General features: G+C 48.0%; 3 protein-coding genes and 2 pseudogenes across 4 annotated transcripts; 2 read left to right on the top strand and 3 right to left on the bottom strand.

The window, feature by feature from the left end:
- Window positions 1-10059: 10059 nt before the first annotated feature.
- Window positions 10060-15971, bottom strand: LOC147972841 (uncharacterized). The gene is made up of 2 exons (XM_087521718.1): window positions 14463-15971; window positions 10060-10475 (listed from the first exon to the last, which is right to left on the bottom strand). Exons 1-2 carry the CDS (start codon window positions 15268-15270, stop codon window positions 10411-10413), a joined length of 873 nt encoding a protein of 290 aa, XP_087377844.1. The 5' UTR covers window positions 15271-15971; the 3' UTR covers window positions 10060-10410.
- Window positions 15972-16365: 394 nt separating this feature from the next.
- On the bottom strand, window positions 16366-17471 carry LOC147972842 (uncharacterized). Its single transcript, XM_087521719.1, has one exon. It carries the CDS (start codon window positions 17457-17459, stop codon window positions 16509-16511), a length of 951 nt encoding a protein of 316 aa, XP_087377845.1. The 5' UTR covers window positions 17460-17471; the 3' UTR covers window positions 16366-16508.
- A 1580-nt stretch (window positions 17472-19051) lies between these two features.
- LOC125510542 (BTB/POZ domain-containing protein At5g66560) lies at window positions 19052-21921 on the top strand. The gene is made up of 4 exons (XM_048675758.2): window positions 19052-19373; window positions 19496-19565; window positions 19651-20913; window positions 21032-21921. The coding sequence occupies exons 1-4, from the start codon at window positions 19321-19323 to the stop codon at window positions 21593-21595; spliced, it is 1950 nt and encodes a 649-aa protein (XP_048531715.2). The 5' UTR covers window positions 19052-19320; the 3' UTR covers window positions 21596-21921.
- A 7684-nt stretch (window positions 21922-29605) lies between these two features.
- On the bottom strand, window positions 29606-45618 carry LOC147972843 (uncharacterized; annotated as a pseudogene). The gene is made up of 3 exons (XR_015602684.1): window positions 45061-45618; window positions 30063-30401; window positions 29606-29981 (listed from the first exon to the last, which is right to left on the bottom strand). The product of XR_015602684.1 is annotated as an uncharacterized LOC147972843 (transcript).
- LOC147972844 (bisdemethoxycurcumin synthase pseudogene) lies at window positions 30437-32033 on the top strand (annotated as a pseudogene).
- Window positions 45619-71380: the final 25762 nt, after the last annotated feature.

A 71380-nucleotide genomic window follows, 5' to 3' on the forward strand; every position in this document is an offset into this window, starting at 1 on the left:
TTGCTCATCAGGAAAGCTATCATCAATAGGTAGTGGGTCATCAAGCACATTTTCTAACCTAGACAAGTTGTCTGCAACGGGGTTCTCAGCCCCTTTCTATCAACAATATGTAAGTCAAATTCTTATAGCAAGAGAACCCATCTAATAAGTCCAGGTTTAGCATCTTTCTTTTCCATGAGATATTTAATAGCAGCATGATCAGTGTGAATAGTTACTTTAGAATCAACAATATAAGGTCTGAATTTATCTCAAGCAAATACAACTGTTAAGAATTCTTTTTCAGTAGTAGCATCATTTCTTTGAGCATTGTCTAGGGTTTTACTAGCATATTGAATAATGTTTAATTTCTTATCAACCCTTTGCCCTAGAACAACACCTACAACATAATCACTAGCATCACACATAATTTCAAAGGGTAAATTCCAATCAGGTGGCTGAACAATAGGTGCAGAGATCAATGCTTTCTTAAGTATTTCAAATGCTTCTACACAATCATCATCAAAGACAAATGGTATATCTTTTTGTAATAAATTAGTCAGAGGCCGAGAAATTTTGGAGAAGTCCTTAATGAACCTCCTATAAAAACCGGCATGACCAAGGAAACTTCTTATACCTTTGATGTCCTTGGGACATGGCATCTTTTCAATAGCATCAACTTTGGCTTTATCAACTTCACTACCTCTTTTAGAAACTTTATGCCCCAAGACAATACCTTCATTAACCATAAAAATGGCAGTTTTCCCAATTCAAGACAAGATTAGTTTCTTCACATCTCTGCAAAACTCGATCAAGGTTGCTTAAGCAATCATCAAAAGAAGATCCATAGACGGAGAAATCATCCATGAAAACCTCACAAATCTTTTCACAAAAGTCAGAAAATATAGCCATCATGCATCTTTGAAAGGTAGCAGGTGAATTACATAAACCAAAAGGCATACGTCTATAAGCAAAAGTACCAAAAGGGCAAGTAAAAGTAGTCTTTGATTGATCCTTGGCTGATACAGGTATTTGAGAGAAACCAAAATAACCATCTAGAAAGCAAAAATGAGTATGTTTGGATAATATTTCTAGCATTTGATCGATAAAAGGTAAGGGGTAATGATCCTTTTTAGTGGCCTTATTTAATTTGCGGAAATCAATTACCATCCTATAACCTGTAATAATTCTTTGAGGAATCAATTCATATTTATCATTAGGAACGACAGTAATACCTCCCTTCTTAAGGACACAATGGACATGACTTACCCACTGACTATCAGCAATGGGATAGATTATACCTGCCTCAAGGACCTTTAGTATTTCCATTCTTACCAGTTCTTTCATTTTAGGATTCAGCTGTCGTTGATGATCACGAACTTGTTTAGCATCATCTTCCAAATTTATTTTATGTTGACATAGAGTGGGACTAATGACCTTAAGATCATCAAGAGTATACCCAATAGCAGCACGGTGCTTCTTTAGAGTTTTCAATAATCTCTCTTCATCATGCTCTCAAAGGTTAGCACTAATAATAATAGGATATATCTTTTTCTCATCAAGGTAAGCATATTTAAGAGTATCAGGCAACGGTTTAAGCTCAAACACGGGATCACCCTTGGGTGGAGGAGGGTCCCCTAGGATTTCAACAGGCAAATTGTGTTTCAGAATAGGTTCCTGTTTAAAGAATACTTCATCTATTTCCCTTCTTTCATTCATAAACATATCATTTTCATGGTCTAGCAAATATTGTTTTAAAGGATCACTAGGAGGTACGGCAATAGAAACAAGACCAATAATTTCATCCTTACTAGGTAGTTCTTCTTCACAATGTTGTCTACTAAATTTAGAGAAATTAAATTCATGAGACATATCATCTAAACCGATAGTAACAACATCCCTTTTGCAATCTATGGTAGCATTAACAGTGTTTAAGAAGGGTCTACCAAATATAATGGGACAAAAGCTATCTTGTGGGGAAACAAGAACAAGAAAATCAGCAGGATATTTAGTTTTCCCACACAATAATTCAACATCTCTAACAATTCCCATTGGTGAAATAGTATCTCTATTGGCAAGTTTAATTATGACATCAATATCTTCTAACTCAACAGGTGCAATATCATGCATAATTTCTCTATATAGGCTAATAGGTATTGCACTAGCACTGGCACCCATATCACATAAACCATGATAACAATGATCTTCTATTTTAACAGAAATAACAGGCATGCCTACCACAGGTCTAGGTTTATCTTTAGCACAAGGTTTAGCAATTCTAGCAGTTTCATCACAAAAATAAATAACATGCCCATCAATATTATCAGCCAAGAGATCTTTAACAGTAGCAATATCAGGTTCAACTTTAATTTGCTCAGAAGGTGTATAAGTTTTAATATTGCTTCTATGAACCACAGTTGAAGCTTTAGCATGATCCTTTATCCTAAAAGGAAAAGGTGGTTTCTCAACATAAGAAGTAGGAACAATTGGATCATTATAAGTGACAATCTTTTCTTCAACTTTAATAGGTGCAGCTACTTTTACTTCTATGGGAGGATGATATTTAAACCACTTCTCCTTACGGAGATCAACATAAGTAGCAAAAGATTCACAGAAAGAAGCTACTATCTCAGAGTCAAGTCCATATTTAGTGCTAAATTTACGGAAAACATCGGTATCCATAAAAGATTTAACACAATCAAACCTAGGTGTCATACTTGACTCCTTACCTTTGTCGAGGTCCCAATCTTCAGAGTTGCGTTTAATTCTTTCCAATAAATTCCATTTGAATTCAATAGTCTTCATCATAAAAAAGTCAGCACAAGAAGTATCAAGCATGGTGCGATTGCTATCAGAAAGCCGAGCATAAAAATTTTGAATAATCATTTCTCTTGAGAGCTCATGATTGGGGCATGAATATAACATTGATTTAAGCCTCCCCCAAGCTTGAGCGATGCTTTCTCCTTCGCGAGGCCAAAAATTATATATATAATTGCGATCACGATGAACAAGATGCATAGGATAAAACTTCTGATGAAATTCCAATTTCAATCGTTTTCCATGACCCCATATCATCACATAGCCTATACCATGTCGATGCATCTCCCTTCAAAGATAAAGGGAAGACCTTCTTCTTAACAACATCTCCGGGTACACCTGCAAGCTTAAATAATCCACAAACTTCATCCACATATATTAGATGCTCATCAGGATGCTTTGTTCCTTCTCCTACAAAAGGATTAGCTAGCAGTTTTTCTATCATACCCGAAGGAATTTCAAAGCAAACATTTTCATTTTCATTTTCATTTTCAGTAGGTTGAGGAACAACTCTTTGCTCTACTGGTCGGGGTGAAGATACCCCGAACAACCCCCTCAAAGGATTACTTTCCATAGTAACAAGTGACAGTAAATTTTAGCACACTATATAAATTTCTCCTTACCAAATTCCACCTACCAAAGGCGCTTCACTCCCCGGCAACGGCGCCAGAAAAGAGTCTTGATGACCCACAAGTATAGGGGATCTATCGTAGTCCTTTCGATAAGTAAGAGTGTCGAACCCAACGAGGAGCGGAAGGAAATGATAAGCAGTTCCCAGCAAGGTATTCTCTGCAAGTACTGAAATAAGTGGTAACTGATAGTTTTGTGATAGGATAATTTGTAACGAGCAACAAGTAACAAAAGTAAATAAAGTGCAGCAAGGTGGCACAATCCTTTTTGTAGCAAAGGACAAGCCTGGACAAACTCTTATATAGAGAAAAGTGCTCCCGAGGACACATGGGAATATCATCAAGCTAGTTTTCATCACGTTCATATGATTCGCGTTCGGAACTTTGATAATTTGGTATGTGGGTGGACCGGTGCTTGGGTACTGTCCTTTCTTGGACAAGCATCCTACTTATGATTAACCTCTATTGTAAGCATCCGCAACTACAACAAAAGTATAAGGTAAACCTAACTGAGGGAGTCCGGAAGGTCGCCTTGAGGCGCCTCCAGGACTGTCTCCCCTCGATCCGGTGCCTCTTGAGACAACACCTCGGCGTCGTCGGCAGGATAAGGGGAGGTGGCGGTCGGGACTGGATCGCTATCCATGTCCGATAAGCCCAAGGAGCCGTCCGATGATACATCGTTATTGGCTCGTGGTGGCCTGCATAATTGCGTTCGGTGTTAGGGAAAGCAGTGCGACAAAGGAATCCTAATGAGTTACTCTGGTATCCGAATACTTACGATCTCCCCAGGGGCTTGACCCTGGGCAACCACTCGTCTTCGCGTTCGTCGGTGGTGGAGGAACCTTCCGTAAGGAGAGTCCTTCCCTTCTAGGACCCTCCGGCCTCCCCGGTTGGGGCGGCCTTCCTTTTCCTGTCTCCCCCAGTCGGTGGGGGAGCATCTTCTTCTTCTTCTTCCTTGTCTTCGGGGGAAGAGTGCGCCGTGGAGTCATCGGACGGTGAGTCCGACGACGCCTGGCGTCGGGAACTCTTTCAGGTTCCCTTGGCCTTCTTGGTCTTATCCGGCACCTTATAAGGGGCCGAAGTCAGCATCTTCGCCAGAAGAGCGTCTGCGGGGCCTTCGGACAAAGGAGCCGGACAGTCGATCTGTCCGGCCATCTTCTGCCAGTCCTGTCAAAGGTACGGGAGTTTAGATCCCGCATAGAGTCAATCTATATAAAAATAAGTATCCTGTGAAAGGTAAAGTAGCTTACCCCACTAGCTTGGCGCTTCGCACTGAATCCGCGATCCTCAGTAATAGGGGGGGACCTCGGTACTTTTGAACAGCACCCTCCAGGCGTCTTCATGAGTTGTGTCGAAGAGCCTGTTCAGAGTTCGATGCTGCGCCGGATTGAACTCCCACAAGTTGAACTCCCGTTGTTGGCACGGGAGTATCAGGCGGATGAGCATAACTTGGACTATGTTGACAAGCTTGAGCTTCTTGTCCACCATGTTTTGAATACATGTTTGGAGTCCGGTCAGCTCTTTCAAACTACCCCAGGACAGGCCCTTCTCTTTCCAAGAGGTGAGCCGCATGGGGATGCCAGATCGGAACTCGGGGGCCGCTGCCCATGCAGGGTCGCGCGGCTCAGTGATATAGAACCACCCCGATTGCCACCCCTTTATGGTTTCCACAAAGGAGCCCTCGAGCCATGTTATGTTGGGCATCTTGCCCACCATGGCACCTCCGCACTCCGCCTGGCGGCCGCCCACCACCTTCGGCTTGACATTGAAGGTCTTCAGCCATAATCCGAAGTGGGGCTTGATGCGGAGGAAGGCCTCGCACACGACGATAAACGCCGAGATGTTGAGGATGAAGTTCGGGGCCAGATCGTGGAAATCCAGGCCGTAATAAAACATGAGCCTCTGGACAAAGGGATGGAGAGGAAACCCCAGTCCGCGGAAGAAATGGGTGAGGAATACTACCCTCTCATGGGGCCTGGGGGTGGGGATGAGTTGCCCCTCATCTGGGAGCCGGTGCGCGATGTCGTCAGGCAGGTATCCGGCTCTCCTCAGTTTCTTGATGTCTCCCTCCGTGACGGAGGAGACCATCCACTTGCCTCCCGCTCCGGAAATGATTGGAGAAGGTCGAGGTGGGAAGTGCGGACTTGGGCGCTAGAGCTCGAGTGTGCGAAAACGGATGGGTAAGGGAGGAAGAAGGCGTGGATAGAAAGGTGAATCCTTATCCCTTTATATGGGCGGACGAAACTAAGCGTCCCCACTTGCCTGGTAAAACTCGCTTATCCCCCAAGCGCCGCAATTGATGGCGCGGTTGGGTTACCCACGCCCGTATTGATGAGAATCCCGTAATAAGGGGACACGATCTCTGCTTTGACAAGACGTGTCGAAAAACTGCCTCGCGTTATGTGCGAGGCTGGTTAAAAGAAACGGTTCGAATAATCACCGGGCCATGACGTAACGTCATGCTGTCAAAACAAGCCAGAAAATTAGATCTGCGGAAATATTATTCTCTCTACGGTGGAATGTGGAACTTATTTTGAAGGGTCGGACACTATTGTCGTATTCAAATTCTTCTGTGATGTATTTGGAGAAGGAACCCGCCTTGCAATGTCGAAGACAATACTGCACGCCGGACTCATCGTCATTGAAGCCTGGTTCAGGGGCTACTGAGGGAGTCCTGGATTAGGGGGTCTCTGGATAGCCGGACTATCTCCATTGGCCGGACTATTAGACTATGAAGATACAAGATTGAAGACTTCGTCTCGTCTCCGTATGGGACTCTACTTGGCGTGGAAGGCAAGCTAGGCAGTACGGATATGGATATCTCCTCCTTTATAACAGACCTTGTGTAACCCTAACCCTCTCTGGTGTCTATATAAACCGAAGGGTTTTAGTCCGTAGGACAACAACAACCATAACATACAATCATACCATAGGCTAGCTTCTAGGGTTTAGCCTCTCTGATCTCGTGGTAGATCTACTCTTGTACTACCCATATCATCAATATTAATCAAGCAGGACGTAGGGTTTTACCTCCATCAAGAGGGCCCGAACCTGGGTAAAACATCGTGTCCCCTGCCTCCTGTTACCATCCGGCATAGACGCACAGCTCGGGACCCCCTACCCGAGATCCGCCGGTTTTGACACCGACACTAACCATAGCATGAAACATATGGATCCAAATCAGCCCCTTACGAAGCAACGCATAAACTATGGTTTAAGATTCTGTCACTCTAGCAACCCATCATCTACTTATTACTTCCCAATGCCTTCCTCTAGGCCCAAATAATGGTGAAGTGTCATGTAGTCGACATTCACATAACACCACTAGAGGAGGGACAACATACATCTCATCAAAATATCGAACGAATGCCAAATTCACATGACTACTAATAGAAAGACTTCTCCCATGTCCCGGGGAACAAACGTAACTACTCACAAAGCATATTCATGTTCATAATCAGAGGGGTATTAATATGCATATAGGATCTGAACATATGATATTCCACCAAATAAACCAACTAGCATCAACTACAAGGAGTAATTAACACTACTAGCAACCTACTAGCACCAATCCCGGACTTGAAGACAAGAATTGGATACAAGAGATGAACTAGGGTTTTGAGAGGAGATGGTGCTGATGAAGATGTTGATGGAGATTGCCCTCTCCCGATGAGAGGAGCGTTGGTGATGACGATGGCGATGATTTCCCCCTCCCGGAGGGAAGTTTCCCCGGCAGACCAGCTCTGCCGGAGCCCTAGATTGGTTCCACCAAGGTTCCGCCTCGTGGCGGCGGAGTTTCGCCCGAGAAGATGGCTTATAATTTTTTCCCATCGAAAGACTTCATATAGCAGAAGATGGCCACCGGAGGGCCACCAGGGGGCCCACGAGGTAGGGGGCGCGCCCAGGGGGGTAGGGCGCGCGCCCCACCCTCGTGGGCAGGGTGTGCCCCCCCTGGTGAACTTCTTCCGCTGAGTATTTTTTATATATTCTGAAAACTTCTTCCGTGAAGTTTCAGGACTTTTGGAGCTGTGCAAAATAGGTCTCTAATATTTGCTCCTTTTCCAGCCCAGAATCCCAACTGCCGGCATTCTCCCTCTTTATGTAAACCTTGTAAAATAAGAGAGAATAGGCATAAGTATTGTAACATAATGTGTATTAACAGCCCAGAATGCAATAAATATCGATATAAAAGCATGATGCAAAATGGACGTATCAGTTGTCATTGCGGTTTGATCGATAAAGATCTTCGTAGAATATGTAGGAACCAATATGAGCATCTAGGTTCCGATGTTGGTTATTGATCGCAGATGTGTCTCGGTCATGTCTACAAAGTTCTCGAACCCGTAGGATCCACACGCTTAACGTTCGATGACGATTTGTATTTTGAGTTATGTGTTTTGGTGACCGTTTTGAGTCCCGGATGAGATCATGGACATGACAAGGAGTCTTGAGATGGTCGAGAGGTAAAGATTCATATATTGGATGATAGTATTCGGACACCAGAATGGTTTCGGAGTATTTCGGATATTTATCGGAGTATCGAGGGGTTACCGGAACCCCCCGGGGAAAGTAATGGGCCAACATGGGCCATAGAGGAGAGACAGGGCAGCCCACAAGCAGTGGCACCCCCCCCCCACCCATGGGCAGTCCGAATTGGACAAGGGGAGACGAAGCGGCCCCCTGTCCTTCTCCCTCTCCCTCTCCTTCCCCCTTTCCCCCTCCGAAAGAAGGAAGGGGGGACTAGGACTAGGAGTCCAAGTCGGTTCCCCCCCACTTGGCGCGCCTGTAGGGCCGGCCTCCTCCCCTCTCCTCCTTTATATATGGGGGCAGGGGGCACCCCAAAGCACATCAATTGTTCTCTTAGCCGTGTGCGGTGCCCTCCTCCGGTCATATTATCGTAGTGCTTAGGCGAAGCCCTGCTTGGATCACATCACCATCACCACCGCCACGCCGTCGTGCTGACGAAACTCTCCCTCGACACTTTGCTGGATCAAGAGTTCGAGGGACGTCATCGAGTTGAACGTGTGTAGAACTCGGAGTTGTCATACGTTCGGTGCTTGATTGGTTGGATCGCGAAGACGTTTGACTACATCAACCGCGTTAAGCTAACGCTTCCGCTTTTGGTCTAGAGGGTACGTGGACACACTCCCCCTCTCGTTGCTATGCATCTCCTAGATAGATATTGCGTGATCATAGGATTTTTTTTAAAATTGCATGCTACGTTCCCCAATAGTACCTAGATTGAACTCTTTCATGAAATATTCTTTGAGTAGGCATTAGTTCATTGAGATATATTTTGTGATGAATTACCAAAACCACTGGGATATTGGTTGCACTTTTAGTACCTCTGTGAAGTAATTATTCATGAGCATGGAATAGCTGAGACGGTTGCGCGAAATGCAAAGACGACCAACCACCGATCCTTGACGCTTTCTCTTCTTGGCGGCCTCAAATTTTTGGATGAGATGCAACAATACGAGGTGTAACATCGTCGTTAAAAGCATCTCCTCTATGTCAGAATCATCTGACTCGAATGATGACGATGAACTCCAATCATCCATCTTGATTATTTTGGCTGGTAGAAAAATTAATCATATCGCCCATCGCCTAAAATTAATCATATATATTACTTTTGGCCGGTAGCAAATCCGCGCAACCGAGCTCTCTTCTCCATCGCCAGCCAGGAGCAAATCGACTGCCCCTAATCCCCCATGGCCATAAACCATCGGCGGCTATGAGAACAATTCCGCCGCTCAACTGCGGCCGGAGCATCCTGACCCGTAACAAGGTTCTGCGCAAAGCTCCGCAGCGGATCCATAGCGGCTGTTGTGGCCACACCCGAGCTCCAAAATTGGTGGAGGAGATGCGGCAGAGGGTGAGGATCTTTTTGACGGCGCGGGGTGGTCGGGGTAGCAAGAAACGACAGCAAAAAGTGACAGCGTCGAAACGGTAGGCGCGAGCGGAAATTTCCATTCCCGCCTAGCCATGAGGGAGGTAGAGGAATTGGCAAATTTGGCGGGAGGGGGAGGAATCGAACATATGCGGCAACAGGACCGAAATATGCGGCTCCCAAAGAAAAAAACCGGGATATGACATTTTACGTGTCTTGCGTGGGACGATTTTTTCCCGGTCCATAAAACATCGTTATTATAGTGGGGCGATTTGCGGGATAGGATAGAGATGCTCTAAGCTACTAGGAATGATTGTGTTGCGTCGTCGAGACATAGAGGAAAAGTGTGGAATCCTATTGAAGATGCTCTAGGAATTGAATGACCATCTCCACCCGATGTATGGCCCAGGATCTCTTTTGGATGTCGCTAGGCAACTTTCGAGCTCCAAAATTGGCAGAGGAGATGCGGCGGAGGGTGACAGACCTTTCCTACGGCACAGGGTGGTCGGGGGTAACAAGAAACCACAGCGGAAAGCTGCGGCAGCAGAATGATGGGCGCGAGCGGAAATGTCCCTCCGGCCAAGCCGTGCGGGGGGGGGGGGGGGGGGATCAGACATATGCGTAGAGAGGTCTGAAATATGCAGCTCCAATTTTTTTTCTTCGGGATAGGCCATTTTACAGGTCTTGTGTGAGACGATTTTTTGTTCCCGGTCCCTAGAACAGTGGTTTTTTTGAAAATAAGGGGGTTTCCTTCGATTTCATTAACGAAACCATAAATCTTTGATTACAACCAGAATGCACCCATCACCCACCCGATCTAAACCTGCCAGCATTTGCAACACCCCAATCCTCCCTCTCACAGGAAGGATAAGCAAAAAAACGAAAAAAGGACAATTCAGGACCCTACTGTTATGACAGCCACACTTTCTTAGCATCTAACAACCTCAATGACTCATCCATCTAGAAAGTTCTTCAGACAACATCACTATTGCTTTCACCCCCACATTCATCTTCTTACTTCATCCCCCTTTTCGATCTTCAATTCACCTATCAATCCTTGGAATCCAAGACGCCCAGCTTTGTCGCGCCTGAAAGATATCACTGGCGACTCATTCCAGCAGTCTTGCGCCCTATTGTAGTTCCATTTTTGCGTCCTCCCTCACCTGCAAGTTACTCCAGTCATTAATCCAATGTGTCATCTTAAAAATCACTACACTAGGATCAGCAGGCCAGACATGTTGAAAACAAGCTAGGTTCCTGGTTTTCCATATGCTCCAAATTAAAGCGGCTACCCCTACAAAGATCAATTTCTTCCTTTTAGCCCCAAAGCTCCCCACCCATTCATCTAGACATGTTTCTATGTCATAAAAGTCACATTGAACTCCTGTAATGTAACTAACTACACTCCACAAGTATCTGGCCAGGGGGCATTGTAAGAAGAGATGATTTATAGACTCATTACTCCCACAGAAAAGGCACCATTTCTCACATTTCCCCCTCTATGAAGTAAAACATCTTTGGTTAGAATACTTTTCTTAGTAACTAACCATATAAATGTTTTAATTCTAGGTGGTATTTTGACTTTCCATAGAAATCTTTTTAGGGATTTTTCCCCAACCTGCAGCACAGAATAAAAGGATTTGACACTTAATTCTCCTGATCCCTCCGGAATCCAGGAGAGTTTATCTTCTTATTTAGTTAAAGTAATCTTTTCACACATCTTTAACAGCTCCTGCCACTGAATTGCCCTATCTCCCACCAAAGCTCTTCTGAATTTTAGTAGGGTAAGATTAGAAGGCAGAACATCAGAAACACTAACATGTTGATCTAGAGAGACATTATAAAGATCAGGGAAGGTATCTGAGAGGCATTTGGTTCCAATCCTCTCCATTACCTATCTTGAATTTACAGCAAGTCAAAAATAAGTTTTCGCATTCCATCACACCCTACCAAAAGTGCGAATCCCCTTGCTTTTTTTGAATCTGTCCAAAGATGCATTTCCCTATGTATTTATCCCATAGAATTCTTTGCCATAAGCCTTTTTCATTAAAAAGTTTCCATAACCATTTTGATAATAAGGCAATGTTCATAATTTCCAGGTCTAAAATCCCTAGGCCTCCCAGGTTTTTAGGTCTGCACACTTTTTCCCACGCAACTAGGTGATATTTATGTTTATCCTCTTCCCCGCTCCACAAAAAACTTACCCTGGGTCTATCCATTTTCTTTTTCACTCCCTTTGGTATCTCATAAAAGGAGAGCATGAATAGAATTAAGCTAGTCAAGGAAGAATTAATCAATGTGGTTCTGCCCGTAATATTTAAAAACCTGCCCAACCAGCTCCCCATTCTCTTCTCCATTTTTGAAACAGATGGAGTCCAATCACTTCCTTTCAACCTTTTCTCATCTAGAGGTATTCCTAAATATTTAAAGGGGATATTACCTTTTTACACATCAATATCTCTTCAAACTGTTTGGCCCTATCATCATCCATCCCAACACAAATCACTTCACTTTTATGAAAATTAATTTTCAGCCCCGACATAATCTCAAACAGATTCACAATTATTTTCCAATTTTTTGCTTGATCCAAATCATCTTGAAATAGAACGATAGTGTCATCCGCGTATTGCAGAATAGACACATCATTTTCCTTGTGATTTTTAGCAAGTCCACTAATCAGTTCCTTCTCCATAGCTCGGTCAAACAGGATTGCTAAGATATCTACTGCAATGTCAAAGAGTAAAGGAGACATCGAATCCCCTTGCCTCATCCCTTGATGAGTTTTAAAAAAGGGGACGATTTCACCATCAACTGTAACAGCAACTCCCCCCCCCCAGTAACTGTTTTCATCACCCAATTTATCATTTTGTCTGGAAATTTCTTCATCTTAAGGACCTGAAGAAGAAAAGGCCATTTGACTTTGTCAAATGCCTTTTCAAAATCGATCTTAAAAAGAACCCCAGTTTTTTTATTCTTGTGCATAGAATTCAAAGTTTCATGTAACACCAGCACACCTTCTAGTATATATCTTCCTTTGATAAAAGCGGTTTGAGATGCCCTAATCACCCCTGATATAACAACTATAAGTCTGTTTACCAGGATTTTAGTAAAGATCTTAAAAATCACATTTAACAAACATATAGATCTATATTTCTGTATTCTGTCTGCATCACTCCCTTTCGGGATAAGGGAAATAACCCCAGAATTTAGTCTGTCTAAGTCTAAATTATGATCATAAAATTCCTCAAGCAATACAAATAGACCATCTTTCATCAAATCCTAATAGTGTTAGTAAAATTCAATATTAAAGCCATCTGGGCCAGCAGCCTTGTTCTTTTCCATTTCAGAAATTGCCTTTTTCAGTTCCTCCATTGTAAATCTTTTGCTGAGAAATTCCTGCTCCCCCTCAGTGAGTGTTTCCACCCCCACTAGGGTCTATTTCAAGAGTACTATTCTCAGGTTCACAAAAGAGTTTCTTATAGAAATTAGTAATATATTCTTTCAAATTATTCTATCCCTCAATCACTCCTTCATCTTGGTCTAGCTTAATAATCCTATTTTTCCTTAATCTCCCATTCGCTTTAACATGATAATATCTGGTGTTTAAATCTCCCTCAAGCAATTCACTATCATGGGATCTTTGTAACCATTTGATTTCCTCTTCCTTCAAAATTACTTTCAAATTATCCTGGCAGATCTTTTTGATGCCCCTGTCCATGTCACTCAGAATCTCATTTTCTTCTAGTTTATCTAGTCTATCAATTTCCTCAAGCAGCATCTTTTTCTGCCTTCTCATTTTTGCTTCAAAGTTAATATTCTAACCCTTCAGCACTTTCCTCATTTCCCTCAACTTATTATGTACTTTATCCAGGACATAATTACCAGGGTAATTCTTCCACCATACTCTCTCAACCACCTTATCTAGATCTGCTCTCTGAAACCAACAGTTTTCAAATATGAAGATGTGAGGTTTCACAGGTATTTCCTCAGTTTTGATTATCAATGGGGTATGATCTGATAGCTCTCTAGCTAGGGTCTCAATGTGAACTAGAGGAAATTTATCTTCCCAGGCAGGTGAAGTTAGGACTATATAACAACGCATAAGTAGGGTCCTCATGGTTGTTAGACCAAATATATTTCCTGCCTACCAAAGGCAACTCCATCATCTCACCAAAAGTAATAATGGAGTTAAAAAGCAGACTCCACTTATTATATCCTCCAGGTTTATTTTTGTCACTACTTTTCCTAGTAAGGTTAAAATCTCGTGGAACCAGTAAGGGTTTATTGGATTTCTTAAAAATATGAACCAATATTCAACAAGGAATTTCAGTTTGCCCAAAGGCTGAGCATCCCCATACAGCACCACCAAGTTCCAAATAAAACCATCACTTAGATTATGCACTTTAATTCTGACAGAATATTCACCAAATTCCACCTCTTCTTTAACTAGAGTGGTCTTATTAATCCCTACCAGAATCCCACCTGACCTACCCCTAGAAGATAAATATTCCCAATCAAAATCTTCTTGAGCACTCAGGGTTGACAACTGCAATGAGCTAAATTCATTTTTCATTCTTTCCTGAATGCCCACAAAATCAAGATTGTGTTTGTCAATTTGATCTTTAATAAGATCTTTTTTATCTCCAATGCCTCTACAATTCCAAATCAGGCCTCTCATCTCTAATCAAATTCAAAATGGAAACTAGAGGGCAAAAAATAAAATGCAAGGGAAAAAATCACTGATTTTTCCTTTTTTTTCTTCCTCCTCAACACAGTTTTAACAGGGGTCTTGACTGCAACAGCCTCAAAAGAAGCACTGTTTGTTCTCAGACCCCCTCTAATCCCCCCAGGTACTTCTCCCATTAACATGTCTACTTGTTCATCATCATCATCTTTACTAAGCGACAACAGATCCTGAAGTATGTTGTTAACATCATCAGGTTCCAGTACAAGTTCTTCTTCCTGTGTATCTATTTTTTTCTTTGGAACTTGCTATATAAATCCCTCTTCTAGCTTACTCTAATGAATGAATAAGTTTCAGGTTATGGTCCACCATGTCTAAAGTAACCCCAAATATATTCAAATTAGGTTAGCCACATCAATTAACTCAACATTCTCAAGAAAAGAAACAATAGTTTTTTCAGACACACCTTCAGATAGTGCTAAATTTTTGGCCCTGGCCAAAGTCATAGCTCTATCTAGTATAGGAATATCATCTCTATTCTTCGAAGCAATCCTCCCACTGTATCTCGGAAACCCTTGAGTTTGTTCAGCACCATTTGCATTTTCAATCACCATATCTTTCGAAACCTCTATCCCAAGTTTTGTGCCAATGCTAACTGACTGAGATGGTTCCTCATCATGGTTATCTCCAGCCACTTTTTCTATCTCCTTCTCATCTCTTTTCCCCTCCTCTCCGTTGACTGGTGTAGATCCAATTTCCTCGTTATCCACTTTCCTTTTGTCATTATCTTGATTTTTGTTGTATGCCAGCTTGTCAGTAGCTTCATGTTCTTTGATGACAACCCCTCTATCCTCCAAGGCCATTATCGTTCTGGTGCTGGCACAAACAGTCACCGTCTCTTTTTTCCCAGTCTTTGCTTTCTTTGCATCCCTGCTTTCACCCTCTTCATGTTGGAGATCCATCCATTCTTCATATCCCTGGGAAAGCTCATCTTCATCTCTGGCCCACCCCTCATCTACCACCTCGTGAACTTCAAAGAAAATTCTGTAAACCATGAGGTTAGGAGTTGTCAGCTTAGTCCATCTGGGAATTTTTGTGTGATCAACCACAGCAATCTTCAGCCTAACTAGACCACTCTTATTCACCAAATCCATGTCAATAGCTTGTGTATACCCAATCATGGAACCAACCTCACACAATCCATGGTAATTTTTCATGGTTTTAGGCACTCCTTTAGCTCTGACCCACACCACTGACAGTTTGCCAACAACCATAGCATCATCATTCCAGATTTTTCACATTAATCAAAATGTTACCACCCTTCAAAGGAACCCAGTCATATATGGCAGCTTCATTAATCCTTGCAGCAGATGGGAAATTCACCAAAAACACTCCATCAGATACTTTTTTTGCTTTCCAATCCCATCTCCAAGGATAAGTTTTTGCCAGACTTCTGATAAGATCATCTGAGTCTATCTCTATATCACATCCTTCCCTGAGCCTAACCAAAGCCACAACATCATTTTTGCTACTGCCAGCCAAGTCTTTTGCATGCTCAGCCACAAAAAAGCCTAGCCCTTCTCCTCCAAAACATACCAACACTGCCACCGGCTTTTTCTGATGTAGCCAAGCGTAGAATTCAGCAATATGAGTGTCTTTTGTACAGATGGAACACTTGACTGTTGCCTCACAACCTTTGGAACTGTGACCTTTCTCTCCACATTTATGGCAGATAATTTTTTCAGTTGCGAGTAGCTTGCTTTTTAGGAATTCCAACTGATCCCTGGGTTTCAGTTAGAACTGCCCCAGCTGAATTGGCTTTGGAAGTCTGGGCTTCATTACCTCTCCCTCCCCCGCTGCTCGTCACAGGACTGGTTTTCTGTTGGTATTTGCTAACAGCGGGGGGCAAATTAATCTGAGCTAGCGGTCTATGCTGGAATTGACGCGTGTAATGACCACCCCTTCGTGATTTCAGTTCCCATATCCATCTCTACCAAAGTGATTCTAGAATTGGTTACATGAAAAGTTCCTGAAGGGGGTCGAGGCGAGCTTGATATCCCTGATCGTGCCTGTCGAATTGAGGCTCTCTCCCATAGGCAGCAGTCGGCCTCCAGTTACGTCCTCTCTCTACATCTCTTCCACCTCCACCCCTTCCTTGAGCAAAGCGATCAGCCATCCTTGAGGTTTGGGGCAACAGGTTCCTGCGGCGGCGATGGGGGGTGTACACCACAGGTGGGAAACCCTAGAACGCAGGAAGAGATCGGTTTCAACCCCCAGGGCCAACCCCCGTGGTATATAACCTGCCTCTCCTGTGGCCTTAAGATTTTCCAACTTTTTTGGCCTACTTTTCTCCCACTCAGCCCAGATACTTTTTCCTGACTTATCTTGACTCCTTTTGGACCAGTCTGGTTTAACGTGCGGATGGAGATAAACATATCTCCCCTGAATTCAAAATCATCCCCTGTTTCCCGCTCTTGGCGTGCTGGCGATCGTGTTGAGAGAGGAGCTTCAATCAGCGATTGGGCTCAACACCAATCCCCATATCTACCTTCCTGCCATCAACAATTTTATACCATCTCCCATCTTGTATCAGACCACATCTAGCAGATGGCAATCTAACAGGCCTGTGACTAGGAATATCACTTACTTGTTTAGTTGTCGATTTTCCTCCCCCTTCATCTTTGCTACTGATTTTCCTGTTCAGATTCTTCTCTCTTCTCTTCCCATTCTTCTTCACATGCTTAGCACTAGCAAATGCGCCTGCAATTGTCACCAGATAAGGGTTGTGTTGCTCTGTGTCCTCATTTAGAATGTCATCATCATCACCCAATTGATCCAGGGCCCAAAATCTTCCTCCAGGTCTCGATTCCTCCATACTATTTCCAGGTATAGTCACACAATCTGACGTTGAACCACCAGGATCAAACATAACCCGCCTGCTCTTCAGCGTACCTCCAAGTTCAGAAACTTCAGGTGTCCCCAACCCAGATCCCTTCAGAACTCCGGCAACAGGTATGGATCGATCGGCTCCGAAGTAGGAAATGGTGGCATCTGCCAGCGAAGATGGGCTCAAACACGGCTGGTCTCCGGCAGCGAGGACGAGAGCTGCGGTGGTGCACCCGACGGCATCACTCCCAGCAAGCATTCCCATCGCAGCGCCCTCCGGGATTCCTCTGACTTCGCCTCCGCCCTCGCCCACAAAACAAACGTAGCCGGCGGGGAGTGCGGGAAGGCGGGCATCCTTGCTCTTTCTTCCGTTGTGGCCTCGTCGTAGATCACCCTCGCCAGAATCCTCTGCTCCAGATCTGCTCTCCTCTGACAACTCTCTGCATATCTCATCGTCGCGGATCTCACGCTCGGATCTATCGCCGCCGCCACCACCTGATCTATCGCCTTCCACTCCTGTACGCGCCGGATCCACGCCGCGGTGGCGTCGTGGATCCTGGTCGCCCGCTCCACCCATCCCGGAGCCCCGGTCGCCATGAGTAACCCCTGCGGAACCGGCGAGATCAGCCTCACCATCTCCGGGAAGGATTCGAGGATGTGGAGGGGCAGTCGAGGAGAGGAAGGGGGTGCGGCCGCGGTCGCCGCTCGCGGATCTCGCCGGCGCGGAGGCATGCCGCGCGGTCGAGGTGGCTAGATCTACGAAGGTGTCGGTAATGGTGAGCGAGAGGCGTGGAGTCACCGTGGTCGCGAGCGAGAGGCCTAAAACAGTGGTTATTATAGCGGGTTGATTTGCCGGATCGGCTAGAAATGCTTTGAGACAGGTTAAAAAAAAGTATTGAAGATGCTCTAGGAATTGAAGGATCGTCTGCACCCGATGTACGGGTCCAGAATCTCTTTTGCACGGCGCTAGGCCACCTTGAAGGTTGGTCCGAGGGACCGCGGACACCATGCGACGTGGAAGTCGAATGCTGGAACTCTTCAATTCTCTTGTCCGGCGGTCGGAGCTTGGCAGCATGCATACACAGTTGCTAAACTCATCTCGTGCGCTCGAGTGCAAGGCTCCAGCAGGCCTGGGGTCGGATGTCTCCGGCGGCGGAACCGCTACCAATATCCACGGCGGCTGTCCCGTCTGCAGTTTCTCCCTTCGCCGCTCCAGCAGCCACCGGTGGTTCTGGTTCACTAGCAAGTGCTCGGAGGGAAGGGCCCGCCTCGCAGATCTCCCTGGTTTCGCAGTCGGCAAGTGGCCTCCACCTGTAAACGTCAAGCAGTGAGAGCACGGCCAGAGCTCGCCACTGGCACCACTGTGTGATCTCATCCGTCCGCATAGTGCTCAGCTTGAATGCGCCGTTTCGGCGTGGTGGCTGGCGCTCGTCTCGTGTGACCGACCGGCCGCCGCTTACATACATGGCCTGCACCGTCCCACGCGGCCACGACGTCGACGCCGGCCGCGCCCACGCGTGCTGATGCTGTAGACATATGAATAAAAGGATAGCGGAAAAGAAAGAATGAATGGTGATTAGTGATGGAGAAGAGAGAAGATCCGGCCAGCGGTAAAGCGGAGGACGGATTCAAACAATCCCATCTCCATCTGGCCGACCGAAAGCAAACAATTAGAGAACGTGGAAAAAAAAAACTTGGCGATGGTGACCACGATGAGTACCTACCGCAGAAGATGTCTGAACAGGCGATGCCATTTGCGTTGCAAATTGGCGTGCCAAAATCCAACCGCCAAGGGCGAGAGCGTGCCCATCTCATTTGCTCGGCACCTTTCACATTGTACGAAAAAAAAAGAGAAAGGCCTTTGCTTTTGCCCTTTTCTTCCTTGCCAAAATCCAAAGCCTACCATCAATTCTTTCTTTCCAAAACTTTTTAGATTACTACTAGACCAACAAAGTGGGTGGTCTGCCCCAAGGCCAAGGAACTTTCCAGGCCAGGAATTCCACACCGGCGCAGCCCTCCCGTGAAAAACCAAGGATGGCGACGACGCGACGTGATCCGATCCCCATGCCGGTCTCTCCATGTCATGGTCATGGTACCATGGTGGAGTGGTTAGTTAGCTCACACGACTCATCCATCCATCCATCTGATCTGAACAAGTGGTAATAGGAAGCAGAAAATATTACTGTAATAAACTAGGAGGCGGCCATAGCTTTCCATCCATGTCACCGGCAATAACTCCCTGCCGCGCGCGGCTGACACTGTCACCGGAAGAGGGATGCTGAAGCCTTCCTAAATACGCCTACCCACCCTCGGCCGGCCTCAATTATACGGGGAGGCCCGGGCTCTGAGGGTATGTAAATGCGGTCGTCGTCGTCTTCCAAATCACAGCTCGGGACAGCGACGAGGAGGAGGAGCAGCAGCAGCGGGGGCGGCCTGCCATGTCGTCTTCGTCCGCGGCGCGGCACGGCCCGTCGAGGGCCGGCGAGGCGTGGTGAGTTCAGTGTCTCCTCTCCGAATTCCGGTCGGTGCTACGGTGGGTGGAACGGGGAATTGCGTCGGTCGGTTTGTCGGCGGATTCTGATGGATTTTGCTGTTTTCGCCGGGAATCGCCAGGTTCTGCACCACCGGGCTGCCCAGCGACGTCGTCTTCGAGGTGCAGGACATGAGCTTCCACCTCCACAAGGTGGGTGATGATGATCTTTGTTTCCTCGTGTGCCATCTTTGTGCTCGACGAAATTCCGCTGAGAGGCTAATGTTTTCGCGCGCAGTTCCCGCTCATGTCCAAGAGCCGCAAGATCAGCCGCATGCTTGCCGAGCAGGACGAGCAGCGGCGGCCGCGGCGGCCGCGGCGTGGGAGCTCCGGAGGCAATGCCGAGGAGCATGCTGCGGCGGAAACAGAGATTGAGGAAGCAGAGGAGGAGGAGGATGACGGGGACGAGCAGCAGCCGCAGCAGGTTAGGATGGATGACGGCAAGTCGTACCGCATCACCTTCCCGGACTTCCCCGGCGGGCCGGGCACCTTCGAGACCGCGACCAAGTTCTGCTACGGCGTCCGCGTCGAGCTCACGCCCTGGAACGTCGCGCCGCTGCGGTGCGCGGCGGAGTACCTGGAGATGACGGAGGAGCACTCCGAGGACAACCTGGCCGCGCGCGCCGAGGCCTACCTCTCGCAGTCCGTGCTCCGCCACCCCGGCGAGGCCACCAAGGCGCTCAAGTCCTGCGAGGACCTGCTGCCGCACGCCGAGGACCTCGGCATTGTTGCCCGCTGCGTGGACGCCATCGCCGCGCGCTCCTCGGCGACGTCGCGCTCCTGGTTCGGCGACCTGACCGTGCTCGGCCTACACATGTACAAGCGGGTGATGGCGGCCATGGCCGCGCGCGAGGACGTGAGGACGGATGCTTTGGAGGGCTGCCTCGTGTCCTACGCCAAGGCCACCCTCCCGGGGCTGTCGAGGTCCATGAGGTGGCGCCGCGCGTCCGCGCCGGTGTCGTCGGAGGTGGAGCAGAGAGACCTCCTGGAGGCGGTGGTCGCGAGCCTCCCCACGGACAAGGGCTCCGGGAGCGTGGTGACCGCGAAGTTCCTGTTCGCGCTGCTGCGGACGGCGCACATCCTGCGCGCTTCGGACGCGGCGCGCGCGGCAATCGAGCGGAAGGCCGCGACGCAGCTGGAACAGGCAACGGTGGAGGATGTGCTCATCCCGAGCTACTCCGGCGCCGCGGAGACGCTCTACGACGTGGACTGCGTCGAACGGGTGGTCAGGCACTTCCTAGCCGAGGAGGAGGTCGGCGAGGACGAGGCGTCGTCGTCAGCTGCAATCACCGAGGAGGAAGCGGCGGCGAGGACGACGGCCTCGCGTCCGTCGGCCGTGGCAATGGTGCAGGTGGGCAAGCTGGTGGACAACTACCTCGCAGAGGTCGCGTCCGACGCCAACCTGAAGCCAGCCAAATTCTGCGAGCTCGCGCTGGCAATGCCGGACCACGCCCGCATCTACGACGATGGCGTCTACCGCGCCGTCGACATCTACCTCAAGGTACGTACATTCCCCGATTTGTCATCGACTGCTTCTGACAAGTCAAGGAGAATGCGCGTTTGTCGAGTAGCAGTTGGTTGCCGGCTCCATGACTCGTGAGTGGTGCATGCATGCGCAGGCGCATCCGCGGCTGACGGCGGAGGAGCGGGACAGGGTGTGCGGCGTGGTGGACTGCAGGAAGCTGACGGTGGAGGCGTGCACGCACGCCGCGCAGAACGAGCGGCTCCCGCTGCGCGCGGTGCTGCAGGTGCTCTTCTTCGAGCAGCTGCAGCTCCGGCGCGCCATCTCGGGCACGCTGCTGGCGTCCACGGCTTCCCCGCGAGCGCGGCATCCGAATCCTCAGCCGCAGCGGCCGGCGGCGGTGGCGCTGCGTCACGCCGCTGGCCCGAGCGAGGCGTGGCGGACGACGACGGTGCAGGAGAGCCAGACGCTGCGGGTGGACATGGACGGCATGAGGACCCGCGTGCAGGGGCTGGAGAGGGAGTGCTCCAGCATGCGGAGGGCGATCAAGAAGATCGACGGCCGCAGCGGCGCCGCGTCGCCCGGCAGCGCCAGCCCGGACGCCACCGCCCCGGCGGGCTGGCGGTCGCGGTACCGGTGCAAGTTCAGCACGCAGGTGTGCGACTCTCAAGCGCGCGACGCGGTCGTGTCCAGGGCGTCCAGGATGGGGATGAGCCCATGACCGAACCATGATTGGCGCCAAATCTCCCATCCCGTTCGAACGCGACATGTTTCACGATCAGAGAAGAGCTCGACACTCGAGATGAAAATGGTTCCAAGATGTCACGGCTAGCCAGAGACGAGAGAGTGAAGACCCGAGATCGAGCGCGGCAAAAATTTCTCACCCCTTGTCATCTCGTGACCACTGCCAGTTGCGTGGGCAGCAGCAACAGGGGTCGTTCATGTGCCGTGTCTGTACGATATGCTTAGCTTGTGTGCGTTGTGATTATGGCCTTTGCAGCTTGTAATGTGGTGGCAGTTTATACGGCATTGGTGTCCTGTTGTGCACGAAGCGTGCCTTCTGTCTTGGCTGGTATCGTACCATCATGAGATGATAGAATTGAGGAGTACATGCCGTGTTGTTTCGCAAGCCTCGCACACCATCGCCTACAGGAAGAATTTCTTCAGGTACTGCTGTCTGTCACTTTTGGATTGCAAGTTGAATGTCCATCTTTTGCCTAGCTCACTTTGTTTTCTACCGTAAAGGCTGCATGCATTGCATAGAAAGTAGGCACTCGAGCATGCCTCTGCCTACAAAGTGGAAACCATTTTCTATGCTCTATTGTATTCTCGCCTATCCGACACTCTTGTACTGTACATAGCTAGACACCACATGCAGTGCTTCTTTTGGAAAAGATGTAGCTTTTCTTCACATCTCGAGTGCCCTTGGCATACTGTATGTTTATTCAGTTTGTGCTATGTGGCGTAGTACTCCTAATTAGTTTTGCACCGGCGCTCAGCAACGCTTTAGCGAACACCCCTGTACAGATATGTTAACATACAGGTTGACCTTTAGTGGCATGATTGTTTGCATCATTGCTGTCACAAGTTCACATCGTCCGTTTCAAGCAAAAACAAGATAAAAAACACACCCAGCACAAATTGGTGAACAATAATTGTTCAGTGTGTATTTTGTAAAAAATGGTAACCGTATTTAAAAAAAAGTGTAGTGTCTAACTGACAATTGTTCACCATATATTAAAGAAAAATTCATTGTATACAAATGAGTGTTCATCATATATTAAATAATGGTTCAGTGTGTATTCTGGAAATGCTCACTATATTTTAAAGTGTGTTTGAAATTTTGATTTGCGAACATTTTGGTCAAACTCACAAAAATTGTTCATGATTTCGTTCACCGTATATTCTTCTTAAAAAAATGTTCACAGATAAAAAAATCACACAAATTGGAAAAAGTTCATGAATTTTAAAAGGGCCGTGCATTGAAAAAAGTTCATGAATTAACGAGAAATAAAAGGGTAAGCAGGAGAAGAAAAAAAACCAAAAACAGAAAAAAAAACGGGCGAAAAACCGGAAAAACAGAAGACGCAACAGAAAGAATGAGAAAAAAAAACATTTTGAATCCGTGCCTTGTGCTCCCGCTAGCTCCTGCACTAAATGGGCCGGCTCGCTCTACAAGCGTTGTAGACTATCGTGACCATAACGGTTGCGCAAGGCGATATATATCATTTGCGGGGCAAAGGTTGTTGCTTGATTTGATCATTTAAGCCACGATGATCGCATGTTTTCAAAGCCTCACAAAGCACAATTGTTGCATAGGTAGAGGACGAATTTGGTCCAGTACTGTTACTTTTAAATTGCAAACTGGATCGAGGTGTCATGCCGATCTTTTTTTAGAGAGACGCTAGCTCAAACAGTTTTCTATCGAAAATCATGCATGTTGCACAGAAAGAAGGCACTCAAATATGCCTGTGCGTACGTACTGAACCATTTTCTATGCTCTATTGTACTCTCGCCTATCTGACACTTGTGTCTACTTTGTTTGGCAACTATAAAGACGGACACTAATCATGCACCGCGTATAGTAGCTTTTCTTCACCTCTCAAGTGCCCTTCTGATATGTTTATTCCGTCAGTGCTATGTGGCACAGAATGATAGTAGAACCCCTATTAGTTTTGCACCGAGTGGGACACTGCATCGGCAATTAGCAACGCTTTAACCAACACTCATGAGTGTATACATACGTTAACATACAGGTTGACCTTTAATGGCATGATTGTTTCACATCATTGCTGTCACAAGTTCACAACATGGCTCTGCTGAACCTGCTGGCAGAAGAGCAAAGAACTCCACTGAGGAGTAAAATTAGGCTGAAAGAAGGCCCATCATGCTGGGCCAAGCTCAGCTTAGACAAGGCCCATTATTCATCGCCTCGTTGAACCATTCCGAGCGCCTCCCAGCTTGTCAGGGATGCGCGCCTCTGCTTTCTACTCCGTCAAACATGTGGCCGGCGACGATGGACGGTGAAGCTGCTGGCACCAGGACCGGAGAAAGCACACCCAAAAAACAAAGAAAGTCCTAAACTCAACTCTGAAGTTGCTTTCAATCTGGATTAAATTAGCTTTTGACAACACAAAAATCAAACCTCTGACTAATTCACCGTCAGCTTTTGATTAATCTGCCATCTTTTCTTAATCTCTCTCAGGAAAAAAAGACAGAAAATCCAACATCTAAAGTGTGGTGAACTTCCAGCTGATAAGTCTAGTCTTCCAAGCCATTCAAACCATAACTCTCATCTCCAGTAAATCTATGCAACCTGGGACTAAGATAACTACAAACTTCCTACGACTTGGACTCGTTTTCCAACTTATTATGGTTGTATCTTCTTGGTACAACGCTTTGAGTGAACAAAAACTCCTAGTCACAAAATACAATATTGAAACGAAGAAATGGAAGAAACAAAACCAAATAGAGAGCGTCAATTTGGAGTCCGGCCTCATCTGCTCATGCAAGATGCTTGAATGCGCTAGATGCATGCAAATTTTCATGGTGAAAAGACAAAATAAAATCGGCACTCAATGAAACTTTAGAAAAATCACTTTGGAGAGCCGGGTGTTTTCGCCACGAGATCCTCGAGTGTCCTTCCACCATGAAAATTTGCATGCACCTAGCGCACTTGAGAAGTTGGCATGCAAAGAAAATATAGTTTCTGATTGTTCATGCAGGTCAAAGCCTTAGAGCATCTCTAGTGGCTTGTGCAAATGGTGGTCTATACCAAATTTAGACTACCACATGCCAAAAAACGTCTTCAGTGGCTTGTCTATTGCGTCATCTAAAATTTAGACAATGTCCAAACTAGCTACCCGTCGTCCACATTTGGACAACCAAGCCACAATGTCTAAACCAAAAATGTTGGCTCATGAGCTCAGCCATTCACCAATTCGGAGCAATTGGAGGACGTCGGCAGGGAGGCGGCCGCGCCGGCGCTGGACACGGATGTCGTTGCGCCTGGACCGTCGCCTCATCAGGGTTGAACCTGTTGCTATTGTTTATTTCTCGTAAATTATACAGGGTGTTGCTAGTGTTGAACCTAAAATAATTTCGCGGCTGGTTTATTTTCTCCTTTATATGTCTTGCGGATGAAAAAAATAAATGAGAACAACTCAGAAATGACCAACATAAGATTTTTAGAAAATATAGCTGCTATAAGATACTATTAAAATATATGAAAGAGAATATAAACATCATGTATATAGACAATCCGCTGGAAAACTTAGGTTGTCTAAAAGAAATTTTTTTTTACACCATTGTGTATATATAGATATAGACTATGAAATTTAGACAAGCCACTAGGGATGCTCTTACCTCGAGTGTCCTTTCACCATGAAACTTTGCATGCACCTAGGGCACTTGAGCAGTTGGCATGCAAAAAAAAGTTTCTGATTGTTCATGCAGGTCAAAGCCTTACCTCGAGTGGCCGCCCACGAGCAGTGGGGTAGAGGGGAGGGGATTCTCATCTCTCGTTGGTGTGTACTATTTTTTAGTGTCGCGACGATGTCGTTCCTGCCATGAAGGATGTGTTGTCTCAGATAAAAGTTCTTCGGCTCCAACCCCTTGTCCGTAATGGTTGGTGCGACATTGCCAAGGAGCTTGGGAATTTCTACCCTGATTGTTTTTCATGGACGAGTAAGTGCTTATTTGTGCTATCTGTTGGTGCAGTTCCATGCACCATCATCTTCTTCTTTAACAACTCCTTCTTTTGATGTTTTGCGCACAAGGTCGTCACCATGGGTGATACTAGTGCGGCTGTCTGCCAAGATCAGGGTGATGTCTAATCTCCATCAAGTGGGTCAATCTAGTACTCCGATGATTCAACGGAGTTTGGTGAATTACAGGTATATGTGTACAACTATGGTGGCGCAATGGCGACATTAGTCACCTTGGCCATGCTCTAGTCGCCGACACTAGCGCCCTCGGGTGCTATGAAGAGAGCGGTGTTGCAAGCACCGGATATACAACAATAACGAGATTTCGGCGTCAACATCGCCGCTGCATCTCCTCGCTACAACATCTGACATTGTTGCGAGCGCTGGGGCAACATTGCTGACAATGCCTGCTGCAATGCAACTTGAGGGAGGGGGTTTCTTGTTGTAAAGGGTGATGCTGCAAGCGCCGAACGTATGGTGGCAATGAGATATCTGGTGCTCCGACTCTACAACATCGCCGCTACTGCATACAGTGGCCAGCATGGTTGAGGGAGTCATGAACTGAGGGGTCCTCGGGCTGCCGGTCTATCTCTTGTGTGCCGGATAGGTGGGCCGTTCTATGACTACTACTGGAAGACCGAGCTGTAAGGCAACTTCGTGTACGGGAAGGAAACCTCCGGAGCCTTGGTGTGCCTTCCAAGTCAACATGGCGTATGCACGTTTACCCCTGATGGTAACCGACTATGCGTAATCCTAAGTACCCCTGGTGTCAATATAAACTAGAGGGTTTAGTCCGTAGAGGCTAGAAGAAGAACCATCATCCTACTCATCTAGGGTTAGTTCATCTGATCTCGTGGTAGGTCGACTCTGTAATCGTCATACACATATCAATACAATCAAGCAGGACGTGGGGTTTTACCTCTTTGAGAGGGTCAGAACCTGGGTAAATATTGTCCTTGTGTTTCCTGTTCCCCATTGATCCAAGATCCACAGCTTGGGACCCCCTGCCCGAGATCCGCCGGTTTCGACAGCGACAATGGTGCCTCCTACAACGTCAATGTTGTTGCATATAGTTGTCGATGTGGCGCATTCTGCAATGTCGACACTACCGCATACAATGGCTAGCGTGGAGCATAGCAGGGGCTACAATTAAGCATACTAGAGCAATCGCACAGGGCTATGAATGTCGCGATAGAGCATTACCAGGGTCGCCGGTGCTGTGATGAAGCATTGGTGAGCCGCCGGTGCTTTTATGTAGCATCATGGGTGTTGTGATGAAGCATAACCGGCCACAGGGGTGCTGTGCTGGAGCATCGCCTGCGCTACCATGGCAGGGATGTTGCCGTGACTAAAATCGACACTCCGACGAACGAGCGATGCTGCCGTGGGGCTGCTATTGCAACGATTGAGCATTGTCAGCCAGTGATGTCCCAAGTGGTAGGAGATGTAGTACAAGGCCAGGAGGTCGTGGTGGATGCGAGGAGAAAGGAGAAGACCCGATGCGTTGCAAGCTTGCGATCGAACGACCATGCGTGCTAATCGGACGAACGACGACGTGTGCTAATCGGACGAGACCAGGCGGTTGATCTTTTTGTAAGATCAATCGGTTGACGCCTAACAGTCGCCGTAAAATAAACCAGATTTGATATAACAAAGGACCCGAAAATACAATGACCCCCCCCCCCCCCCCCCCCCCCCCGCGCCCGAAACACGAACTAAACGGCCAGGCGGTTCCGTTGCTAGGCCACCAGGTCCAATCAACATTCCCTTGTACAAGAATAAAATAAAATAAAATAAATGAAAATATTTTCCATGATGTCTGTAGGACCTTGTTTTTGAATAAGGTAAACAACACAAAATTGCCATGATGTACATAATAAAACTACAAACAAAATTGTCATGATGTAAAATAACAAAAAATGGCATGATCTAAACAACTCTAAAAAAATGCATGATCTAAGATCAGCTCTAAAAAATGCCATGCTCCAAAATGTTTGGTTATTTCAAGATTCAAGTTTTAATATATTTTTTCTATCTTATAAAAACAGAAACAAATTTGCCATGTTATATATCATAGAAATAACACTGTTAAAGTAAAAGTAGTCGCATGGCAAAATCGAAAAGAAAAGAATGTTATCTAGAAACATGGGAAAGCATGAAAATGTATCTAATGATCACATGGCAATTTTGCACAACTAACGTATTTCCTAAAAATCCTGGCAAGTTCTAAATTTTTTGTAATAGCTACATGGCAAATTAAGGCGGGGGTGTATCACAAAAGCATCTGAAATTTAAGGAAAAAACTCATGGTCTACATAATAAGAACGCCATAGTCTAAAATTTTAAATTACCATGGTAACTATAATACAACTACCATGGTCTATTTAATAAAATTGTCATGGTCTAACTGAAAAAATTGCCATGGTCTAAATAATGAAATTGACATGCTACGTACAAAAATCTACCATGGTGTATATAATCAAATTGACATGGTGCCTACAACAGAGCTATCATGGTATAATTATTAAAATTGCAATGGTTGATTTTTTGCCATCATGTGTAAATATATCTGCCATAGAAACATGGCAAATTTGGAATGATGGATGAAAATAAAATTGGCATATAATTTGGTTTCTAAAAATTTATAAAATAAATCAAAACAATTGCGGAGATGAGCATTTGTCCCAGTGCAAAGTATTGCATGTATATATATTTTTTTGTGAATTTACCAAGCATGTAAAACAACATTGGCATTATTTTTGCCATCAAGTAAAAAAGAGAAACCGGGATTCAAATCAATTCAACCCTAGGTGTCCCGGGTGGAGGCTGAGGTGCTAGCCAGTGCGGTGCGGTGGGCAGGTTTGTTTGGATGGGAGAGCGTTCGCCGCTTTTATTTCTAGCGAACAAGTTTCAGAGATGGTGTGTCTCCTCTCCCCTGCTTCAAGATCCGTGCGGCCATCCAACGGCAGACTACAGAGATTACTAAAGCCGACGTCAGCCAGATAACATTCCCGTTTGGAAAAGGTTCTGCATTAGAAGTTCAACGACCGTGACATGACATCTGGTGCTAACCGCATCAAAAGATGTTTGCGGTCACACACGACCTGGTTTCGTGGCGACGTCCAGGTCTCTATTAGCGCGATCAAATAAGGTAAGGCCAATTGAAGAAATTGAGGCCACCCAAAACAGTCGTCGTTGTGCACAACAGGGGCTCACAACTCCCACGAAAACGGGGCTAGTGCATCTGCGTTCTAGCTTGACCGTGCAGTTTTTTTTCATCGAGATCAGGACTATATTAAATCAAGAGTAGACGGTTACAATCTGCCCGTAGGCAACCGAGAAGGAAATCCGGACTAGTATCTAGCCAGCTATCCGTACCATCGAGTGTACAAGCACGTTGTGCACATAGATAGGCCGGTACATTACGTTCTCTACCAACATGATGAACCGAGAATGAAACAAAATTAGGCACAATGCCCTCTAATTCTCTAAAGATAGGCGCCGCAATTGACAGAGAATTGCCGCGCGAGTTCCATTGATTGACTAGCTCCAAGCAGTCAATCTCCATTACCACATGTGAGTATCCTCGTAGATGGGCAAAGATTACCCCCTCCCGTAGAGCCAACAACTCCGAAATGAAAGGGTCCGAGACACCCGGCAATGGCTTACACCAAGCTCCCAAGAAAGCTAGGTGAGATCGTGCTACTCCTCCTGCTCCATCCGCAGGTGCATCATCAAACACTGAATCGTCAGTGTTTATCTTGATCCATCCTGCCTCAGGAGGTCTCCAAAGCAGACCGGAAGTTGAAGCTATCCGGTGCTCTGGAATCTCTAGGAGAGAGAGATTCTCATGAACCCGTTTGATTGCCATCATTGGTTCATAACCCTTCCGATCATCAGTCCATCTATTGCGAGAAGACCAAATAGAGTGCATGGTGGTTATGATCTTACATCTGGCGTCGTTGGAGAACATCTGATCCAACAGAATGTCATGCGCCCACGTGTCTGGATGTAGCCTCGGCATATGAATATCAAAACGATCCTTGGCCGCAATCCATAATTTTTTTGCATGTGTACAAGAGATCAGAGCATGCATAAGTGTCTCATCCATGGCCTTGCAAACGTGGCACCGGCCAATAGGTTTTATATGTCGATACTTCAAGGTCATGCAGTCCGGGAGAATACCACGTAGCACTCGTCACCAGAACACTCGAACCATGGGTATCACATGTAGTTTCCATAGTGCAGTCCATAACTGTTTGTTAGCTGATGAGGTTTCTGTAATCGTCCCTTCCTCTAGAGAGCTAAGCTCGTTGCGAGTCACGAGAGAGCGATACGCTGATTTAACAGTATATTGTCCTGACTTTTCAAATGCCCACGCCAAAGTATCCTCACCACCGGCTGGATTCAGCGGAATATTCAAAATAGCTTCAGCATCATGGTGAAGAAAATTTTGACAGACTAACTCCACGTTTCAATTACCTGTGTATTCATCGATCAAGTCAGAAACCCGTGGTAGAGCTGCAGTACCCAACCGGCCAGCAGGTTTCAGGGTCGCTGTATTTGGAATACATTGATCATTCCATGTGGAAATTGACAAGCCGTCGCCAACTCTATGAATCAGACCAATATCCAAGGCTTTCCTGCCAGCCACGATCGCCTTCCACGTCGACGAAGCACGAGCAGGCGCTGTAGCTTGTAAGAAATCAGTGTGTGGGTAGTACTTGCCCTTCAAGAACTCGGGCACACAAAGTATCGGGATGTTCCGTCTTCCGTGCAGTTGAGGGGAAATACTCTTCGGCTCTTGCATGTATATACACCCTATATAAGGTATTTTTTAAAAAATAATTAAACAAAAAGTCAAAATAGTTTAAAAGTATTTTTAGATTAAACTTGACTTACTTGCGCATTAGTATATAAATTTTCATCAAAAAAGAACCAACGTTGTCTTCACAGCAAAAAAGACAAAATTTATTTGCTATTATAGGTCGCTATTCACGCTATTTTGACTTCACGTTCTGGTTTACTGTTCCTTGTTATATTCTGTGCCAAATTTGTTCATAAATTTAACTAACAAAATGTTCATATATGTTATAAAAAATTACATCATTGAAAAGTATGTTTAGATACGAATCCAACGATATAATTTTTTTTAACATGCACTACTAACATTTTGTTAGTTACATCTTTGATCAATATTTATCACAAATTATAAAGAAGACCGATAAGTGATAGTACTTATTACATGGCAGTCCTCTTGGTAAATATAAGACCTGTGATCCTTCAAAAAACAATAAGCAAGTCTACAAAGCTGCTAGCCACGTGATCTTGAAAAAAAAAAAGCTAGCTAACCACGTAGTCCGAGGCGCGCAGCGATCGACATACGTACTACGTCCATGGCAACCGTCCAGCAGATCCGTCGCGTGCAGCGCGCGGACGGCCCGGCGGCCGTGCTCGCCATCGGCACGGCGAACCCGGCGAGCTCCATGCTCTAGGACGACTACACCGACTACTACTTCCGCGTCACCAACAGCGAGCACCATGCCGACCTCAAGGACAAGCTCAAGAGAATATGTAAGCCCATGCATGCCCTGCAACGTAAACCTAGCTCCTACACGTACGGGCGTACGTTTCCAAATGCATGCATGCATCTTTGCGGTGAGCTAACTGCTAATCTAAAATGTTCTCCTGTCCAGGTAAGAAATCGGGCATCGAGAGGCGCTACGCGCACCTCGACGAGGAGCTCCTCGGCGCGCACCCGGACTTCACCGACCGCGCGCTGCCGACCCTCGACGCGCGGATAGACATGGCGTCGGCCGCGGTGCCCGAGCTCGCCGCGTCCGCGGCGGCCAAGGCCATCGCCGAGTGGGGACGCTCGGCCGCCGACGTCACGCACCTCGTCTTCAGCACCTACTCCGGCGGGAAGGCCCCCAGCGCCGACCTCCGCCTGGCGTCGCTGCTCGGCCTCCGCCCCACCATGTCCCGCACCATCCTCAGCCTCAACGGCTGCTCCGGTGGCGGCAGGGCGCTGCAGCTCGCCAAGGAGCTCGCCGAGAACAGCCGCGGCGCACGCGTCCTCGTGGCCTGCTCCGAGCTCACCCTCATCGCGTTCTACGGGCCCCAGGAGGGTCACCTCGACACCATCCTCGGCCACGGCATATTCGGCGACGGCGCGGGCGCGGTCATCGTCGGTGCCGACCCCGTTGACTCCATCGAGCACCCGCTGTTCGAGATGGTTTTCGCCATGCAGACGACGATACCGGAGACCGAGGACGAGATCACCATGCGGCTCATGAAAGGCGGCCTCGACTTCCACCTCTGTCGGATTTCGGGTTCCGGCAGACCTTTGAGGTTCGAATACTGGGGTGCGTGCGGAGATTTCGCCTTATACCTATCTGCACCCCTCCGCCTCGCTAAGATCTAAACTATGGAAAGAACAGCACAAGAGACACAGGGTTTATACTGGTTCGGGCCACCGTTGTGGTGTAATACCCTACTCCAGTGTGTGATGTGGTGGATTGCCTCTTGGGCTGATGATGATGAGCAATACAAGGAAGAACAACCTCGCGAGGGTCTGTTCTTGGCTGAGGGGATGAACTGCCAGGAGGAGTTCAGTCACCCTTCTCTCTCTCTTCTCCATTCTCTCTCTGATTTCGATCCGATCTCCCATCTCCCCTCTACCCTGTGAGTGGCTAGTCCTATTTATAGGCAAAGACCCTGGGCCTCTTCCAAAATATTGAGCGGGAAGGGCGCCAACAATTGGCCATTTTGAAGGGGAACATCTAGTACACTTATCCTAACTAAAGTTGGTCCTCGCCTGCCAAAGGCTCTGGTGGTGACGCTGGCTTGGGCTCCACAATGACTTCCTCCCTGCCGTTGGACTGGTCTTGGTCTCGTTGCACCGAAACGGGTGCCTTTGCTTGATGCTCTCGCCTGCGCTTGCTTCCTTTGCACCAAAGAGGAAAGGAGGACACTGCGCGGCTAGCGCCCGCTTGACACCCTTGGTCATCATGGCTTGCGTCACGGGCACCTCGTGAGGTACCCCGCCTTGATCTCTTCGCCTCCTCGCGAGCCAGCCTGATGAGGCCGTGCCTGAGGAAGCTCCGTGTCGTCCGCCCCGCGAGGCTTGGCCCCTCGCGAGGGTCTTGGGTCTGTGTTGATGAAGACGGGCCGTGCTGGGCCCCCTTTGAGCCATGCCGCAGGCCGCAGGCAGGCAAGTCTGGGACCCCCGTTCCCAGAACGCCGACAGTAGCCCCCGGGCCCAAAGCGCGGCCGGACTTGGCCGTGTAGGAAGGCGAAAGGGTAAGAGCGAAGCGCCGCGGGCCCTAACAGCCTGCGGCCTTGGGCGCCGCGTGGCGGTTGATTGGACATGAGCGACACTGTTCCCCCACGCCCCTTTATTTTGCGCCATGCTAGGCGGACTCGTAGTCGTACACAGCCGCTTCCCTTTTTGTTGCTCGAGCGTCCTCTGTCCTTCCTCCGCTCGAACTGCAGCTTCTGTTTTCAACCCAATCTCGAACCTCCCCCCCTTCCCATCGCCATGGCTCCGACGAAGAAGGGAAGAGGGAAGAAACCCATGCCTCCGCCTTGCTCGCCGCCGTTGGCGGCCCCCGCCGAGGGCTTGGGCAAGGTCAGCTCGGCTCTGGCCACTATCTTCAACAAATGCGGGAGGACGACGGCCTGGCCCGCGTCCCACTTCTCCATCGACAGGATAGTCACCGAGGTCCAGTATTTTGCCGACGCCCTGCGGGCGGGTCTGGTTCCCCCCTTTTCTGATTTCTTCAATGCCGTGCTTTCCCACTATCAGATCCACATGATGCATCTGGGTCCTGAATCCATCACCCTTCTTTCGGTCTTCGCCTTTGTTTGCGAGGCAATGATGGGCATCCTTCCTTCGGTTGCCTTGCTGCGCCACTTCTTCTCTCTACGTCTTGTCGACCCTACCCAATGCTCGGCGTGCGTGAGCTTCGCTGTCGCGTCTGAGACAGCGGCCTCAGGGATTGACTTCAGGCTCCCTCCGCCTGCGGCTGGGTTCCGCGAGCGGTGGCTGTATGTGGATGTAGGGGTGCCCAACCCCCTGCTATCGGAGCCAACTTCGCCTGCTGTCCCCAATTCGGGCTGGGGCCAGGAGACGCTTGAGAGCCCCCGGCTCGTCTTCATCTGGCACCGCTTCGCGTTCTTGAGGTCGCTTGGCGTGACAGCGCCCAAGGTGGTGAAGGAGTTCCTGCTTCGCCGCATTGCTCCTCTCCAACGCCACTCCCGCCGGATGTGGGCCTTCAGCGGGCGTGATGATCGTATGAGGCTCCAGGAAGAGGACCTGACGCCTGAAGTGCTGAGGATAGTGCTCTTGATCCTGACTGGGGACCCCAACTCTGGCAGCATCCAGCAGGGAGGGGCCTTGCTGTACCTCTGCCAGAACAGGGGCGATTTTGTGAATCAGATGCCTATCTTTGATGAGTGGGGGCCGCACCCCGCCGGCCTCCAGGGGTCTCGCGAGAACCCAGTGATGGTGACTGCCCTTCCAGTCGGCCAAGGCGACTCTTCCTCAAGTGGCGGAGCAGGGAGGCATGAGGCGCCAGAGGCCGAGGGGGCTCCCGACGGGGTGACAGCGCCGGGCGATGCTCATGAGGGAGCAGCTCTTGGGGCCCGTGCCGCTGAGGCTGAGGGTGGCAAGCTGCTGCCCTCAGCGCCTGCGACTGAGGCCCCTGAGGCTCCAGCCGCTTCTTTTGGCGAGGCGATTGGCAGCGCGCATCAGGCAGGCGCCCCTGACGCGGATCGCCTTGACGCTCCGTCTTCGTCGCAGGTTGATCTCTGGGCTCAACTCTTGGGCCGCTTCCGCGTGGACTTTGAGGCCCTCTGGAAGAGAAGGGAGGCCCTGGGCGACGATTACCCTTGTCGCCTGCTGAAGCGTAGGAAGTACTTCGCCACTGATGAGTAAGCCTTCTCCTTTCCCAGCTCCCGATCCTTCTGTTGCTTTTACTGATCCTTGCTCCGCAGGCCCCTTCCAACTGAGCTCGCGGAGACGGCTGAGGTGTCGTCCCCCTTGGCTTCGCCCCCTCCACCGTCCTCAAGCGCTCCGAGCAGCAGAGCCCTTGTGGTGAGGGCGTTCGGAGAGGCGAACCGTCCCGAGGCGCATCGTGGCCCTGCGCACCTCGCAATCCTCCTTCGCGGGCCTTTTCGTGGCATAGCCAGCCTGCCGTGGGCTTCTCGCCTGGTCGTGGACTGCGATTGGCTGAGGCGCTCCCTGCGCTCTTCATCTGGGGACGGGCTGGCTCCAGGCCGGGCTTCTGCCGTGGCGTGCCCGGCCGTCGGGAGGGTGCCAGCCCCTAGCCCCCTGACTGGAGGGGGAGTGCTGATTCGTGGCCCCCGGTGCTTGCTTGGGGCAGATGATGGTGTGGAAGACGTGCTCGAGCGCGCCCGGGAGCGTTGCGCTCTTCGCCAAGGATTCCTTCGAAGGGCGGCTGACGCGGTGAGCCTGCTTGGTGAGGAGCTTGCTGATGAAGACGCGCGCCTTGAGGCCGAGGGCCTGCGCCTGGCTGCAGAGAGGCGCGAGCTGGAGGGCGCCATCGCCCTTGTGCACCGTCAGCGCGATCTTGACGACGCAGAGGCGAAGGCGTCGCTGGTGGCCTCTCGGGAGGCCCGATCTTGGGCCGCTGAGGAGGCCCGGGAAGCTGACCGACGGCGAGAGGCGGCGGAGGAGCGGGCTCGGGAGCTCCTAGCCTGGTGCCACTCACTGGAGGAGCAAGTGGAGCTGCGCGAGGCAGCCCTCGCGTCGATGAAGGTGGCCTCTGGCGACCCAGCAGAGCTCCAGAAGCGTGAGGAGGCGCTGACGCTGGAAGCCGCCGAACGTACCCGTGAGTACGAGCGTCTGGAGACGAGGGAGCGCTTGGTGACGCAGGCGGAGGATGATGTCGCTGCACGGGAAGCCCGTGTCCTGGAGGAGGTCGGACGTCGGGTGGTGATGGCGCGCTTGAACCTCGAGCACGATTTCGAGGAGAGGCTGGGGTTGATCCGGGCCGAGGCTGAAGGTAGGACTGCTGCCTTGAGGGCCAAGCTGGAGGAAGCGACGCGGCGGGCCGATACTTTTCGGGCCGCCCTTGAGATAGCTCAAGGGGAGTCAACCACCTCCCAGGCCGAGGTGCTCCTTCTTCGTCAGCGGGTGGAGGAGGCTGAGGTCGTCGCACGCCAGAATGCGGACGAGATACGTCAGCGGCGGATCCTGGAGCATGAGCACGGCCCCATTCTCACCACGCTCCGGGAGAGAGCCAACACAGCCTTGGGCAACATCTGCGAGGCGGCTGTTGGCGAGCCGCACGCAGTCAACTATGCCGGCAACTTTCAGTTCTTCACCGACGTGGTGATGCAGCTGGAGGCGCGGTCGGTCAGGGCTGACAGGTCGGTGGAAGAGAGGAGCCGCGCCCTGCTCGGGCGCGCCTTTTCTCGCGTCTTCAGCCATCTCCGGAATATGGATCCCCACTTTGATTTCGACGCCGCCATCGCCCCAGTTCCCCGGGCCGTCCGAGACGACCTGGCGCACTGGGTGGAAGACAATGTGGATGCTCTTGTCAGGGCCTTCGCTTCAGACAATGACGAGCGAAGCGCCGCGCCCAAAGCGCGCCCGGACTTGGCCGTGTAGGAAGGCGAAAGGGTAAGAGCGAAGCGCCGCGGGCCCTAACAGCCTGCGGCCTTGGGCACCGCGTGGCGGTTGATTGGACATGGGCGACACTGTTCCCCCACGCCCCCTTATTTTGCGCCATGCTAGGCGGACTCGTAGTCGTACACAGCCGCTTCCCTTTTTGTTGCTCGAGCGTCCTCTGTCCTTCCTCCGCTCGAACTGCAGCTTCTATTTTCAACCCAATCTCGAACCTCCCCCCCTTCCCATCGCCATGGCTCCGACGAAGAAGGGAAGAGGGAAGAAACCCATGCCTCCGCCTTGCTCGCCGCCGTTGGCGGCCCCCGCCGAGGGCTTGGGCAAGGTCAGCTCGGCTTTGGCCACTATCTTCAACAAATGCGGGAGGACGATGGCCTGGCCCGCGTCCCACTTCTCCATCGACAGGATAGTCACCGAGGTCCAGTATTTTGCCGACGCCCTGCGGGCGGGTCTGGTTCCCCCCTTTTCTGATTTCTTCAATGCCGTACTTTCCCACTATCAGATCCACATGATGCATCTGGGTCCTGAATCCATCACCCTTCTTTCGGTCTTCACCTTTGTTTGCGAGGCAATGATGGGCATCCTTCCTTCGGTTGCCTTGCTGCGCCACTTCTTCTCTCTACGTCTTGTCGACCCTACCCAATGCTCGGCGTGCGTGAGCTTCGCTGTCGCGTCTGAGACAGCGGCCTCAGGGATTGACTTCAGGCTCCCTCCGCCTGCGGCTGGGTTCCGCGAGCGGTGGTTGTATGTGGATGTAGGGGTGCCCAACCCCCTGCTATCGGAGCCAACTTCGCCTGCTGTCCCCAATTCGGGCTGGGGCCAGGAGACGCTTGAGAGCCCCCGGCTCGTCTTCATCTGGCACCGCTTCGCGTTCTTGTGGTCGCTTGGCGTGACAGCGCCCAAGGTGGTGAAGAAGTTCCTGCTTCGCCGCATTGCTCCTCTCCAACGCCACTCCCGCCGGATGTGGGCCTTCAGCGGGCGTGATGATCGTATGAGGCTCTAGGAAGAGGACCTGACGCCTGAAGTGCTGAGGATAGTGCTCTTGATCCTGACTGGGGACCCCAACCCTGGCAGCATCCAGCAGGGAGGGGCCCTGCTGTACCTCTGTCAGAACAGGGACGATTTTGTGAATCAGATGCCTATCTTTGATGAGTGGGGGCCGCACCCCGCCGGCCTCCAGGGGTCTCGCGAGAACCCAGTGATGGTGACTGCCCTTCCAGTCGGCCAAGGCGACTCTTCCTCAAGTGGCGGAGCAGGGAGGCATGAGGCGCCAGAGGCCGAGGGGGCTCCCGACGGGGTGACAGCGCCGGGCGATGCTCATGAGGGAGCAGCTCTTGGGGCCCGTGCCGCTGAGGCTGAGGGTGGCAAGCTGCTGCCCTCAGCGCCTGCGACTGAGGCCCCTGAGGCTCCAGCCGCTTCTCTTGGCGAGGCGATTGGCAGCGCGCATCAGGCAGGCGCCCCTGACGCGGATCGCCTTGACGCTCCGTCTTCGTCGCAGGTTGATCCCTGCGCTCAACTCTTGGGCCGCTTCCGCGTGGACTTTGAGGCCCTCTGGAAGAGAAGGGAGGCCCTGGGCGACGATTACCCTTGTCGTCTGCTGAAGCGTAGGAAGTACTTCGCCACTGATGAGTAAGCCTTCTCCTTTCCCAGCTCCCGATCCTTCTGTTGCTTTTACTGATCCTTGCTCCGCGGGCCCCTTCCAACTGAGCTCGCGGAGACGGCTGAGGTGCCTTCCCCCTTGGCTTCGCCCCCTCCACCGTCCTCAAGCGCTCCGAGCAGCAGAGCCCTTGTGGTGAGGGCGTTCGGAGAGGCGAACCGTCCCGAGGCGCATCGTGGCCCTGCGCACCTCGCAATCCTCCTTCGCGGGCCTTTTCGTGGCATAGCCAGCCTGCCGTGGGCTTCTCGCCTGGTCGTGGACTGCGATTGGCTGAGGCGCTCCCTGCGCTCTTCATGTGGGGACGGGCTGGCTCCAGGCCGGGCTTCTGCCGTGGCGTGCCCGGCCGTCGGGAGGGTGCCAGCCCCTAGCCCCCTGACTGGAGGGGGAGTGCTGATTCGTGGCCCCCGGCGCTTGCTTGGGGCAGATGATGGTGTGAAAGACGTGCTCGAGCGCGCCCGGGAGCGTTGCGCTCTTCGCCAAGGATTCCTTCGAAGGGCGGCTGACGCGGTGAGCCTGCTTGGTGAGGAGCTTGCTGATGAAGACGCGCGCCTTGAGGCCGAGGGCCTGCGCCTGGCTGCAGAGAGGCGCGAGCTGGAGGGCGCCATCGCCCTTGCGCACCGTCAGCGCGATCTTGACGATGCAGAGGCGAAGGCGTCGCTGGTGGCCTCTCGGGAGGCCCGATCTTGGGCCGCTGAGGAGGCCCGGGAAGCTGACCGGCGGCGAGAGGCGGCGGAGGAGCGGGCTCGGGAGCTCCTAGCCTGGTGCCGCTCACTGGAGGAGCAAGTGGAGCTGCGCGAGGCAGCCCTCGCGTCGATGAAGGTGGCCTCTGGCGACCCAGCAGAGCTCCAGAAGCGTGAGGAGGCGCTGACATTGGAAGCCGCCGAACGTACCCGCGAGTACGAGCGTCTGGAGACGAGGGAGCGCTTGGTGACGCAGGCGGAGGATGATGTCGCTGCACGGGAAGCCCGTGTCCTGGAGGAGGTCGGACGTCGGGTGGCGATGGCGCGCTTGAACCTCGAGCACGATTTCGAGGAGAGGCTGGGGTTGATCCGGGCCGAGGCTGAAGGTAGGACTGCTGCCTTGAGGGCCAAGCTGGAGGAAGCGACGCGGTGGGCCGATACTTTTCGGGCCGCCCTTGAGGTAGCGCAAGGGGAGTCAACCACCTCCCAGGCCGAGGTGCTCCTTCTTCGTCAGCGGGTGGAGGAGGCTGAGGTCGTCGCACGCCAGAATGCGGACGAGATACGTCAGCGGCGGATCCTGGAGCATGAGCACGGCCCCATGCTCACCACGCTCCGGGAGAGAGCCAACACAGTCTTGGGCAACATCTGCGAGGCGGCTGTTGGCGAGCCGCACGCAGTCAACTACGCCGGCAACTTTCAGTTCTTCACCGACGTGGTGACGCAGCTGGAGGCGCGGTCGGTCAGGGCTGACAGGTTGGTGGAAGAGAGGAGCCGCGCCCTGCTCGGGCGCGCCTTTTCTCGCGTCTTCAGCCATCTCCGGAACATGGATCCCCACTTCGATTTCGACGCCGCCATCGCTCCAGTCCCCCGGGCCGTCCGAGACGACCTGGCGCACTGGGTGGAAGACAATGTGGATGCTCTTGTCAGGGCCTTCGCTTCAGACAACGACGCCAGCAACGGTTCGGGTGGTGCTCCTGAGGACGCATTGGGGGATTTATCTGACTGGTTGTGCATCGTTCCTGCTTCCTTACCCTGCATGAATAGAACTCAGGTTTTTGCCTGATGGCTGTGACAGCATTTTGGAGGGGGAGCCCCTCATGTAAAACTTGTGTTCATCGTATTAGTAGACGTTACATTGCCCATGCGCCCACGCCAAGTGGTTGGCTTAAGCGACGCATTTGTCGGCTAATTTATCTTTGTCCCGTGCGGGCCCTGAGGTAGCCTGTGGGAGGTTGTGGTGTCCCGAGTGTTCCCTGATCGAATCCGTAGGATCTGCAGTAAAAAACCCTCCTGAAAGGACGCGGCGGCGGCAGTCTGGGCTGCGCGCAAGCTGGGCCTGACCCGGCTCGCGAGGGGCTCACGAGGGGAGGCAACTGAGGCGAAGTGATAATCAAAACGCGAGAAATTGCTCGAACGAGACTAAGCACCCCTTCCCCGAACACACGCAAATCTCAAATTCGAATCCAACTTGAATCCAGTAGGGGAAAGCGACAACCAAAGGAAAAAGCAATGAAAGCAGACAAAAGGCCGCGTCCGGCACCTAATATAGTCTTGGACGTCTTCTCACCAGCGCAGAGCTAAGTGCTGCCACTGGGCGTGGGAGGGAGCCCCAGGGCCTGAGGCCGGCACCCCTGAGACTCCGGGGCGTGTACAGCCCCACTCATTATTACGTGAGAGTGTCATGGGGCGGCGAGCTTCACAGGCACTGGGCCTTCTTCACAGGTATCGGTCTTGCTTCATATCGCCAGACGAGGGCCCCGCCTTGCGCCACACCCTAGTGCCATCAACGACGACCGGAAACCAGGACGCCGCCGATGGGGTAGAGCGGTCGCCAGCGGTTCCCCCGACGACCATGGATCCTCCGCCAGGGGCAGGCCCTGAGGCACCTCCCCAGCAGAGGGCCTACCTCCTGAGAACACCTTGCTCCGAACGCCGCGGTGGTGATGTCGGATCTCGGCCCCTCTCCTGCAGCCCCCTGCGCCCTCCTCCCGAGGGGTAGGAGACTGTGGGAGAGGGGCAGCTGCTCGCTGTGGCGACCTGCACCTCCTGCGATCCATGATTAGCGTATGCCTGCTCCTGAGGAATTAGCGGTACACGATAATCGTTGCCTCCAGCGTGGCCAGTGGGACCGTCCCGGGGCTCCTGGAAGGGCTCAGCTTCTGGCGCCTCGTCCCCCCAGCTTGGGCTAAGGAGCAAGCCTTGTTCGCCCTCGTGAGGGTGTCCTTGGTCCATCATGAGGGGCACGTATTCTTCTGGCGCCGTCATCCCGAAGGCCACGCCGTAGTGCTCCACGTGCCACGCAGTCCTACTTGACGCGCCCACCGTGGGGTGGTAGCGCGGCTGTCCACTGGGGCCGCGGTCGGGTCGAGTCCTTCTTCTTCACGGACCGGGAGCGGGGGCATCGCCGCCGCCGGTCCGGTGCCAACAGCTTCACTGGCGTTGGGGTAGCCTTGGAGCCCGCGGGCGCGCGTGAAGCCCCGCGCGGGCCGCCCTGGGCTTGAGATGGGAGCTGGGTGCAGAAGGGGTGAGCCCCCGAGGCGGCGAAGCCCAGGAGCTCTGCCACCCGCTCCAGCAGCACGTCGCGGCCGCCCTCCAGCAGCCTGCACTGCAGCAGCTCTCGGGCCACCGTGAGCGCGGCCCTCGAGTTCGCCTGCTCCCGGCAGGTGTATGGTGTCGTGGTCGCGGCGTGATTGGAGGCCCTTGCTGCCGACCGCGCCTGCCGCGGTGTGAGAGCTGTCGAATCCTGTCCGCGTCGCCCGCGGCCCGCAGCGCCCTGCGGACCGCGAGCTGCCTGGGGCACGGGGTCGCCCGAGGCGAGCGGCTCTGCGCGGGCAGGCCACGCCGCCCATGGATCTGGGTTGCCCGCCTGGTCGCCGGACATGGTGATGACGACGCGACGGGACACGAAGCGGTAGAAGGTGGATTCCGGCGCACCCCTACCTGGCGCGCCAAATGTCGGATTTTGGGTTTCGGCAGACCCTTGAGGTTCGAACACTGGGGTGCGCGCGGAGATTTCGCCTTCTACCTACCTGCACCCCTCCGCCTCGCTAAGATCTAAGCTATGGAAAGAACAGCACAAGAGACACAGGGTTTATACTGGTTCGGGCCACCGTTGTGGTGTAATACCCTACTCTAGTGTGTGGTGTGGTGGATTGCCTCTTGGACTGATGATGATGAGCAATACAAGGAAGAACAGTCTCGCGAGGGTCTGTTCTTGGCTGAGGGGATGAACTGCTAGGAGGAGTTCAGTCACCCTTCTCTCTCTCTCTTCTCGATTCTCTCTCTGATTTCGATCCGATCTCCCATCTCCCCTCTACCCTGTGGGTGGCTAGTCCTATTTATAGGCAAATACCCTGGGCCTCTTCCCAAATATTGAGCGGGAAGGGCGCCAACAATTGGCCATTTTGAAGGGGAACATCTAGTACACTTATCCTGACTAAAGTTGGTCCTCGCCTGCCAAAGGCTCTGGTGATGACGCTGGCTTGGGCTCCACAATGACTTCCTCCCTGCCGTTGGACTGGTCTTGGTCTCGTTGCACCGAAACGGGTGCCTTTGCTTGATGCTCTCGCCTGCGCTTGCTCCCTTTGCACCAAAGAGGAAAGGAGGACACTGCGCGGCTAGCGCCCACCTGACACCCTTGGTCGTCATGGCTTGCGTCACGGGCACCTCGTGAGGTACCCCGCCTTGATCTCTCTGCCTCCTCGCGAGCCAGCCTGATGAGGCCGTGCCTGAGGAATCTCTGTGTCGTCCGCCCCGCGAGGCTTGGCCCCTCGCGAGGGTCTTGGGTCTATGTTGATGAAGACGGGCCGTGTTGGGCCCCCTTTGAGCCATGCCGCAGGCCGCGGGCAGGCAAGTTTGGGAACCCCGTTCCCAAAATGGCCGACAGTCTCCATCCGGGTGCCGAAGCTGCTGAAGAGCAACATCGAGCGCTGTCTGATCGACGCGTTCGAGTCCATTGGGATCAGTGCTGAGTGGAACGATCTCTTCTGGGCGATCCACCCTGGTGGCCGTGCGATTTTGGACCACGTTGAGCAACTGCTCGGGCTGGGCGTCGAGAAGCTGGCGGCAAGCCGACGGGTGCTGAGAGAGCACGGGAACACACACTACAACACCGTTGAGAAACAGAGGCATTTTTTAAAAGGCATTAAAAAAGGGACACCGACAATAGCCGAACGTTCGGTCTGGGGAGGCACCAGTCCGAACGATACGTTCGGCAGGGGAGTATCGATGGATCGAATGATTTCGTTCGGTGCGAACAACCCCTCAGCCCGAACGCCTGCCAGACAGGACCAATAGCTTCCTGGGCCAAACAAAAAGGACCCCGATATCTCCCGACCCCTACCGCACAAGTCTTTCGTCACGGGGGGTTGATTGATCGAACATGTGTGTGCTCAGCCCGAACACCATCACTTTAGGCCTTTTTTTGCGTTGAAATAAAAGGAAAATAAAACCCAGTTTACCCAAAAACTAAGGAAGCCCACTTTTGGGTGTGAATAATAGAGGTCAGATTTGCCATACTCTAAAAAAATTGAAATGGTCTAAAAATAATTTTGTTGTCATAGATAGAAAATAAGGAACAAGATGCTACTAAAAAAATCACTATGGGTTGAAGCCAAAAAATTTGCCATAATCTTTATAAGCAAAATTTGCCATGGTGAAAAAGAGATCTTTATGTGCAAATGGCAAAAAAGAAAAAAAATTCATGGCAATGTTGCATCTCTACCATGATGGCAAGAAATGTGGATTAAAAAATTGTATGCTATTTTTACTATATAATTAAAGAGGCAAAAAATGTGGATGAAAAATTGCCATCATGTGGCGCAGAAAAAAAATGCACAATCTTTTGTTTAGTAGTAATTGCCATGTTTTGTAAAGTAAATGTACCATAGTCAATAGAAGCAAAAATTGCCATGAACGGTGGAAGAGGCAAAATTTGCCGTGGATGTAAAGTATTTTTGCCATTGCAAAACTAAAAGTCAAACTTGCCATGCTCCAGAGAACTAAATGTGTCATGAGTGAAAAAAAGGTAAATTTGTCATGTATGTCACATAAAAATTGTCGTGGAACAAAAGGCTAATTTTTCCATGTTAATAAAGGTAAATTAAAATAGAAAGTAAAACTAGCCATGACAATAAAAGTTAAATATTGCCATGGGGATTTAGGTAGAATTGTCATGTTAATAAGGGTCAATTTACCATCGACAAATAAAAAAAGTAAAACTTGCCATGGCAATAAAAGTTAAATATTTCCATGAGGATTTAGGTAAATTTACTATATTAATGAAGGTATATTAGCCATGGCAAATAAATAGCAAAACTTGCCATGGCAATAAAAGTTCAATATTACCATGAGGATTTAGGTAAATTTACTATGTTAATAAAAACTCAAAATAAACAGTAAAACTTGCCATGACAATAAAAACTAAATATTGCCATGGGGACTTTGGTAAATTTGCCATGTTAATAAAAGGTAAATTTGCCATGGCAAATAAATAGTAAAACTTGCCATGGCAATAAAATATTAAAAATTTCCATGGGGGATGTAGGTAAATTCGCCATGTTAATGATGGTGAAATAATTAGTAAAACTTGCCATGGCAATATTTTCCTTTTTGTGTTGTTTTGGACAATTTAAGGAATTACTGCGACAATTTAAAACAATCAAAAGTTGCCATGGCAAGAAAGAAATGAATTTACCATGATCCGAGAACTAAAATTTCCATGATTCGATAACTAAATTTGCCATCTTCAAGGAAGCAAATTTGCTATGATGCGTAAACTAAATTTGCCATCATCAATTTAACTAAATTTTTTTATGCTTACATGGCAAGAAGATAAGATTAGTTGCCATGGTAGAGTAAAATTGCGCCATGATCCAAATATCGAAAGTTGCCATGGCAAGAAAGCAATGAATTTTACATGATCCGAGAACTAAATTTGCCATGATTCGATAACTATATTTTCCATCTTCCAGGAAAATTTAAGAAAAAATATACAGTGAGACAGCAAATTTAAGAAAAATGTATAGTACAGTACATGTTTAGTCCTGAAAACGTTCTCTCTAAACGAAAAGCAAGCTTTGATTACTCCATATCCCTTTTCAGTTTAACTATCTATGAAGTTGTTCAACGAAGATGACCACAAACTCTAAAAGTACCTTTCCCCACTATAGAAATTCAGCGCACATAGCCGATCAAATCTAGCTGCGAATCATTTATTTTCTTCTCAAAAACTCATAGCCTATCACCACTACAACAAAATCTATGGACATACAAAATGACATTCCGTCCTGGAAGAGTGGTAATGAAAAAACACAGAAAAAGTTGTTCTACGGAATCAATAACTCCTAGAAGCACTTGTTCTATTGGTTTCAGTTGACACATTCAAAACAAAATGGCCTAGTTCACCTCTGCCCAGCCGATTCACTTGTGATGTATGCATCGCTAGAACAGAAAAAATCGTAGAAATGGAACAATTCTGGGGCTGGGCATTACCAAGCAAAGCTCTGGCTAGGACACCGGCGCTGATCTCCAAGCACCCCGGCGGGAGCAGGGCAGCTCGCGTTCGTGACCATGTCGGGGAGCACAAATGCCTGGGGTGGTCCGATGTTGGGACCGCTGGAGCTCCTCGGCGCCGCCGCCTGCCTCGTCTCCGTCTCGCAACGATCTCCGGCAAGGACAAAGCAGCCCGCCCCATCTCTGCCGTGCGTCGTCCCATGGCTGGTCCGGTGGCGCTCCTTCGCGCAGACGCTGGCCTCGTCTTCGCCGCAACTCCGGCTAGGACAGAGTCCCGAGCAGGCGAACTGGCAAGCGAGGAAGGCCGCAGCGTCCCCAGCCGAACTTGGAGGGATGGCGCTGGCTGCGCCTCGGCGCCGACGAGGAGTCTCACGCCGAGCGGCACCCCCCTCCCTATCTGATCGATATCTCAGTCGGCCCACCTCGTCGCCGGCGCATGGCCGCCTCCTCCGTGCCCCGCGGAGAAGTTTTGCTTGGGTGTGGACTGCGAGGCGAGAGGAGTGGATAAGGTAGTGCGCACGTGGGTGGGGGATGGAAACGTTCGGGGGCGGCGCCTGCTTTTCCGAACAAAAAAGGAGATGACGTATCTGGCCTGACATGCTTTAAGATCTGTATTGTCATCTAACGGTCAGAAGGGCGTTCGGGGCGAGATGCTAAAAAAGGGCATGTTCGGGACTTATTGATTCCGTAAAGAAGTGCCTTGGATTACCTCTCTTTAAAGGCGTTCTGTCCAAAACGCCTTCAAAGGCCCCTCGTTAGCAGGCATTCTGAAAAAATGCCTCAAAACATGCTTAAATAGTGGCATTCTGAAAAAGTGCAGTAATATGTAATAGTTTATGGAGCATTTCGCGAAATGCCAGTACAGAATGAGAGGCGTTTTCAGAAATGCCGTAATAGATCAGAGTATAGGGGGCGTTTTGAAAGTTGCCAGCACGCACTTTTGAAGGCATTCCGGAGGAAAACGCTTCGAAAGCTTGGTCAGATTTTCAAATGAGCCCCTAATGTATCGAATATCTATCTATACGACCTTCCACTCGGGCGAGCCACCTGTCCAGATGGAGACATTATATGTAAAGCTTCTCAAGGATAAACAGAGAATTGAGTGGTTGGTTGGTTGGCGTGGTAATCTTTTTCCCGAGAGGTTGCATGTTCGAGTCGTGAGTCCTGCTGCTTTTTTTTGTGAGCTACTCCTTGGTCGCAAACAACGTAGCAGTTTATTAGTCCCATACCGCCCCCTCGAGCTAAAATCTTACCGGTTTATAAGGTGAGCCGCGCATCTTCTCATAAAGATTCTCTAATCTAAGAGGAAATGAACATGTGCATTTGATTCAGTTTGACTGTACGTGATGACCATACCTTCGTTGAGCTGTGCGGACGGGGATGATTTGAGGCGAGCGCCTCATCTGCTGTTCAATACTGACAGACGTGATATGATGTACGCCCAGCAAAGTAGAGTAGTCTGCAGCAGACATACAGGGCGGGGGGGGGGGGGGGCCTTCACCGTTGTTCCTTTTATTATTTATATATATATACCTGTGCAGTTTCACAGGCGTATTTGAAAACACCCTCAAAGAATATAGAGGCATTCTTCTAAAACGCCCTGAATGGTCTGAGCATCGGAGGCATTCTCCGAAAGTGCCTCTAAAGCCCTTTCCCTTCAGGATTATCTCTAGCGCTTTTCTAAAATACCTCCTTATGTCTTTTAAGGCACCTTTTGGGTCTTTAAAGGCATTTTAAAATGCCTCCTAATTGCTACCGTGTTGTAGTGACATGAGTGGCGCGACGGTGATCTTCGTGGTGATCTTTGTGCTCAATGAGCTGCGCCGGCGTAGGGCAAGGGGAGAAGAGGTGGCCGAGTGGGGTGTGATGATGGCGTTCGGTCCGGGGATTATTTATATATATGCATATACATGTGCAGTTTCACAGGCATATTTGAAAACACCCTCAAAGAATATCAGAGGCATTCTTCTAAAACGCCCTGAATGGTCTGAGCATCGGAGGCATTCTCCGAAAGTGCCTTTAAAGCCCTTTCCCTTCAGGATTATCTCTAGCGCTTTTCTAAAATACCTTCTTATGTCTTTTAAGGCACCTTTTGGGTCTTTAAAGGCATTTTAAAATGCCTCCTAATTGCTACCGTGTTGTAGTGACATGAGTGGCGCGACGGTGATCTTCGTGCTCAATGAGCTGCGCCGGCATAGGGCAAGGGGAGAAGAGGTGGCCGAGTGGGGTGTGATGATGGCGTTCGGTCCGAGGATCACGATCGAGACCATGGTGCTGCACGCCGCAGGCAGCCTCAAGGAAAACTAGCTATTCTTAAAGAGCAACTGAATCATATGTTTCTGGAGGTTGTGTAGTAACTTGATGATCTTGGACTGAGCTAGGTTGCTGCAGCAGCCACCAAACATGAAGGGTAGACTTATAAGAAACAGCCAACTTCACCTCAAAATAAAATAAAATGAAATGAAATAAGAAAGAGCCAACTTTTTTTTAGTTGTTTGGATTGCTTACCATATATATGTCATGTGGTATAAGAAAGAGCCAAATTAACATGACTATGTAAATCGATATTGGAGTTCCTCCCTTCATTTATCTTTATTCTATAGCGGTGGCTTTGCCTTGTCTATTAATCAAGGAGAGAATAGAGTTTTACAAGTGTCCCTCAAAACATAACATGACGATTACTTGCGTAATATAATTTGCCCTAGTTTTTTAGGACCCGTGGTGACCCATAGTTTCACCTTGTCAAAGATCATGTTCAACAAGATTGGCGACGGGGCACACTTATGCCAAAAGACGCGTAAGTTCCTCTCATCGTCCATATTTTCCAAGAGACAAGTATGGTGAGGAAGATCAGGGCCGGCCCTAGCATCTCAGAGGCCCTAGTGCGAACATGGTACAATGGGCCCTACAGTCACACCTTACGTCTCCATGTTCGCTGCTGCACATCGCAGCCGCAAGTTCGTTCAAACTATCCATATGACACAACAGTAATTTTAAACAAATATTTTATGATCTATCTAGAAGTGGCAATTTGAAATTTGAACAAAAACACAAACACCTTCCATACAAGAACAGTAGAGAAATGTCACAAGATAAACCCCCAGCAACATCTAATCGTCATGTGGTAATGTGGTGATGGTCGATCATCTTTAACATGAAACAATTACTTGTGTGAGAATTTCATGCAAGAGAATCGTCATATAATTTGCAATAAGCAAGAAAAGACAGACAATCCATAGGATGAACAATTTAGCTATGGACCGGTGCCAGTGTCAACGCCTTAGCGGAAAGCCAAATGTGGTTCATCTTCAGCTCGTCGCCGGTGCCAAGGAGGTCACCACCAGGGCCTTGTCGCCTTGGGTACTTACGAAAGAACCTATCTACTAGTAGTACAAAACTCACTGGCAAAGAAATTAAGGAGATGATACAGCTGAAAATCCATTCATGAGCGTCGCTTGGGTCCCGGCCCCCTGGGGACTTGGTGCAATTAATTGGGAGAGGAAGAAGATTGGACGGGAAGAAGAACGAACCGGCGGCGCTGTCTCACACAAAACGAAGCAATTATGATTTAATCTCATGGCTAGCTCCACCGTCCTTAATGGGCTGCGAGTGCTACCTTCCTCAGTTTTTTCCCTTCAAATGTATCAATACATGTGCACAGAGAGGGTGGGCCCCTGGACATGCTGGGCCCTAGGCGACTGCACTCCTCGCCATGGCTTAGGGCCGGCCCTGAGGAAGATCATGGCTCGACTGTTTGGGGTTTGCATGCCTGCTCTCATGTCCCACCAATCCTTGAAGGAGCCCTCCAAATGCCAAGTGGATGTATCCATGTGTACAAGGCCTAGCTTCTTTCTTGTTCCACCAATCCTTGAAGGAGCCTTACAAATGCCAAGTGGATGTATCCATGTGTACAAGGCCTAGCTTCTCGATGACCAATATCCAAAGTTCAAGGGTGTAGCACACTTGAAGGATAGATGAGCTCGGGTTTCTTGCTCCCTTTTACAAAGAGGATAAAGTCCACAATTTGTTCATACGCGTCTTTCAAACTGATAGGCATTCCAAGTCTGATCATGGAATGTCAACCAACCAAAAAAATTGTCTTCTGGAGGGGCCCAAACTATGAGATCCATGGACGAGTGGGTCATGCCAAGGAATTGAGTCTTATAGGCGGTGGATGCCGAATAGACCCCATCATTCGAGTGCTTCCAAACTGTGTCGTCCTCGGTTTGCCCTTAATGGTGAACCAACACTTGTGAACATAGTATTTTTCCAGTGATTTAGCTATGAACAAAGCACTGCTTCGTGCAGATGCATCCAAACATCCAATGTAATGTAAAAATTCAACTTTGGACATCTCATAGCATTAAGACTGAAATAGGAACACAATCTAGACAAAGCACCTCACTCTATGTCACTTGGCCCATTAGTATTTATCATGGTCTGTTACACAAATTGCCAGTAGAAGCAAATCTGTATATTTTAGGCCAATATAGGCCAGATTGGTAGAACCATATGTCAATTTTTTTTTTCAAAATACGACGTGTTTTGCATCAAATTGGCGGAATTTCACACAGGGCGCCCCCTGACAAGGCCGGTCCATGTAGCGAGTACGGTTTCTGTAACGAGCTGGTACAATAGCGGCTCGGGCCCTATAATGTTCTTTTTCATTCGAATTTTTTTAAATGTGGGAACAAATATTTTGAAAAAGTGATTATTAGTTGAGGATACTTATTAAAAAGCATATTTTTTTGAAAATGTGAATATTTTCAAAAAACTGAAAATTTACTGAAAACGCAAACATTTTTTGGAAAATTAAGAAAATGATAACTCTTTTTTGGAAAATGCAAACATATTTTGAAAAAAGAACATTTTTTAAAAATCAAACCTTTTTCAGATTTTTTTTGAAATTTTCTAAAATGTAAATATATTTTGTATGTGAAGATTTGTTAAAACATGAACATTTTTTAAACAAGAATAATTCTTAAAAGTTTGAATTTTTTGTTCCAAACATAATTTTTCAAAATTACCAAAAAATAACTATAATTTGAAAAAGAAAAAAACATAATAAAATTCTGCAAAATAAAATAAAACGAAAAATAAAATAACCAAAACCCTATCAAGAACCTTCCTGACCGTTCCCAAAACCAGGTCCAGTAAGTGGGGCAGGCCCAGTTACCTGGTCCACTCGCTCTCCTATGTGCGTTTCTGCGGCAATTTAAAGCAACAACCGTTAATTACAGAATACCATAAGAAGCTAAACCACTAGTTAAGGAGTATCCCTTTACTTGGTAACTCCCCCACCCTTACTGGTTTAACAAATGGCGTAATTCACATAAGACACTTGTCATAATGTGAGAGTTTCTGTTTTTACTCTAGTTTCATTTTTATAAAATATTTTACCTCTTGAATCGTGCACCCGACCGAACATGATAAGATTTCGAGTCTCTGCGCTCACTGTGCTAGTCACTGAATTAATAGCTAGCACATAGTACATGATGTAATATCAAAATAAAACACATGTCATAAATATTACATCGCAGATTTATAGTTTAAATATTACACTTGTGTAACACAAAGCTAGCATACAGACAAAATACAATGGAAAAGCAAATAAATTTTTTATGGAGTCCATCAACGTTACAAGCAAAAATTGAGTATAGATATCGTAACACTACATCGCATCACTTACTCGTCGTACAAAATTCTGCAACATGATAAGTTTCGTCTGTGTAGGCTAGTTCATCGAATGTAGTAGCAAGTCATACAGAAATGATATAACAGACCTACTCGTATATGCTTGTATACCAAAAGGATAGGCTAGTGGTTGTTTTGCAGAAATGCAATTTTCCCCTCATCATGTCAAGATTTTCAAAACTAGGTCCCATTTTAATAGGTTTCGACGAACTTTATCACAAAAAAGGACGGAAATAAAAACCGAAACCCGAAAAAAAATCCAAAAAAGTAAAATAGAATAAACCGGTTCATGAAAAAAGAATACTGAAAAACTGAGTCATAAGCGCAGTTGCGGTTTTCACTTTTTTGGAAGCACCATTTGTTATTTCCCTTTATTTTTGGTGGTGTGCTTCTCACGGAAGAAAATGTGTATTTCCACGAGAAGCAAACCTATTTTTTTCCAAGAAGGAATCATAGTTTTTTGTTCTTTTTTTCTTAAAAGCACAACTGTTGTTCTCGCCAAAGAAAATCTATGTTTTCACAAGAAAGCAATTATGTACCTGTTGTGGAAACATTTTTTTCCGAGAAGCATGGCTCACGGAAGCACTTATATATGTGCTTACACGAGAAACAAATATGTGCTTCTCATGGAAGGATGATTTTTTAGATGAACAGTTGTGCTTCTCGTCAAAGTAAATAAGTGCTTCTAGACGAAGCAAGTTTATAAAAGGAACCGAGATATAAAATGAATTAAGGAGACGCAAAAGCTCAAGCTTGGAGATGCCCAAGGCATCCCAAGATAATATTTCAAGAAGTCTTAAGAATCTAAGCATGGCGATGCCCCCGCTAGGCATCCCACCTTTCTTCATCAACAATTATCGGTTAGCCTCGGTTGAGCCTAAGTTTTTCCTTCTTCGCATGATATGTGCTATTTTTAGAATGTCATTTTATTTTGTTTTGCTTTCTGTTCTAATAAATAATTAAGATCTGATTTTTTTTAAATGAGAGTGAGTCCTCAAATAGCTACCCATTTACTTAACTACTCGCTTGATCTTCACTAATACCTTTTTGGAGTAGCTTGTCATTTACTCTCATGCTCACCTATATTATTTTGAGAGTTGATACTAGTGATGAAAATTTACGTAAGCTATGAAATTGGTCCTAATATGATGAATATGCAAGAAGGATATAATAAAAACTTTCATATAGATAACTGGATATGATAAGTTTGATTCCTTGCTATAGTTTTGAGATATTGAGATAATAATATGTGAGTCATGTTGGTGAGTAATTGTTCTTTAGTAAGAATATTGGTGTTAAGGTTTTTGATTCCCTACGAAAGTCAATAGTTATGCAATGAAATTATATCCTACTTATGATGCATTATTCGGTGTTAGTTATGCTTAATGCTTGCTTATGAGATTATTCGTTTCTTGGTTGGTCGCTTCTCAATCTTTTGCTAGCCTTCATTTTGCACCAAGTATGATCTCTACTTGTGCATCCAAAATCCTTTAAACCAGTTTTGCCACATGAGTCCACTATAGCTACCTATATGCGGTATTATTTTGCCGTTCTAAGCAAATTTGCATGTGCCATCTCTAATTTTCAAAATAAATTTCTCTTTTGTGTGTTTGTTTCGCTCGTAGAGCGGTTAGTGTCGGTGTCAAAACCGGCGGATCTCGGGTAGGGGGTCCCGAACTGTGCGTCTAAGGTTGATGGTAACATGAGACAGGGGAAACGATGAACACCCAGGTTCGGGCCCTCTCTATGGAGGTAATACCCTACTTCCTGCTTGATTGATATTGATGAATATGAGTATTACAAGAGTTGATCTACCATGAGATCGTAATGGCTAAACCCTAGAAGTCTAGCCTGTATGATTAAGGTATTGAGTATATCTATCCGGACTAAGTCCTCCGGTTTATATAGACACTGGGAGGATCTAGGGTTACACAAGGTTGGTTACAAACAAGGGAATTAACATGTTCCGTCGCCAAGCTTGCCTTCCATGCGAAGGAGACTCCCATCTGGACATGGGTGTAGTCTTCGGTCTTCGATCTTCGTATCTTCACAGCCCATCAGTCCGGCCCACAGATAACAGGCCGGACGCCCGAGGAACCCTTAGTCCAGGACTCTCTCAGTAGCCCCCGAACCAGTCTTCAATAGCATGGTGTTCGGCACACAGATTGTCTTCGGTATTGCAAGGCGGGTTCCTCCTTTAATGATTTCCAAGTAGTGTATTCGGCCGTAGATTTGATGTCTCCCCTCGGCTTCTGCGCGCTTAACGTCCTTGTTTTCCACGTGTCGAGCGAATGCGGACAGTCAGTGTATTTTTTGCAAATAACACCCCAATCCTGCAAGGAAGAGCATCTATTTAAAGAGATTTGATCTCAGATCCTTTCGGCACCAAGCGGAGAAAATCCTCAGAGACCGCTAGGGAAGACCATTCCGACATGGCCAACAATCCCAGCTCCTCTCCCGTTCCAACCTAGAGAGAGGCGAGTGGGAGAGGTGCTTTGTGTCCCATAGCCGATTGGCGAAGCTGCAAACGTAGGGATTTCTCCCTCCAGCAGATCTGGTCCCTATTCGAGCAGGGTTGTCCTCCTTCAACGGCAAAACCCAGGAAGAGGATTTTCCCAATCCGTCTGCGGGAGAACGGGTGTGCTTCGTCCCCTATCTGCAGAGGGGAGTGGGGTTTCCAATTCACCCATTCCTTCGAGGGCTGCTGGAGTACTATGGCCTCCAGCTGCACAATTTCACCCCCGGCTCCATCCTCCACATTGCGGGTTATGTCTCCCTATGCGAACTATTCCTGGGTTGCAAGGCCCATTTTGGTTTATGGAGAAGACTGTTCTGCCTCGTCCCTCGCAATCAAGGTGGATCAATCTTTGAAGTGGGAGGAGCCGAAGTGTGGCTCATCGCCGGGACCGGATACCTGTCCGGCACGCCGAAGAAAGCTCCCGAAGAGTGGCCTTCTGAATGGTTCTACATTGATGACGTCACTCTACCAGACCCCGTCCGCATAGGCCTCCCCGAGTTTTCAAATGCTCCGCTGAAGAAGCGCCATAGCTGGCGTCCTCGAAGCCTCGAGGAAGAGGATAGCGCGGAGATCAGTTTACTACTGGGCAAGATTAAAACGCTTGCCCAGGCTGGATTGTCAATAGTCGAGGTGATGGCGATTTCTATAACGCGGGGGGTCCAGCCACTCCAATACCGAGGATTGCCCATGTGGCATTATAATAGAGAAGACGACGCCTCACGTTACGGCCGCAAGGGCCCGAAGACCCCCACTGCTCTAGCCAAGATTTTGGCCGCGATGTATAAAAGGGAGAAGGAGGAGTTCAGCCGTCTCCATTATCGAGATGGACTTTCCATGTACAATCCCCCTAGCTGGGTAAGGTTTGGCCCCACTTATTTTATCCTGTCCCTGGATCATTCGTTGACAGGCAGCATCTTATCTGCTCCTAACAGGAATGTCGAAAGGCTGTCGAGGGGATCTATGACCCTGCCCCTCAGCCGGAGAATCTCAACCGGGATCTTGACCCCGGATATGAAGAAGATCCGGACATATTCGTGGAGCTTGAGGAGGGAACATTCTATCAGATAAGCTATGACGGTACATATGTACCCATTATCGCCGATTACCCCGGCCTCCTTCCAGCTTCACACGTAAGTAATCCAAAGACACCTTATCCAAAAGAGATCTCTCCTTCCTTCTCATCCACCGCACTATCCTGTGCTCAAAAGGGGAATGGTTCGACGCGCCGTACTGCTCCAGGGGTATCTCTGAAGAGAGCGTCCCCCACACCAGGCGAGCCTCCCAAGTGGAAAGCAAACAAAGACACGGCCAGGCCTTCATCGAAGAGGTATGAATTTGCCAATGTGCACCTGGGCAGTCACGTCCAACCATGACCCTCTCGTTTTCCATGTGTCAGGAAAAAGGTGCGCCGAACTATATCCGGATGTTCGAGAGGCCGTACTTCCCGCGGCCAGGATTCAAATCCTGCCGTGAAGACGGGGGCTGATGCGGGGGCGACGCCGGACTGTCCTCCAGCCGAAGACTCAGATGATGTATCCGTCACCAACTCGAAAGTGGAGAGTGCCATGAATCATCGGCACCGCCGGGCCATTTTACAAGACCCTAGTTTTTCAGAAGAGTCGTTTAACGCCTTCAGCTCGGCCGATGCATACATCCGAGCTGCTCGAGATGGGCTTAACAGGGCCACAAGGCAACATTTGAAAGATGTGCAGGTAAATTGTTTTGTCTGACTATGATAATCATATGCCAGTAGCCCCCGAGACTTAAAGGAGTTGAAACAACTGCTTTAAGGATCAATGCACAACCAGGTGCTTACGGAGAAGAACACCCTATTAGCTCAAGAACTAGAAAAGTGTCAGCGCCGGCTGCTTGCGGCCAATGCCGAACTGGAGAAATACAAGTCATCTACCGGTAATACTTCCCTTTGTCGAGAATTCATAATGATACAGTGATAGTGTGAATCTGGGTGCTTATCTTTTTGTTGGGTTGTTAGACCAATTATGAGAGCAGCTGGACACCGCTCGAAGCGAAGAACACGGAGCCAAAAAGCTACTAGCAGCGGGCGAGCATGTATTGACAAAAGTCGTTCAAGAGAAAAAGAAACTCCAGGATTCGAACACCAAACTGGGAGAAGAACTGAAAGATGTGCGAGCTCAGCTAGCGGACTCTGTGAAGGAGAACAAGAAGTTGCGAGGCGGCATATTCAGTATGTGGCCGCTTTTATCTTATAACAGTTTGGAGGTAACAGTAGCTGATATAGCTATAATTGCAGGTATATTGACAAACCACCCCGAAGAGGAGGTGTCCGGATCATCAAGTGATCTTCTGCAAGGGCTGTCACAGTTGCACGAGCAAGCTCGGCAGGCGATGCGGAGTGTAGCCAAGGCCTTATGGCCATCCGACTCCCCTCCATGAAGTATGGAGAAGCTGGTAGAGCTGTTCAAGGGAGCGCTGCGGCGTATCCGACTCTGGAAGATATCGGCCTGCCGAGAGGGTGCGCGAGAGGCCTGGGCCATGATGAAGACGCGATATACCAAGCTGGATCCTAATCACATGGCTCGTGTCGGACCGCTAGGGCCGAATGGGGAAGAAATTTCAGTTAGTTTAGTATATGACCAAGTAGAGGTGGCCGCCAAATATTCCCAACATGATTGTAAATTAGACCGCCTTTTGGACGGTATAGAGGAGGAAGTGTTTGAGTCGTGAGTGACTATGTACTTTCCTTCTAGCTGGATAATAAAGACAATTGTCATCGCCTACCTTTTCGCTTCAACCTCTGGACCCGAAGGTGCGGAGTGTTTCCGAATACCCTAGCGGCAGAATATACTGGGGTATGCTTGGAAACCAGGTGTAGGGGTCATAATTGCTCGAATAGACAATGTGCATCCGGCTAGTTATGTTATATTACATTATGTAAGAAACATCTTCCAGAGAGAATAGTTTCGTTAAGGGTTCCTTTCCCTGGGTGTGCATGCATTTAATGTGCATGTCCGAACTGTGATTGAAAAAATCGTAGAGTAAGTAACATCTGGGGTTCACAATGGAGTGAATGCGGAAACACCTTTAATTCGCCGACCAAATATTCCCTTAAGAACGCTAGCTTTCTGCTTCACCCAATCTGAGGTACACATCCGGATGACCCGGTAGTAACAATCGCAGAGGTGCTCGCTTTATGCCCTAGCCGAACTAACGGGAACGTAGTGCATAAGCACAGGAGCCACACAACCCAGCTTGGCCAAAACTTAAGTCATATCGATGCATATAATGGGGAAGAAAAGGTACATATGGAAAAAACGCATATGTGCTGAGCTTGGTGCTCGAAGAATAGTCGCAAGCTTCTGTATGAGAAGCCCCCAGGTATAGTGAACGTACATATTTAGAGATGTACGCATCAGGTAGGGATGGTCTATCCGTACTAAAGCCGTAAGGCTAAATAAAAAATGAAAAAGGTAAAAAAATGAAAACAGAGGGAAGAAAAAAAACTGTAATAACAGGAGGGAGGAAACGAACACAGAGTTCGGCGCTAGGCATAAAATCATCGTAGTCTGGCCGCGTTCCAGGGGTTCGGCTCCAGGTGATTGTCTGACGCATCATGTAGGCGGTACGCTCCTCCGGTGAGAACTTTGTCAATGATGAAGGGACCCTCCCACTTGGGCTTGACTTTGTCCTTTTTCTTCTCCGGCAAGCATAGAATGAGTTCACCAACGTTATAAGTCTTGGCCCGCACTTCTCTGCTTTAGTACCTGCAAGCCTACTGTTGATAATATGCGGAACGGGCTTTTGCGACATCGCGCTCCTCATCCATGGTATCTAAGCTGTCCTGCCGATCTAGCTCGGCTTCTCTCTCTTCGTACGTACGCACTCGAGGTGAGTCATGAATAATATCGCAGGGTAACACTGCTTACACCATGAAGAAGGGTGTATATCCGGTAGTGCGGTTGGGCGTGGTCCGCAGCCCTCAGAGTACGGAGTTAAGTTCCTCCACCCAGTGCTTCTCCGATTCCTTCAAAGACCGCACTAGTCTGGGTTTGATGCCGCTCATAATAAGACTATTAGCCCGTTCGACTTGACCGTTTATCTGCGGGTGATAGACAGAGGCGTAATCAAGCTTAATGCCTAGATTAGCGCACCGGGTTTTCACCTCATCGGCTGTAAAATTGGAGCCACTATCTGTGATTATACTGTGCGGGACACCATAACGGTGTACCACGCCGGATATGAAATATATTACTGGCCCCACTTCGGCCGTCTTGACTGGTTTGGCCTCTATGCACTTAGTGAATTTATCCACCATGACCAGCAGATACTTTATCTTATGACTTCCTCCTTTAAGGGGTCCGACCATATCGAGCCCCCAGACCGCAAAAGGCCAAGTGATGGGGATTGTTTGTAAGGCAGTGGGGGCATATGGCTTTGGTTGGCAAAGAGTTGGCATCCGACGCAATGTTGGACAAGGTCATGTGCATCTGCTCGGTCTGTCAGCCAATAAAACCCTGTACGGAAGGCCTTGCTATCAAGGGACCGAGTTGCGGTGTGGTGACTGCCGAGTCCGGCATGAATTTCAGCCAAGAGCTGCTGCCCCTCTTCCGCAGATATACATCGTTGAAGGACTCCGGTAGCGCTTTTCTTATAGAGCTCTCCATCATGAACCTTGTAGGCCTTTGAACGCCGGACAATGCAGCGGGCCTCATTCTGGTCCTCAGGAAGTTCCTTCCTGTTATGGTAGGCCAGGAAGGGTTCGGTCCATGGGGCAATGACTGCCATGATGAGATGCGTCGACGGTGTTATTTCGGTGACTGAGCCCCCAACGACATTGGTGTTTCTGGGATCTGGGGTTATGTTAGGATCCGGACTAGTATTGCCATTTTCCCCCTGCCACATGATGGATGGCTTAAAAAGCCTTTCCAGGAAGATATTAGGTGGGACGGGGTCGCACTTAGCGCCGATACGAGCAAGAACATCCGCCGCTTGATTACTGTCTCGAGCCACATGATGGAACTCGAGCCCCTCAAACTGGGCCGACATTTTTATGACTGCGTTATGATACGCTGCCATCTTCGGATCTTTGGCGTCGAAGTCTCCATTTATTTGAGATATTGCCAGGTTTGAGTCCCCGCGCACCTCTAGGCGTTGTATGCCCATGGAGACAGCCATCCGGAGACCATGTAATAAGGCCTCGTATTCGGCTGCGTCATTGGAGTCTGTGTATAGTATTTGGAGGACGTACTAAATGACGTCTCCAGTAGGGGACATTAAAACAACGTCCGCTCCTAACCCTGCCAGCATTTTGGAGCCGTCGAAATACATGACCCAATTGGAGTATGTGCCGTACTCTTTAGGGAGTTCGGCCTCTGTCCATTCAGTGACGAAGTCGGCCAGTACCTGGGATTTGATAGCTCGACGTGGTTTATATGTAATGTCAAATGGGAGGAGCTCGATGGCCCATTTGGCAATCCGGCCCGTAGCATCGCGATTGTTTATAATGTCATTGAGTGGTACTTCGGAGGCCACCGTGATCGAACACTCCTGAAAGTAGTGACGGAGCTTTCAGGATGCCATGAAGACCACGTATGCTATCTTTTGAAAATGAGGGTACCGGGATTTGCATGGTGTAAGGACAGTAGATACGTAGTATACTGGCTTCTGAAGCGGGAATTTATGCTCGTCCTGTTCTCGTTCAACGACGAGTACAGCGCTCACCACCTGATGTGTTGCCGATATGTATAATAACATCGGTTCGCCGGCGTTTGGTGTGGCCAGGATTGGATTGCTCGCAAGAAGGGCTTTTATTTCCTCCAGTCCGGCTGTTGCCGCGTCCGTCCACTTGAAGTGGTCGGTTCGCCGTAGAAGGCGATAGAGTGGCAGTGCCTTTTCTCCTAATCTGGCGATAAAGCGGCTTAGAGCTGCTATGCAACCCGTGAGCTTTTGAACTTGTTTAAGGTCTGTTGGTTTAGCCAATTGTGACAAAGCTCAGATTTTGGCTGGGTTTGCTTCAATTCCTTTATTGGAAACGATGAAGCCCAGCGGTTTTCTAGCAGGGACGCCGAAAACGCATTTTTCCGGATTGAGCTTAATGTCATACACGCGGAGGTTGTCGAATGTGAGACGTAAATCGTCTATTAGTGTTTCGACGTGCCTTGTTTTGATGACGACGTCATCCACATAAGCTTCAACTGTTTTTCCGATCTGCTTCTCCAGGCATGTTTGGACCATGCGATGGTATGTGGCGCCAACGTTCTTGAGCCCGAAGGGCTTGGTGTTGAAGTAGAATGGCCCATATGGCGTGATGAATGCTGTTGCAGCTTGATCGAATTCCTTCATTTTGATTTGATGGTATCTGGAATATGCGTCAAGAAAACATAGTGAGTCGTGTCCTGCGTTGGCGTCAATGATTTGATCGATGCGGGGGAGGGGGAAGGGATCCTTGGGGCATGCCTTGTTGAGGTCTTTGAAATCGACGCACAGGCGCTAGGATTTGTCCTTCTTTGGTACCATCACCAAATTTGCTAGCCAGTCCGGATGTTTTATTTCTCTAATGAATCTGGCCTCGATTAACTTGGCTAGCTCTTCCCCCATAGCTTGGAGTTTGGGTTCGGAAAAGCACCGCAGTGTTTGCTTGACCGGCTTGTGTCCCTTCAATATATTGAGGCTGTGTTCGGCCAACTCGCGTGGGATTCCTGGCATATCGAAAGGGTGCCAGGCGAATATATCCCAATTCTCGCGCAGGAACTCTCGTAGAGCGGCGTCAACCGTCGGGTCTAGTTGTGCTCCGATGGATGCTGTCTTCTTGGGGTCCATTGGATGGACTTGGAATTTGACTATTTCTTTTGCCGGTTTGAATGAGGTGGATTTGGGTCGTTTGTCTAGGACCACATCATCTCTGTCCACCGTGGAGCACAGCGCGGTTTACTCTTCGGTCGCGAGGGCTTCAGATAATGCCTCAAGGGCCAGGGACGCGGTTTTATTGTCGGCGTGGAGTGCTATGTCCGGATCACTAACTAGAGTGATTATACCGTTGGGCTCGGGCATCTTAAGCTTCATGTACCCGTAATGGGGTATTGCTTGAAAGCGCGTGAATGCATCTTGCCCTAAGAGGGCGTGATATCCGCTGTTGAAGGGGGCCACCTGGAAGGTTATCTCTTCGGACCGATAGTTCTCCGGCGTGCCGAATACCACGTTGAGTGTGATTTTTCCTGCACACCGTGCCTCCCAACTGGGAGTGATTCCTCGGAAGGTCGTGCTGCTTTGCTCGATGCGGCTCCTGTCTATTTCCATTTTTCGTATTGTATCATCATAGATGAGGTTCAGTCCGCTGCCACCGTCCATGAGAACCTTGGTGAGCTGAAAGCCATCCACAATTCGGCTGAGGACCAAGGCGGTTGGTGTTCGGATTGTCCTGTGTTTTGGTTCGTCGCCAGCGTTAAAGGTTATCGCAGTGTCATTCCAAGGGTGTATTGTTGCGATCTGGAAGACTTCGGCGAGTTCACGGAGTGCTCTTTTGCGCCTAGTGTTTGAAGTGAATGTCTCAAAGACTGTCAAGACTCTGGGTTTGTCGTCTTCTGGAGGGTGTTGCTCTGGGGAGTCTTTGGTGAGGATGTCCGCGCCGTTTTTGGCTACCTACCGGAGTATCCAACATGCTTTGAGGCTGTGGGTTGGTATGGTATCCGGTGTGGTGTGTAATTTGCATGGGCCATCAAGCCATCCCTCCAGAACGGTTCCACGCCACGTAACGGGTTTGCATTTTTTGGCTATTGGTCTGGGCGCGTTACAGGGGTGCGCCCTTTTTGCCTGGACCAGTGGTTGAGTTGGGACCGATAGCTCCCAGACTGTCTGATCTCTCCAGGCGCTCTCCATTGCGCTGTACTTTTGTACAATAGTTGCTAAGTTAGCGAAGTGTAGTATGCAGCGGCAATTAATGGCGTTGAGGAGTCCTTCACTCGTGCAATTGTTGCGGAATGCTGATATTGCATCCTCGTCACGGTAATCTTTGACCTTGTCCTTGACAAGGAGGAATCTGGCCCAAAAGTGGTGGATCGTTTCCTAGGGCTGCTGTTGTATGCTCGTGAGAGCGCTTATGTCTGGGTGGGTGGGTGGGTGGCGTTGGATCTGAACCCTGACCCGATCGATGATCCGGAGTCTGAGGTTTTTCCGGACTGAACAGTCTGGGCTTCGAAGTATCTTCTGATTTTTGAAGCCCGCTGATGACCCACAAGTATAGGGGATCTATCGTAGTCCTTTCGATAAGTAAGAGTGTCGAACCCAACGAGGAGCTGAAGGAAATGATAAGCAGTTTTCAGCAAGGTATTCTCTGCAAGTACTGAAATAAGTGGTAACAAATAGTTTTGTGAAAAAATAGATTGTAACGAGCAACAAGTAACAAAAGTAAATAAGTGCAGCAAGGTGGCCCAATCCTTTTGTAGAAAAGGACAAGCCGGAACAAACTCTTATAATAGGAAAAGCGCTCCCGAGGACACATGGGAATATCGTCAAGCTAGTTTTCATCACGTTCATATGATTCGCGTTCGATACTTTGATAATTTGATATGTGGGTGGACCGGTGCTTGGGTGCTGTTCTTACTTGAACAAGCATCCCACTTATGATTAACCTCTATTGCAAGCATCCGCAACTACAACAAAAGTGTTAAGGTAAACCTAACCATAGCATGAAACATGTGGATCCAAATCAGCCCCTTACGAAGCAACGCATAAACTAGGGTTTAAGCTTCTGTCACTCTAGCAACCCATCATCTACTTATTACTTCCCAATGCCTTCCTCTAGGCCCAAATAATGGTGAAGTGTTATGTAGTCGACGTTCACATAACACCACTAGAGGCTAGACAACATACATCTTATCAAAATATCAACCGAATACCAAATTCACATGACTACTAATAGCAAGACTTCTCCCTTGTCCTCAGGAACAAACGTAATTACTCACAAAGCATATTCATGTTCATAATCAGAGGGGTAATAATATGCATATAGGATCCGAACATATGATCTTCCACCAAATAAACCAACTAGCATCAACTACAAGGAGTAATCAACACTACTAGCAACCTACTAGCACCAATCCCGGACTTTGAGACAAGAATTGGATACAAGAGATGAACTAGGGTTTGGAGATGAGATGGTGCTGGTGAAGATATTGATGGAGATTGCCCTCTCCCGATGAGAGGAGCGTTGGTGATGACGATGGTGATGATTTCCCCCTCCCGGAAGGAAGTATCCCCGGCAGAACAGCTCTGCCAGAGCTCTAGATTGGTTCCGCCAAGGTTCCGCCTCGTGGCGGCGGAGTCTCGTCCCGAAAAGTTCCTCTTGATTTTTTTCTCAACGAAGGACTTCATATAGGAGAAGATGGACGTCAGAGAGCCACCAGGGGGCCCGCGAGGTAGGGGGCGCCCCCCCCACCCTCATGAGCAGGGTGTGGGCCCCCTGGCCTTCATCTTTGGTGAGGATTTTTCTTTATTTATTTTAAGATGTTCTATGGAGTTTCAGGACTTTTGGAGTTGCGCAGAATAGGTCTCTAATATTTTCTCCTTTTCCAGCCCAGAATTCCAGCTGCCGGCATTCTCCCTCCTGATGTAAACCTTGTAAAATAAGAGAGAATAGCCATAAGTATTGCGACATAAAGTGAAATAACAGTGCATAATGCAATAAATATCGATATAAAAGCATGATGCAAAATGGACGTATCAACTCCCCCAAGCTTAGACCTCGCTTGTCCTCAAGCAAAAAGCCGATAACAATAAATATGTCCTCATGTTTAGAGGTAGAGGCATCGATAAAAATAAAATACGGACATGAAGGCATCATGATTATTCTCATAACAGCAACATATATAGATTTTGTCATATGATTACTTATGTTCAAGTGATGATCTATTCACAATGCAAAAGTATAAATCATAAACTTTATTGGGCTCCGACAAACTATAATCTCAGTCATTGAAGCAATTGCAATTTATCATAACATCGGAAAGAGTCTATGTCAGAGCTAAAAAGCAAGTCCACATACTCAACTATCATTTAGTCCTCCATAATTGCTAACACTCACGCAATACTTGTGGTTACGGAGTTTTAATCGGACACAGAGAAAGATAGGGGCTTATAGTTTTGCCCCACAACCTTTTACCTCAAGGGTAATGTCAACAATAATGGTTCATGCTCCCCTACATCCAATTATATATATATATATATATATATATATCATGTTCTTTCCAACATGCTGAGCTTGCCAAAGGATAAAATGGAAAAGAAAAGGTGAAGATCACCATGACTCTTGCATAAGGTAGAAGATAATAATAAAGGGTAGGCCCTTCGCAGAGGGAAGCAGAGGTTGCCATGCGCTTTTATGGTTGGATGCACAAAATCTCAATGCGAAAGAACGTCACTTTATATTGCCCCTTGTGATATGAACCTTTATTATGCAGTCCGTCGCTTTTATTACTTTCACACCACAAGATCGTATAAAGCTTATTTCTCCCACACCAATCAATCATACATATTTAGAGCAATTCTTATTGCTTTGCACCGATGACAACTTACTTGAAGGATCTTACTCAATCCATAGGTAGATATGGTGGACTCTCATGGCAAAACTGGTTTAAGGGTATTTGGAAGCACACGTAGTATTTCTACTTGGTGCTGAGAATTTGGCTAGCATGAGGGGGAAAGGCAAGCTCAACAAGTTAGAGGATCCATGACAACATACTTTATATCAGATATAAGAAAGACATAACTCATTACGTTGTCGTCCTTGTCCAACATCAACCCTTTAGCATGTCATATTTTAATGAGTGCTCCCAATCATAAAAGATGTCAATGATAATATATCTATATGTGAAAACCTCTCTTTCCTTATTACTTCCTATTAATTGCAACAATGACCAAAGCTATGTCTGCCAATTCCCAACAACTTTTAATCATCATACTCTTTCTATGTGAAGTCATTACTCTCAATAAGATCAATATGAACTCTTTGTTTCTTTTTATTCTTTTTCTCTTTTCTTTTATTCATCCAAGATCATGGCAAAATAATCAAGCCCTTAACTCAACACTAATCTTTATTATATAGCTCACAGACTCGATTACAAAGAGAGATCATAAAGCAAACTCAAAACTAGATCATGCCATAAACTTTATTCTACTAAATCAAGATACTACTAATAGGATCAAACTAAGAAAAACGATAAAGATAGGAGTTGTGATGGTGATACGATAACGGGGCACCTCCCCCAAGCTTGGCAGTTGCCAAGGGGAGTGCCCATACCCATGTGATTATGTCTCCTTTGTCGGTGAAGAAGGTGGAGGTGTTGATGATGATGTAGGCTTGTCATCCATCTTCCAAGGCATAGGTTCACCATCATAGAAGGATGATCGAGTCTCCGGAATCCTCGAATCTGCATCCAAACTCATTCTTTTGAATCTATATTCATACTCACAGTTTTGGTTTTGCAGGTCATAGATTTGGGCTTGGAGGTGCTCGATCTTCTCATATAGCTTGAAGATGGCCTCCTCGGTGTTCTTGGCATCCGGCTTGTAGTTGTTAGTGAACTCCACGAGCATCGTGTGGCTAGCGTTGATTCCATGCTCCACCATCCCCTGGCACTTGAAAACTTGTTGCTCCATTGCTTTGAGCCTTGTCTCCACGCTTCCGGTTCCCTTTGGTCCCTCCACATCGCGGATGTGCAACAACCCATCATGCATCTCAATGGTTTGAGGGTGTCGCAGCACCTCCGCGAGGTAAGGGTTGATGACCTTCTCGAAGAACTTGTCCTTGGAAGCACTTGGGGACGTCATGATAATCTAGATCTGTCAAAAAAACAGCTCGAAACAAGAACAGAGGAGGTTTGCGTGATACGGGAATCAAAACCTTCGGGAGGTTATATAATTAATTTTTACCAACCAAAATACGTAACGTGCAAGAAAACGGAGTCCGGAAGGCACACGAGGTGCTCACGAGGTAGGGGGGCACGCCTAGAGGGGTAGGGCATGCCCACCACCCTCGTGGGGCCCTCGTGTCCTTCCCGGGATGCTACTTATTTTTCTATTTTTCTAAATATTCCAAAACGGAGAAATATTGCCTTAAAAATTGTTTTGGAGTCGGTTTACTTACCGTACCACATACCTATTCCTTTTCGGAGTCTGAAACACTCCGGAAAGTGTCCCTTATGTATTCCTCCGGGGTTACGGTTTCAATAACATTGGTTTCAACATTTATGGGATTACGTGAGATATAATGTTTAATTCTTTGACCGTTTACCACCTTCGGATTTGTGCCTTCAAAGTTGTTGATCTTTATGGCACCGGAGCGATAGACCTCTTCGATAACATAGGGGCCTTCCCATTTAGAGAGAAGTTTGCCTGCAAAAAATCATAAACGAGAGTTGTATAGCAATACATAATCACCTACATTGAACTCACGCTTTTGTATCCTTTTGTCATGCCATCTTTTAACTTTTTCTTTAAACAACTTGGCATTTTCATAAGCTTGGGTTCTCCATTCATCAAGTGAGCTAATATCAAATAACCTCTTCTCACCGTTAAGTTTAAAATCATAGTTGAGCTCTTTAATAGCCCAATATGCCTTATGTTCTAGTTCGAGAGGTAAGTGACATGCTTTTCCATAAACCATTTTATACGTAGACATACTCATAGGATTTTTATATGCAGTTCTATAGGCCCATAATGCGTCATCAAGTTTCTTGGACCAATTCTTTCTAGACCTATTAACAGTCTTTTGCAAAATTAATTTTAGCTCTCTATTGCTCAACTCTACTTGACCACTAGACTGAGGGTGATAAGGAGATGCAATTCTATGATTAACATCATATTTAGCAAGCATTTTACGGAAAGCACCATGAATAAAGTGTGAACCACCATCAGTCATTAAATATCTAGGGACTCCAAACCTCGGGAAAATAACTTCCTTAAGCATTTTAATAGAAGTGTTATGATCAGCACTACTAGTTGGAATAGCTTCTACCCACTTAGTAACGTAATCAACAGCAACTAAAATATGTGTGTATCCATTAGAGGCAGTAAAAGGTCCCATATAATCAAAGCCCCAAACATCAAGAGGTTCAATAACAAGAGAATAATTCATACGCATTTCTTGACGTCTACTAATATTACCAATTCTTTGACATTCATCACAAGACAAGACAAACTTACGAGCATCATTGAAGAGAGTAGGCCAATAAAAACCAGATTGCAATACCTTATGTGCAGTTCTATCTCCAGCATGGTGTCCTCCATAAGCCTCGGAATGACACTTGCGTAGGATCTATTCATGTTCATGCTCAGGTACACAACGTCTTATAACACCATCTATTCCTTCTTTATAAAGATGTGGGTCATCCCAAAAGTAATGTCTTAAATCATAGAAAAACTTTTTCTTTTGCTGATATGTGAAGCTAGGTGGTATAAACTTAGCAACAATATAATTAGCATAATCAGCATACCATGGAGTACTACAAGAAGTACTTATAACATTTAATTGTTCATCAGGAAAGCTATCATTAATAGGTAGTGGGTCATCAAGAATATTTTCTAACCTAGACAAGTTGTCTGCAATGGGGTTCTCAGCTCCCTTTCTATCAACAATATGCAAATCAAATTCTTGTAGCAAGAGAACCCATCTAATAAGTCTAGGTTTAGCATCTTTCTTTTCCATAAGGTATTTAATAGCAGCATGATCAGTTTGAACAGTTACTTTAGAATCAACAATATAAGATCTGAACTTATCACAAGAAAATACAACTGCTAAAAGCTCTTTTTCAGTAGTAGCATAATTTCTTTGAGCATTGTCTAGAGTCTTACTAGCATAATGAATAACATTTAATTTCTTATCAACTCTTTGCCCTAGAACAACACCTACAGCATAATCACTAGCATCACACATAATTTCAAAGGGTAAATTCCAATCAGATGGCTGAACAACAGGTGCAGTGACTAATGCTTTCTTAAGTATTTCAAATGCTTCTACACAATCATCATCAAAGACAAATGGTATATCTTTTTGCAATAAATTAGTCAGAGGCCGAGAAATTTTTGAGAAGTCCTTAATGAACCCCCTATAAAATCGAGCATGACGAAGGAAACTTCTTATACCTTTGATGTCCTTGGGACATGGCATCTTTTCAATAACATCAACCTTGGCTTTATCAACTTCAATACCTCTTTCAGAAACTTTGTGCCCCAAGACAATACCTTCATTAACCATAAAGTGCCACTTTTCCCAATTCAAGACAATATTAGTTTCTTCACATCTCTGCAAAACTCGATCAAGATTGCTCAAGCAATCATCAAAAGAGGAACCATAGACGGAAAAGTCATCCATGAAAACCTCACAAATCTTTTCACAAAAGTCAGAGAATATAGCCATCATGCATCTTTGAAAGGTAGCAGGTGCATTACATAAACCAAAAGGCATACGTCTATAAGCAAAAGTACCAAAAGGGCATGTAAAAGTAGTCTTTGATTGATGTCTAGCCGACACAGGTATTTGAGAGAAACCAGAATAACCATCTAGAAAGCAATAGTGTGTTTGTTTGCATAATCTTTCTAGCATTTGATCAATAAAAGGTAAGGGGTAATGATCTTTCTTAGTAGCTTTATTTAATTTGCGGAAATCAATTACCATCCTATAACCTGTGATAATTCTTTGTGGAATCAATTCATCTTTATCATTAGGAACAACAGTAATACCTCCCTTCTTAGGGACACAATGGACAGGACTTACCCACTCACTATCAGCAACAGGATAGATTATACCTGCCTCCAGAAGCTTTAATATTTCTTTTCTTACCACTTCTTTCATTTTAGGATTCAGACGCCGTTGAGGATCATGAACTGGTTTGGCATCTGCTTCCAAATTTATTTTATGTTGACATAGAGTGGGACTAATGCCCTTACACTAGTAGAAAAAGGGTCAAACGTGAAGCACATTAGTGCCGGTTTGAATTTGAGCCGACACTAATGTGTCCATCAGTGCCGGTTCCAACGGCTAGCCGGGCCGCTCTCATTAGTACCGGTTCGTGGCGAACCTTTAGCACCGGTTCGTGCCACGAACCGGTACTAATGAGAGCGGTGGCAGGATGTTGTCAGTCTGGGGCCCCTCCAGCACCTTTAGTACTGGGTCGTATCACGAACCGGTACTAAAGGTCGTCCTACATAGACCCTTCGTCCACCCGAGCTCGCTCTGTTCTTCCCCTTTCCCCTCTCCTCTCTGTTCTTTTCCCTCTTCCTCTCAAGCTCATCACACATTTTGCCCAAAATTTGTCAAGATTTGAAGGCCCCCATCCATTCAAATGATCACAAAGGTTAGCAACTTTTTCCTTTCATCTCTCATTGCTAGATTAGCTCGTGCAATGCTTTATATAGTGATTGATTTTTGAGTTTAGTAATTTGGGAGGAATTATATATATGTGCTAGTATTTGATTTATATGCAATTTGAGGTCAAAAATAACACTTAGTTTGCATATGTAGGTGTGGTTTACTTAGTACCTTCTAAATCTCCGTCGTAACCACCGTCGATGGCTCGCAACGTCCCGTCGCCGGCACCACCTTGTGGTGAGCCTCTTGTTCATGAAGTTTTATATAAAAAATGATGTTTGTGTGATTTGGATATATAGTTACTCGTATAATTATCTTACCCATACGTTGTTTGTTATACATAGTGCCATGGTTTTGATATCCGTCCCCGTCGGCCCTCGTCCGGGTTATGATTCGGATGTGGTATATTCTCTTTTAAAACTATTCATTGCATTTCGTGTTTATGAAAAATTATGCCCATCAAGTTGACATAGATATTTGTATGTAGGAGGTAGTTGAACCGGAAATTCCAACCGACCCTATTGTCGAAAGGTTAAATTTAGTTGAAAGAGAAAACGAGGATTTGAAGGAAAAGTTGAAAAGAATTGAGGGGGAGAAGATGGAATTGGAGTTGCATGTTGCCGATGTCGTCGATGATCACAAGATTAAGATGGAGAAAATGCACTTGAAGATTAGAAAGATTAGAAAATATGCCATTCATAGTGAGGCTTGGTATCATTATGTTGTTGGATCAATTGTTACCTTAGTTGCGATCTTGATCGCATTTGTTGTTGCATTTAAATTCTTTAGCTAGAGAGTTATTTGTTTGTTGCATTTAAGTGTTGTATGATCTTTATGTATGAACTTTATGTATTGTATTAATTTGATGTTTTCGGTGCTGTGTATTGAAGATGAGCCGGCAATGGATGTATGATGACCGATGCTCTCCCGAGTTCATTAATGGCGTGTGTACTTTTCTGCTTGCGGCTGAGGCAAACAAGCGAGCGGATGGTTTTATGCCTTGTCCATGTGCTGGATGTAAGAATGGTCACAATTACTCTATGTCAAGAACCATTCACGTCCACCTGTTTGAGTCCGGTTTCATGCCCCACTATAATGTTTGGACCAAGCATGGAGAAAGAGGGGTTATGATGGAAGGCAATGAAGAAGAAGAGGATGACGACAGCTATCCTGGCCATGGGTTCCCTGAATACGATGATACAACAATGAGGGAAGAAGCTGAGCCGGTAATGCGGGAAGAAGCTGAGCCAGCAATGCGGGAAGAAGCTGAAGAAGAGGCATCGGATGAGCCCGTTGATGATCTAGGTCGGGACATTGCCGATGCAAAGAGAAACTGCGCAAGTGATTTGGAGAAGAAGAAGTTGCAACGCATGTTAGAGGATCACAAAAAAATGTTGTACCCGAATTGTGTAGGTGACAAGAAAAAGCTGGGCACCACACTGGAATTGCTGCAATGGAAGGCAGAGAATGGTGTATCTGACGAGGGATTTGGAAAGTTGCTGGTAATGATAAAGGATATGCTTCCAAAGGACAACGAATTGCCCAAGAGTACGTATGAAGCAAAGAAGGTTGTCTGCCCTCTAGGGTTAGAGGTGCAGAAGATACATGCATGCCCTAATGATTGCATCCTCTACCGCGGTGAGTATGAGGATTTGAACGCTTGCCCGGTATGCGGTGCATTGCGCTATAAGATCAGCCGCGATGACCTTGGTGATGTCGAGGGCGAGCACCCCAGGAAGAAGATTCCTGCCAAGGTGATGTGGTATGCTCCTATAATACCACGGTTGAAACGTTTGTTCCAAAACAAAGAGCATGCCAAGGCGATGCGATGGCGCAGAGAAGACCGTAAGAAAGACGGAAAGTTGAGAGTACCCGCTGACGGGTCGCAGTGGAGAAAAATCGAAAGAAAGTACGGGAAGGAGTTTGCAGATGACGCAAGGAACGTATGGTTTAGTCTAAGCGCAGATGGCATTAATCCTTTTGGGGAGCAGAGCAGCAACCATAGCACCTGGCCTGTGACTCTATGTTTGTATAACCTTCCTCCTTGGTTGTGCATGAAGCGGAAGTTCATTATGATGCCAGTGCTCATCCAAGGCCCTAAGCAACCCGGCAAAAACATTGATGTGTACCTAAGGCCATTAGTTGAAGAACTCTTACAACTGTGGAATGGAACAGGTGTACGTGCGTGGGATGAGCACATGGGGGAAGAATTTGACCTAAAGGCGTTGCTGTTCGTGACCATCAATGATTGGCCTGCTCTCAGTAACCTTTCAGGACAGACAAACAAGGGATACCGCGCATGCAGGCACTGTTTGGACGATACCGACAATATATATTTGGCTAATTGTAAGAAGAATGTGTACCTGGGACATCTTCGATTTCTTCCGAGAAGGCATCCCGTAAGAAAGGCAAGCATTTCAAAGGTGAGGCGGATCACCGGACGAAGCCTCGCCACCGTACTGGTGCTGATGTACATGATATGGTCAAGGATTTGAAGGTGGTCTTTGGAAAGGGTCCTGGTGGAAAACCTGTTCCGAATGACGCTGACGGACGCGCACCCATGTGGAAGAAGAAATCTATATTTTGGGACCTGCCCTATTGGAAAGACCTAGAGGTCCGCTCCGCAATTGACATGATGCACGTGACGAAGAATCTTTGTGTGAACCTGCTTGGCTTCTTGGGCGTGTATGGGAAGACAAAAGATACACTTGAGGCACGGGAGGACCAGCAATGTATGCACGGAAAAG

This window comes from Triticum urartu, chromosome 5A (assembly GCF_056163025.1).
Source record: "Triticum urartu cultivar PI428250 chromosome 5A, HENAU_Tu73, whole genome shotgun sequence".
In the NCBI taxonomy this organism is placed as follows: domain Eukaryota; kingdom Viridiplantae; phylum Streptophyta; class Magnoliopsida; order Poales; family Poaceae; genus Triticum; species Triticum urartu.

Coding starts and splice junctions, on each gene's coding strand:
- LOC147972841 (XM_087521718.1), bottom strand. CDS start 15,270: ATGGTTGTTGGCAAACTGTCAGTGGTGTGGGTCAGAGCTAAAGGAGTG. Junction 10,476..14,462: donor AAATTTAGCACTATCTGAAG/GTGTGTCTGAAA, acceptor AGTAACTTGCAG/GTGAGGGAGGACGCAAAAAT.
- LOC147972842 (XM_087521719.1), bottom strand. CDS start 17,459: ATGGGTGGAGCGGGCGACCAGGATCCACGACGCCACCGCGGCGTGGAT.
- LOC125510542 (XM_048675758.2), top strand. CDS start 19,321: ATGTCGTCTTCGTCCGCGGCGCGGCACGGCCCGTCGAGGGCCGGCGAG. Junction 19,566..19,650: donor TGAGCTTCCACCTCCACAAG/GTGGGTGATGAT, acceptor TTTCGCGCGCAG/TTCCCGCTCATGTCCAAGAG. Junction 20,914..21,031: donor CCGTCGACATCTACCTCAAG/GTACGTACATTC, acceptor ATGCATGCGCAG/GCGCATCCGCGGCTGACGGC.